This window comes from Lactuca sativa, chromosome 9, assembly GCF_002870075.4.
Source record: "Lactuca sativa cultivar Salinas chromosome 9, Lsat_Salinas_v11, whole genome shotgun sequence".
Lineage (NCBI taxonomy): Eukaryota > Viridiplantae > Streptophyta > Magnoliopsida > Asterales > Asteraceae > Lactuca > Lactuca sativa.
In genome coordinates this window covers 128,857,244-128,929,332 of record NC_056631.2, presented here as the reverse complement: position 1 = coordinate 128,929,332, position 72,089 = coordinate 128,857,244, and the positions used below count along the sequence as shown (strand labels likewise).

At 36.7% G+C, this 72,089-nt stretch overlaps 4 protein-coding genes and 1 non-coding gene across 5 annotated transcripts; 2 read left to right on the top strand and 3 right to left on the bottom strand.

Moving 5' to 3' along the window:
- Positions 1-25,556: 25,556 nt before the first annotated feature.
- Positions 25,557-25,663, bottom strand: LOC111909556 (small nucleolar RNA R71). Its single transcript, XR_002856236.2, has one exon. It is a non-coding gene; the product is annotated as a small nucleolar RNA R71 (small nucleolar RNA).
- Positions 25,664-30,869: 5,206 nt separating this feature from the next.
- LOC122195885 (uncharacterized) lies at positions 30,870-35,500 on the bottom strand. The gene is made up of 5 exons (XM_052767787.1): positions 35,459-35,500; positions 32,677-32,936; positions 31,733-31,820; positions 31,146-31,361; positions 30,870-31,051 (listed from the first exon to the last, which is right to left on the bottom strand). The coding sequence occupies exons 1-5, from the start codon at positions 35,498-35,500 to the stop codon at positions 30,953-30,955; spliced, it is 705 nt and encodes a 234-aa protein (XP_052623747.1). The 3' UTR covers positions 30,870-30,952.
- Positions 35,501-43,043: 7,543 nt separating this feature from the next.
- LOC111909551 (KH domain-containing protein HEN4) lies at positions 43,044-49,434 on the bottom strand. Its single transcript, XM_023905348.3, has 8 exons — positions 49,228-49,434; positions 48,160-48,728; positions 47,675-48,079; positions 47,220-47,468; positions 46,862-47,104; positions 43,819-43,898; positions 43,568-43,679; positions 43,044-43,352 (listed from the first exon to the last, which is right to left on the bottom strand). Exons 2-8 carry the CDS (start codon positions 48,718-48,720, stop codon positions 43,203-43,205), a joined length of 1,800 nt encoding a protein of 599 aa, XP_023761116.1. The 5' UTR covers positions 48,721-48,728; positions 49,228-49,434; the 3' UTR covers positions 43,044-43,202.
- Positions 49,435-55,503: 6,069 nt separating this feature from the next.
- On the top strand, positions 55,504-57,051 carry LOC128129104 (peptidyl-prolyl cis-trans isomerase CYP63-like). The gene is made up of 5 exons (XM_052767786.1): positions 55,504-55,610; positions 56,173-56,244; positions 56,344-56,459; positions 56,563-56,860; positions 56,985-57,051. The coding sequence occupies exons 1-5, from the start codon at positions 55,504-55,506 to the stop codon at positions 57,049-57,051; spliced, it is 660 nt and encodes a 219-aa protein (XP_052623746.1).
- Positions 57,052-57,725: 674 nt separating this feature from the next.
- LOC128129103 (uncharacterized) lies at positions 57,726-60,236 on the top strand. Its single transcript, XM_052767785.1, has 5 exons — positions 57,726-57,858; positions 57,939-58,209; positions 58,343-58,560; positions 58,861-58,952; positions 59,990-60,236. Exons 1-5 carry the CDS (start codon positions 57,775-57,777, stop codon positions 60,234-60,236), a joined length of 912 nt encoding a protein of 303 aa, XP_052623745.1. The 5' UTR covers positions 57,726-57,774.
- Positions 60,237-72,089: the final 11,853 nt, after the last annotated feature.

The following is a 72,089-nucleotide window of genomic DNA, read 5'->3' as shown; positions in this document are numbered from 1 at the left end:
ATGATACTCAAAAAGACCAAGGTTATGGGGACAAAAGCATGGAACTCTCAAAAGTAACTTGATCTAACATGAAACGTCATCAAGGTAGAAACTTTATACCTTCTGGAGATAGATGTTGGCGTGAAAATCTCAGATCTACACACGTTGAAGCTTCCGACATGGTTCTACAAGCACCTTCTTCCTTCAAAGAGCACACAAAGCTCTTAAAAGCTCCAAAATTCACAAATGAAAGCTAGGGTTTCATAGGAACAATATGAGGTGATAGAGGCTGGAAATGGGAAGGATTCCAAGAAGTTAGAGCCCTTAAATATGGCTCAAAACCTTAGGGTTAGGGTTTTGGTTAGTAGCGTCTACAGCATGTGTAGCATAACCTACACCCTACATAGTTCATTAAACTCATATTCATCGCTCGGCATCCATGCCCCGCATAACCTTCCTATGCCCGCATAGGGTAAAACCCCCAACTTCCAATTCAACTTCAAACAGCCATAAGTTCTTCATTTCAACTCTGTATTCCCATATTTATATGCAAAAAAAGGTGTTGACGAGCCATACAATCTTATCTAGTTACTTTTGATTAAAAACATACCGAACTAAAATCCTTAAATCATATAAGAAGCCCAAGATATCACCTTTTCAATTTTACCCTTTTGCTCCAAACACAAATCGATGGCTTTAATCACTTGGTGCAACATTATCAACATCCGGAAGGTTCTAAACTAATACCTTTGACACCCAAGCCCTTTAGTTCATAAAACCTGAATTAATAAATATCCCAAAATAGGGTGTTACTGCTCTCCCCCACTTAAATTAGATTTCATCCTCAAAATCTAACACAGTTAGAATTCTCAAAATTTGTACTAGCATTATTCCACATTGCCCCTCCCATTGCTTCATAACATTACACATCCAAATAGAAAAGTGGAGAGACTATGTAAAACCCAACTGATGCCACTAATAATCTAAACACTTGAAAACATTCAACTCCAAAAGCCATCTCTCTCACCGCCATGGTACTACCCCACTCTAAGCGAACTACTCAAGCCGGGATAATCTCAAAGCTACGACTTGATGGGTTTTGGTCATAAGAACATCCTATGTGCTCATACAAACTCTAATGCTTGGATCTAGGTTTCTCTATTATACATGCAATTCATCCAAGACTATAAACCCTAGATCTAGGATATGATAATCAATATAACATATGAATTAGGGTTTAGATCATACCTTGATTGTTATGTAGCAATAACAATCTCAAATCCTTCTTGTAATGACTTTAGAAAGCTTAGAGTCACAAATGTCACTCCTCTAATGGTTCACAAACACCAAGAGCAAGAGGATGAAGAGGAGAAGAGAAGGAGGCTCTCAAAAACGTGTGGAAACCCTAGACAATTAGTTCACCATGTTTTGGAGCATAAGGGTTCTATATATAGTGAGGCTATTAGGGTTATCTAACAAGGAAACCCTAATTTGGATGCTTAAGCCCTAAGCAACCCATGGACTCCTTTCCTTAAAGGCGTTGGACGATTTCTAATGGGTTTCCCCCATAGAATTCATCCAACCTTATAATATAAGGCAATCCATTTCCCAATTGCAATTATCTTATAATTACAATTCTAGTCCCTTAAGTTTAATTAATCTCTTTTAGTCACAAACTTAATTCTTATTAATTCTTGACTAATATTAATTAAACAATATGATTTCTTCTTTAATATATTATTCTCATAATATATTAATAAATCATATTTAATCCTTTCTCTCCATAATTCATCCTAACAAGTTGCTTTGGTGAAGAAACCTAAAAGGACCATGCACCATCGGGTCAAGTACATACCAAAATAGTTATGGACTTAGACACTAATCCAACAGTCTCCCACTTGGATAAGTCTAATAACTATTATGCATATGACTTCAGATCTTGATCTGTAATCGTAGCTTTCCAAAGCCGTTGTCAACTCTGATCCTATCAGATACGCATGTCCATTAGATAAGGGATCATATATTCCTCCATTCTAGATATCGTATGAGACATGATTTCTAATCATTCTCTCTGTACTATTTCTCGACTTCCGATTTATGATGACTGACTAATTGAACAAATCAAATTAGCCCTAGCCCGGCCGAGCATTTATGTTTGTCATCACTAAATCATCGAGGGGCCCAAAGATATCGCTTTTATCCTACTTTGGATCAAAGGAACGGATAAACTTTGATTCAATGCTCGCTTGCACTCACTCACCGAATCACACACAACAATACGTTTTATGACACCAAGTTACTGGTGTGTTTACATATTATCAATGTGCAACCGATTTGCAAGATACAACTCACACATCTCGGTTTCAAGAATATAAGATGTTATCGTCTCACCAATCACTCGTGATACAATTCATGGAGTGATCCAAGTGAGCGTGGGTTTAATCCAATGCTCAAATCATATTCATAAGCACTCATGAACATTGCAGCAAACATTTGCTTATGTCTAATACTCTTTAGACAATCCACACACCAATTCACGACAGTCTTTATTCATACCTACTTCCAACATATGAACGACTGTGGCCCGTTCGAATAATTTGACTATTCTAAACCAATTAAATTATTCAGGAATTCAAAACATGCAAAGTGAAACACAAGAATAATACTAATCCCATATGGCCTCAAACCTTTGAGTATAAATAAAACACCTTTTATTTGTCACCATATCGATTACTCATTATTTGTTGTTTCAGGTAATCAACTTCTTACTTGAATTATTACAACACTTGTCCCATGCTCTTAGCATGCACACAATGTTTACCTATGGTTCTTACTTTGTGAAATAGATCAGATGAACACATTTCCAATCATACTCATTTCACAACTCCTACTCTTTTTTCACAAGTGAAAGAATATCAAATTCTTCCCACTTATGGAATATGTTAGATTCTAACATTTTATGCAATGATCCTTTCATAATGTCATAGCACAAAAGTATTACAAAGTCCTCTATCAGAGATTATTACAAGACAAATCCTTAGCTATGATGTTTCTCACTCAAAGTACATTCCTTTGAACATCCTTTTGCATAAAAGTTTCTAATCTAGACATAGTTTTTCAATATTCAATTCCCAATATGGAAATGTTTCCATATTTTCCATATGACAACTCATTCTTAATAGAATCTTTTCTATTCATAATAATGTCAATATGGTCCATCCAATATTATACTTCCAACTACTCACAAGCGACCAATCCTCGGCGAACTTTGGATTGTCCTTTGATAGTTGTTTAATTATCTTAGTCAAAACCGATTCTTGTCCTTTTTCCCTCTAAATGCGCTAGACATTTGGAAAATTTTAGAATGGTCAAATATTATAGCGTTTGCAATCGATCCTATACCCAAAGCATATGGGACACGATGCATAATGTCTTACATAAAGATTTGATACTTTATCAATTTTCTGCCATAATATTTTATGTGCTACGTTCTCAAAATTCGAACTATGAAGAGGAATGCCGTAATCATAATCGAAATTTGAGAACACACTATGTTTCCTTGACTAAATTATTAACATTCCACAACCTAAGCCTTTAGATTCGAAATGAAGCATAATATTCTCTCCCTTAATTATAGCAAAACCACTATTCAACCTTTACAACTTTGCAAAGTATGACTTTTGTTTTTCTATAATTAATATTGCTAACTTGCAATACTTTCCATAATAATCATGCAATTATAACATTTATGCTCCCACTATCATGATAATTATTATAAACATAACACTTATGCTCCCACTAGTTTTGACATGTATTCAGAAACCAGCTTAACTTCCAGAAAAACAATACTTATTGAATTTCTTAAGTTCATGTTTCTAATACCTAATGCTTTGATAATCCTTTATCTAAGCTTACACACCTTTCCCTTAGATAGCTCATATGTGTGTCTAATCAATTCAGACTAATTGTCAAATCTCACAATTCGAATCATGGAAAGGGATACCGTAACCATAATCGAATTCGAGAATCCAATTTTCACAGTCACTATCTTTTTAAAATCTCTCTGAGTGAAAGCATTTCCTCACAGTCATTTTCATGAAGGAGGGAATCTTATGACACTTAGATTTTAATGGTGTATGTGTTCCTATCAATGTGAATTTGCCAAAACCAAAGTTTACGACAAATTCAAACTCATATGAACCAAACTTTCTTAATCTTGACTTCTTGCCTTATGGTAACACAGCTGCCCACCATGTCTTCCAAGTAGTTAAGCAGCTCACCCTTTCCTATCAATGTACTTTCCATTGATCAAGGTGCCTGCCTTTTATGCGTTCAAATGAGAACCCATAGAGCTCTCATGCATAATTAACTCAATCGGAATGGCACAGAAACAAAATAGTGTCAACATGATAGGTTGTAAACCTCAACTGGTGTGCTAGTGATGATCGATAAGGTTTATTTTGATTTGTTCTTGAACCCTTTCAAGACCATTCAGACTCCCACTGACTCCTTGACATATAAGATTCTTTTTTCAATAAACATTTCTTGACAAACAAATATTCAAGAGTTAGTGTAGTTTTATCAAAACACTTCATAAATTGGTCCTAGTTGGTCTTTGTCTTTTCCAAAACATCACAACTTTCCACATTTGATGAATGTTATAAACCTTCTTAATACTTATCACTCAATTTCACAATCTTAACTATAAGACTTGTTTTGGAACGAAGTATGATTGACTTCTTGATTTAACCATTTCTTCAATTCTTGATTCCTCTTCTTAGACATGCAATTGTACTAAGACTCACTTAGAGGATCAATTGAGATATGGTTCTTAATTATTAAGACTTATCATAAAGCATAAAAGGTACTCTCCCTTCTTCTTAGAATGGGGAAACTTTTATCTTTCTGCCTACTTGATTCTTCTTATTCGTTCTGCTATTGATTTAAACTTTTTCAATCAATTCAAAATTACACTTAATCTTATAAGTATAATCATATTTACTAAACCTTTAGTAAATCATGACGAATATCTTTGTTACTCTTATGGTGGACTTGATCAACATGCAACTTTGTGTACTCGATTTCCTAGTCCTTCACTTGACACTTTGTCAATGAATTAGTCTAATTTCCAAATATGAAATTTCTCATTCATCGTGCAACCAAGTTGCAAGTTTCTGTACAATTGAAACTTGGGCGATGAGAAACTCTCCCTATTTGGTAAATTCTCGACATTTCCACAGACAACATAATTAAGAATCAAATCCATTATTGATAATATTAGAAACCCTCAAATATCAATTTTCATGCATGCCATTGCAAGGATAAATAAATAATATAAAATCAAATTTTATTTTATTGCGGAAAAAATTTGTCCTTACAATGCAATTCATTGAAAAACTATGCTAATACATATTGCTTAGCAATCTAATTCTAACTCTAATTAGTAGATCAAGAATCTAATCGTCAAGTAATGCGATCGAAGTCCATTTCTTCACGGTTAGATTCTGCTCACTTCTTCCCTTAAGCTTCCTCTCTTTTCTTCGATCCTACGAAAACATCAAGTGTAATCTTATCACATTATGTATTAAGAATCTAGAATAGGAGCTTAAAAGAGTTAGTCAATGGATTTTATCTAAAGCAGAGCCATACGTTTTGACTCTCCCGTCTCTTAGATCTCTTAGGTAAATAGGGCAGCTTCGTCTCCAATGCCCCTTCTCTTGGCAATAAAAGCAAATTGACTCTTTTGGAACAGGACATGGAACTACTTCTAACATTGCCTTTCTATTATGATCAAACTTTTCGATCATAGCATGTCTTTCGTTGCCATTATCTATATCCATATAGGTCTTGAAAGCAGATTCAGCAATCAAATTTGCTTTTCTATTGCGCCAAACCATTGCTGATTCAGCAGCAATAAGCATATAGGTGAGATCTATAAGGGTCACATCGCAGTTCATCATATAATACTCTCTTACGAACTCACTATATGAGTTAGGAAGTGACTGAAGAACCCAATCAACAGCCATCTCCTCACAGACAACAGATCCCAACATTCTTAACCTAGCAATGTGTGACTTCATCTCTAGGACGTGTGCACACACTGACTTTCCTTCTTTATGTTTACTTGCCAAAAGGGCTTGAGTGAGTTTGAACTTTTCAAGTCTTCGAACTTGTGGGTTAAGGAGAATAATTGGAGGAGGTGGAGGAAGTGAAGTATGATTTCTTGTTCCTCGATCGAATCGTGGAATATCATCTTCATGTGGAATGCTTGTTCCACGGGATTTGGGAATACCATAGTTGTCATACTTTGACATCTACAAAACGGGAGAAAACGAATTCAAGTTAGTTGATTGATTGAGTCCTTAATAAATCAACCAAATGAGATATTAAGGCTAGGACCCAACACAATACGCTACAACCTAGAAAAGGGATGCCGTAATCTAGTTGCAGAATATTTGAAGGTAAGTGAATGACGATTCACTAATTTCCACCATGAAAAACGAAAAAGAAATTTAAGTTTTAAATCTATGAAAACTCCTAGATCCTTTGAGATTCATTGAGCATTTCAATGGCATGTTTAAATCTCGATATGCCCCTCTAGTTTGTGACTGGGATGCCGAGGATCACAAAGCGGGTGTGAATAACCATGCAAACTTACATGGTGCCCTCACATGTTACAGTCACCTATTCGATGTGTCGGTAAACCACACACGCTCCACCGAACTATGACAAACATTGAGTCACCCTTTGCTACCTTTGCTTAGAGCCATTTAGTGTGCCGGTAAACCACACACGCTCCACTAACGTCTTCGCAAGGGCACAAAGTGTAGTTTCATGGAATTGAATCAATTCACTTTTGCCTAATTAACTAAGATTGGGAATTTGTAAAACATTTAGTTACTTTCGTACTTCATTATACTTATAATGGAAGGTTTTTGTCCTATCCTACCCGTTCGGCTAACGACCCTCCACTAGTCAAGAGTGCGATGGGTAAGAGTGGATACCCATTCAATCGCCATTTTATAGGCAATTTCCTTAAACACCCCTTATAGACCAGCTTCGTGAATGAGGCCTACTAACGGCTAGACTGACTTTTACTCATACATATATATAATGTTAGACTTTTAATGTTATATATAGTATAGGGTGTATTTTACACTTTAAAATACTAGGTGGTCAAATTTAACAATTATACTTTTAATTCAATTAAATTGTGAACCACAACTTTATGGATTTATTAAACCTCTTTTAATTATACACCTTAATTAATTAATAAAACCATAAGGGGGTGATTTGAACTTTTCAAAAGAATACTAGGGTTTTAGAATTTAACATTCTTAGATTAAACTTTTAATCAACTTTTAAATTCCAAAACTTGAGGGCAAGTTTTGAAACATTTCAAAACATTTAGGTTTAGAATTTAAATATACATCAAAATTAAACTTTTAATCAAAATTTAAATTTCAAAACTTGAGGGCAAGTTTTGAAACCTTTTCAAAACATTAGGGTTTCAACTATTTAAATTTCAAAACTAAACTTTTGAGTTCAAATTTAAACTATAAAACCTAAAGGGGAAAACTGAAACTTTTCATAACACAAGGATCAAATAACAAATAATATAAATTAAACAATTAATCTCATCATTATCTATATTTGACCTAATTTCAATTTCTTTCAAAATAAGTTACCCAATTAATACAAATAATCCAATCTTTATCATATAAGGAAGTTATTATCTAATTAATTGGTAATTATCTTTTGTTTAATCAAGGATATACTCAAAAATATGAATAAAATCGGATTTTAATGATCTAAAACAGATAAGGCAAGTATCCATGAGTAAAACAGCAAGAAATCCCGAAATCCCCTCTTTCTGACGCTCGAACTTGCTGAGGACCCACACGGACTTGCCGAGTAGGGGCCTACTCGCCGAGTCCACAATGGGACTCGCCGAGTTCATCAGGCAGTTTCAAAAAAATCAAAATTTTCAACTTGAACAAACATACAAGGCATCAATACAATAGAAACCAATCAAGGCTCTGATACCACTGATGGGTTTTGGTCATAAGAACATCCTATGTGCTTATACAAACCCTAATGCTTGGATGTAGGTTTCTCTATTGTACATGCAATTCATCCAAGACTATAAACCCTAGATCTAGGATGTGATAATCAATATAACATATGAATTGGGGTTTAGATCATACCTTGATTGTTATGTAGCAATAACAATCTCAAATCCTTCTTGTAATGACTTTAGAAAGCTTAGAGTCACAAATGTCACTCCTCTAATGGTTCACAAACACCAAGAGCAAAAGGATGAAGAGGAGAAGAGAAGGAGGCACTCAAAAACGTGTGGAAACCCTAGACAATTAGTTCACCACGTTTTGGAGCATAAGGGTTCTATATATAGTGAGGCTATTAGGGTTATCTAACAAGGAAACCCTAATTTGGATGCTTAAGCCCTAAGCAACCCATGGACTCCTTTCCTTAAAGGCCTTGGATGATTTCTAATGGGTTTCCCCATAGAATTCATCCAACCTTATAATATAAGGCAATCCATTTCCCAATTGCAATTATCTTATAATTATAATTCTAGTCCTTTAAGTTTAATTAATCTCTTTTAGTCACAAACTTAATTCTTATTAATTCTTGACTAATATTAATTAAACAATATGATTTCTTCTTTAATATATTATTCTCATAATATATTAATAAATCATATTTAATCCTTTCTCTCCATAATTCATCCTATCAAGTTGCTTTGGTGAAGGCAACCCAAAAGGACCATGCACCATCGGGTCAAGTACATACCAAAATAGTTATGGACTTAGACACTAATCCAACACGACTGAACCGATCTATACTTCACAAAATCATAAATCCCTCAACCTAAGATTTCCATGGAAAACATAATGGTTGATGACCATCCATTCGTCATACTTAAGCTAAGTCTCTAACTAGGAACACCACTAAACCGAGCATAAAAATACTCAAAATATTTCCATCAAGAACTTATACCCAACCCAAACTCAGAAATCGCCTGAAAGTTCTCAAATACACACTTGACTTCCTATCAAGTCATCACCATCTCACCACTCCTACAAGTGTAATAGTGATCAATCTGGAAGAAAGTTTTGGGCACCATCCACACTCCCATGTGGGGTACAATCAACAAAAAATTGATCAAGGATTCTACAACAAACTCCATCACTAGCAACCCAACTCACTCGGAACTGTTCTCGCAACCACCCACAAAGATATACTATGAAAACTCCACAAGTAACAACCGATAACAACCGTGAATTTCTAATAAGTCAAAACCTAAAAGAGTCTGATCCAACCCGTCAGCTACTAAACCATCAGTAGTATATCCATATTGCTCAAAATATCTAACTATACTGAAGACCAACGATTCATACATACGAATCTCCATGACACAACTACAGATCCAACACACAAGTGAGATCCATGATTGTTTACGACAGACCTTGTGACACCATCTAACCCTTGGAATGAGAATATCACGATTCCTCACCGCTCTTTTGATCACTCAATCTCAGACATGTAGGTTATTTTGACTTCCCGGATAACTAGGTTATTCAAACCATCCACAGTCAATCATACGTTGGAAGTAGGTATTGAGGCAAGACTATCATGAATGTGTGTGTAGTTTTTTTAGGTGTTTTAGACATAGCTGCAGTGTTCATGAGTGCTCCTGGAATAAGATTCGAGTATTGGATTCAACCCACGCTCATCTGAATCACTTCATGAATTTTATCACGAGTGATTGTGAGACGATAATATCTTATATTCTTGAAATTGAGACATGTGAGTTATAGTTACAAGTCGGTTGCACATTGACATACGTAAACGCACCAGTAACTTGGTGTTATAAAACGTATTGTTTTGTATAATTTGAAGAGTAAGTACAAGAAAGCATTTGAGTCGAAGTTTATCCATTCCTTTTACCCCATGTAGATAAAATCGATATCTGTAGGCCCCTCGATGATTTAGTGATGACAACCCTAAGTGCTTGGCCAAGCCTAAATTGATTTGATTTGTTTAATTAGTCAGTCATCATAAATTGGAATCGGGGAAACAACAGATGGATAGAGAGAATGATTATACTCCATGTCTCAGTCCATACGATATCTAGAATGGAGTAATATATGATCCCTTATCTAATGGACTCGTCATTGAGTAGGTCAAATTTTGACGAAGACATTTAAGAGCTCCAATTGTTAGTCGGGATTTTGGAGTCGTACTTGAAATAATAGTTATTAGACTTATCCAAGTGGGAGACTGTTGGATTAGGTGTCTAAGCCCATAACTATGATTGGTATGTACTTGACCCGAGAGTAGCATGGTCCATTTGGGTTGCATATCACCAGGGCAATTTGATAGAATGGACTTTTGAGAAGAGGTTATTTATGATTTGTTAATATATTATAAGTTCTAGTATATTGATATGAAATCATATGATTTAATTAGTATTGATCAAGAATTAATTTGAATTAATTTTGTGATCAAAAGAGACTAATTAAATATATGGGGACTAATTTGGTAAATCACTGATTCTTATAGTGTAGGCCAATTATTATTTAGGATGGGCTAAACCAATATGGTAGTCCATGAATAGTCCATGGAGGTTTAACCAATGGATCCTAGGTAATATGAAGGGTCATGGGCATTAGGGTTTACATGGTGCTAACCCTAATCTTGCCACACTATATAAGAACCCCCGTAGCATCCAAAATGGCACACTAGTGATCCTTGGAGTTCCATGAGCTGATTTTAGGTGCAAGAATATTCTCTCAAAAGTCATCCTTTATCCAAGGTGTGTTCTGATTCCATTTGAGGTGCAACACTTGGGGCACTAAGTTCTTAAGGCCAAACACAACAAGTTTTACAAGCCACAACCAAGAGGTAACTCCATAACTCAATTTTATGTTGTTTATATAATTTTGTATGCTAGTTGTAGGCTTAATGCTTTGGAAACAATATTGCATGTATAATTAGAGAAAACATAGATCCAAAGCATTTAGTGTTGTATGTGCATCATAGGATGTTGTAGTATAGTAAAACCCTTCATTAACAACCCCAAAAACGTCTGGAAATGATACTCAAATGGTCTGGAGTAGCTCATACTCAAATAGGCCAAGGTTATGGGGAAACAAGCATGAAAATCTCAAGAGTAACTAGATATAACATCAAGCATCATCAAGGTAGAAAGTTTATACCATCATGAGATAGATGTTGGCTTAAAAATCTCAGATATAGGGTTTCATAGGAACAGTATGAGGTACTGGAGGATGGAAATGGAAAGTATTCCAAGAAGTTAGAGCCTTAAATATGGCTAAAAACCTTAGGGTTAGGGTTTTGATCAGCAGGGTCTATGTCATGCGTACCATAACCTACACCCTATGTAGGTCATTAAACTTGTGTTCATCATTCAACATATACGCCCTGTGTAGCCTTCCTATACCCTACATATGGCAAAACCCATAACTTTTAATTCAACTTCAAACAACCATAACTTCTTCATTTCAACTCGTTTTCGGCATTCTTTTTATGCATGAAAAGGTATTTAAGACCCCACAATATTATCTAGGTACTTTTGACTAAACACATATGAAGAGGCCTTTAGATCAATCAATATATCAAACAATGACGGTAAATAAGAACAAGCGGAATTCACGAAGAAAAACTTTCACTAAGAAAGATAATCTCACAAAGAGATTATCGTGTGCACAAAGCAGCGATTAGGGTTTGTGAAAGGCGTAACCATTCACAAACCTATATAAGATATTATATACTGCTATTCTAGACAATCCCTACAATTCAGGGATACGCTAGCTAACTAATTAAGATAACTAAGGAAACACGATAAATACAAGATTTGTTACAATGTACTGAACAAACTAAACTATTACAAACTGAACAATTGACATGCTAGTGCTGATACTGAGATATGTGCTGACGCTGAGTCTGTTTTAAACATTATCATATTTCAAGGTTTGACCTTACAATCTCCCTCAATATGATGATGTTCAAAACAAACTAAATTAAGACACCTCTGGAAAGGAATTCTTCATACTCAGCTTCAGCTTTAATTTTGACTGGCCAGTAAGGACTATCCAGCAACTCCTGTCTTTTGTTCAGTAGCTCCATGGCAATAAGAATGTGAAATTCTCCGGATAGATCTTGATGACTCATGCACATTTGCCTTAAGCCAACAAGGTGAGTGGTTGGAGCTTTTGGGATCTCAGTAGTTCGCTGAAAACACATCCTCCTGTTTTTATCAAGATAGAACATCCCATGTTCAGGAGCTGAGATAAATTGATGCTGAACCGGATCAACACTGAGAGGAAGAGAATTGTTAATTTCACCAGCACCAAAATCTAGAACCAATACATCTTCACCATCAACTTGAAACTTGGTTCTTCGAGATCTAGGAACAGACGACCTTTGGCCTTGATGCTGAGGTCGTTCTTTAGGAACAAGATCCAAACGCTGAACTTTCTTGATTAGCAGATGAAGAGCACAAGTCAGTTCCGAAGAGTGAGCTGAGGTTTGCTTGGATGCTAGATCGAGCAGTTCCATCCATTCCGAATATCCATATCTGATCAGCTCATCCCTCTTGACAACTTCAGTATATGAATGTTGAGGACCTTGACGAGTGATCAGCAACGTAAGGATTTTCTCGTTTCGAGGTTTGGAAGCTTTGACTTTGATGATCTTATCACCACACATTCGCCGATTAAGAACGTCTTCAAATCTCTTTCGATCAATCCGGTCAAGAACACTGTCAGTCTTAGGCTTACTGGGGCCAGGAGGAGGTTGAGAAGACTGAGCCTTGGACTGAAATTCCAGGAATTTCTGCATCTGAGCTTCAAAAGATCCCTTGGCTTGAAGTTTGAGCTGAATAAGAGATTCATCAGCTTGAGCAATGTTCTTTAGAAGCTGGGCTCGATTGGCTTCATCAAGAATTTGCTTGACTTTATCAGAGGACATGTTCCATTCAGCGGCAAGGTTTGAAATACTGACTATGGACTTGGGTTTCTTCATAGTCAGAGAAGTATCAGTTTCTGAATGAGCCAAGTCAGTATCTGCTACCTTACGCTTTCGAGACAGTGGATGAGATTCTTCACTGGCAACGTCCGAATCCTCTCCTTGGACCGGAAAGATGGGATCAGCAACAGGATCGACTAATATCGGATGAGATTCTTCAAGGTCATCTGAACTTTCTTGCTGAACTGGAATAAGAGGATTAATGAAGTTCATATCCAGTATTTGACATTCATCATCAGGTTCATCATACTCTTCAACATGCTCACTATTTTCAATCAGCTTTTCAATAGCTGCTGGACTATTATGCCCCGCAGAATCATACTCAGGAATGGGCTTGGGTGATTCAGGCTGAATGATGGTGTTGTCAGCAGGTTCTGTGTCTTTCTCATTTGGTTCACCATCAGCATGATCATTTGGTTCACCATCAGCATGATCATCAGCATCAGCATCATCATCAGTATCTCCCCCTTTTTGAGCATCATCAGATTTGGGACTAGAGGGAGGAGTAAGTAGGAGAACCTCCTTTATCTGTTGAACATCAGCCTCAATACGAAGAAGACGCTGACTCATGTCCTGAGTCAGTGTCATAAGTTCAGTAAATGCTGCAGCCGGAATTTGAACAACTGAGGTAACTGGAGCGACTGGAGAGCTAGGTGGCATCCTCGGAGAAGAGTGGTGAGCTGCTGGTGACGGATGCTCCCCCTGTGAGGGATGCTACCCCTGAGATGGTTGCTCCCCCTGATTCATGGAATCCTTTGGTGCTGAGGAAGCTTTGTCAGTATCCGAGATGATGTGATGAGAAAGTTGAGGAGAGAAATGACCACCATCATGGTGTTCATCCTCTTGATCAGCATGATCCACATGATTACCATCAGCATCTCCTTCATCAGTGTCAGCGGTGAGAGAAGGCACAGTGTATGGATTTGCAATCCATTCTCTCATCCTATCGGAGATTCCAATGTCAGTATCCAAAGGATCATCCTGATACATACGAACAGACATTCGAGGGCATTGGATGGGATTGCCAGAGTGAGAGAAGTAATCTGCAGCGAAGAATTTGTCGAACACCAGAGCAATCCAGCGTGGAAACGGAACATGATCGGCGCGCACATTTGCACGAAGAAGCTGAACAAGCTGATCAAAGAATAGAGCCCCGTAATCCAGTCTTTTGTTGAGAAGAAGGGAGCAGACGACTTGTTGCTCATAATTACTCAAGTGATCACCACTTCGAGACTTGTGACCCACACACTTGCATAGAGCACCGGTGAAAAATTTCCAACCTGGGGTCATACATTGGCGCAAAATAAGAGCTGATCGAGTACCAGCCTTTGAGTGATCATAACCCAGTTGATCAAACATACGTTTACACCTTTCAATAGTGGGAGGTTCAGAGAAAGGTTCAAAGATAGGTAACCTTAAGGCAGCACTGAGAAGTTCTGCGGTGATGAAGACAGAGTGTCTTCCATGGCCAATGGTTCCGGTGATGGCATTATTGTCGTCATTGACAGTTGCAGTGTAGTAGAACTCACATACTTGTTCAGGGAAGAACTCGGACGAGACATCACTGATTGTGTATCGTAGGCGGCAAGAAGCTAAGAAATTGACAAAATCATCGAGTCCAAGACCTCGATGAACCTCTGGAATATCAGGGTTGAAGACGACATTTGTTGCCTTGATGTGAATTGGAAGTGGAGGAGAGTTTGGGGCAGGAACGACCCTTCGAGAGGTGCAGGAGTAAGTGAACAGAGATGCCGCCATTTGAGAGTATTTTAGAGTTCTAGGGTTTTAAGGGAAGTTCACAATTGTGGAAGGAAAAGTTAAACCAAGGGTGAGAGAGGTTTAAATATGGAATGAAAAGGGGGTTTAAAAAGGTAATGATTATCTTCATTAAAAAGGTGATGATTATCTTCATTAAAAATAACGGCGTATCGTAACAACCTGTCAGAGCAGAAAATAGTCGTTGGATAAAAGAGTCGTTGACTAAAGGTGAAACGTCAATCAGTGTTTGCGGAAGCGCTGAGATTAGTGTTACAGAAGTTACATGCTGAAAAATATTTTTCCGTCAATTCAAGGTACAGCTTGCTTAATCGGGGCTAGCAAGGAGATTGGTACGTGTGATAGATACTAGTTACATTATCTAACCATCGGCACAGAGTGTTGTGACTTTATCAGTGAGTGGTTTATCTTACTGAATCATTAGACACTGAATAAGAGGAAGGTAAAGAAGGGATTGTTGCGTGTTATAAACCTTCGTGTTTTGGTCTAACCATCGGCAAAGATTTTTAGACTCTCATCAGCGTGTGTTTTGGCACACTGAATCACAGAGTCAATGTAAGATTGGTAAGAAGGGGTAGTTGCATGTGATAAATCTTGGTGTTTTTGATCTAACCATCGGCAAAGATTTTTAGACTCTCATCAGCGTGTGTTTTGGCACACTGAATCACAGAGTCAGTGTAAGATTGGTAAGTAGGGGTAGTTGCGTGTGATAGATCTTGGTGTTTTTTGATCTAACCATCGGCAAGGACTTTCAAGTTGTTATCAGTGTATGGTTTAATACAGTGAATCATTCAACTTTTGTTTAGAAGACTTGAAGAAGAGAAAAAGATAAGAAATCAAACCAAAGTGCTCAGTAGCAAATAATCACCAGTATGTCATCATCAGCACAATGTACATCAGCTTATAAGACAATATCAAACATTAGCACAATTAAACAGCAGAATTAATTACAAGGTAATCATTCCCAGTTCTCCGATAATGTAAGCAGTTGATTGAGAATCCAGTGCCTTTGTGAAGATATCAGCTAGTTGCTCCGAAGTCTTGACATGTTCAAGAACAACCTTTCCCTTTTCAACATTATCTCTGATGAAATGATGTCTGATTTCGATATGCTTCGTCTTCGAGTGTTGAACAGGGTTTTGTGGGATCTGAATGGCACTGGTGTTGTCACAATATATGGGAGTCTTTGAGAATTTGATTCCATAGTCGAGAAGTTGATTTTGAATCCATAAGAGCTGAGCACAACAGCTCCCAGCTGCAACATACTCAGCTTCTGCAGTTGAGATGGCTACTGATGTTTGCTTTTTGCTAGACCAGCTGATGAGACGATTTCCAAGGAAGTGACATCCACCAGATGTACTCTTTTTGTCTAAATTTCATCCTGCATAATCTGAGTCAGTGTATCCATAAAGTTCAAATGCTGAGTCGCGAGGATACCACAGTGCAAGGTTTTGAGTCCCTTTCAAGTATCGATAAATACGTTTGACAGCCATGAGGTGAGATTCTTTGGGATTAGCTTGGAATCGAGCACAGAGAATGGTTCCAAACATGATATCAGGATGACTTGTTGTGAGATATAAGAGAGATCCAATCATTCCTCGATACAGAGAGTGATTGACATCAGTTCCAGTTGGATCAGCGTGTATCTTATCAGTCTTAGACACTAGGGTAGAGGCTGGTTTGCAGTCACTGAGAGAATACTTAACAAGCAAGTCAGAAATATATTTACTCAGGCAAATGGAAATACCTGACTTTTGTTGCTGAACTTCAAGACCTAAGAAAAAGGTCATCTTCCCCATCATGCTCATTTCGAACCTTTGAGACATGATCTCTGCAAATTCCTTGCTGAGTGTCTCATTTGGAGAGCCAAAAATAATGTCATCGACATAAATTTGAACAAGAACCATATCTGAGCCTTTGTTTTTGATGAAGAGAGTATTGTTGATTGCTCCTCGTCTGTATCCATTTTCAAGGAGATATGATGTCAGCGTCTCATACCAAGCCCTGGGTTCTTGCTTCAGTCCATAAACAGCTTTGTCTAATCGGTACACGTAATCAGGATGATCTTTGTCCACAAAACCTGGGGGCTGATTGAGGAATACTTCTTCTTCTAACACACCATGGAGGAATGCTGTTTTTACATCCATCTGATAGACAATGAAATTCATGTATGATGTGTATGCGAGAAACAGTCTGATAGCTTCAATGCGAGCAACTAGAGCAAAAGTTTCCCCGTAGTCGATGGATTCAATTTGAGTAAACCCTTGAGCTACAAGCCTTGCCTTGTTGCGAGTGATGATTCCATCTTTATCAACCTTGTTACGATAGACCCAGCGAGTTCCAGTGATAGTCTTCCCGGATGGTCTTGGGACAAGAGTCCAAACTTTATGCCTTTCAAACTCATTCAGTTCTTCTTGCATGGCTTTGATCCAATCAGCATCTTGAAGAGCTGTGTGTACTTTGTCAGGTAAGATCATTGAAACAAAGTTAACGTACATCCAAAAGTTATTAAATACACTAGATCTGGTTCGGACACCATCATGAATATTCCCTATAATTCGATCAACGGGATGATCTCGATGTTCAGTGACTGATGCTAATTCCGGAGAGTTTAACACTGACACATTATCAGTTTCAGGAGAGTCTTCAGCTTCAAGGGTTTCATCAGCACCTAATGAATTATCTGCTGATGTGGCTGCAGTATCTCGATTCAAGGAACATGGAACTGGAACGATAGAATCAGAGGAAACAGTCTTATCTCCAGCAGAAGGTGCTTCGTCGAATGGACAAGAGAGAAGCTCTTGAAAAATAGAAGGAGAATGAGTGACTTTTTCATCAGTGTATGATTCCTCATCAAACTTCACATGAATGGATTCTTCAACACATTGCCTGTTCACATGAAAAACACGAAAAGCCTTTGAAATAGATGAGTACCCAACAAAAATACCTTTATCAGCCTTAGATTCAAACTTGGATCTTGGGTCACGCTGATTTAGAATATAACAAATGCATCCGAACACGTGAAAAAAGGATACGTCTGGCTTTCGATCTTTCAGCATTTCATATGGTGTTTTCTTGTGAATCCCGTGAATTAGAGATCGATTCTGAGTAAAACACGTTGTATTGACAGCTTCAGCCCAAAACGACATAGGAAGACCAGCATGGATCATCAAGGTCCTTCCTGCCTCAATCAGTGTTCTATTTCTTCGTTCAGCAACTCCATTTTGCTGAGGAGTACGAGGAGATGAGAAGTTTTGTCCAATTCCTTTATGATCACAAAATTCTTCAAGAGTTGAGTTTCGGAACTCAGTACCATGATCACTTCTTAGTTGCTTAACTTTGAGACCTGTTAGTGTCTCATTTTTACGAATCAGTGAGATAATTTCCTGTGCAGCATGACTTTTCTTCTTCAAGAAAACTACCCATGTAAATCGAGTGAACTCATCAACAACCACTAGAGTATACTTATTTCCACCTAGTGAATGAACAGGAATAGGTCCAAACAAGTCCATGTGGAGTAAATGAAGAGGGACTGATATACTGGAACATGACTTGGGTTTGAAAGAGGATTTGGTTTGTTTTCCTTGTTCACAAGCTAAGCACATCTTGTCTTTCACAACGCTGAATTTTGGGAGCCCTCTAACTAGATCTTGATTGGATATCTTGGATATATTCTTGAAGTTCAGATGAGAAAACCTTTTGTGCCAAATCCAGCTAAGATTCGTCTGAGACTTTGTAAAGAAGCATTGCATCAGTGCCTTGTCACTTGAGAACATGTCAAGAACATATATATCATCTTTTCTACTTGCTGAAAGTACGATGTTCTTGTCAGTGTTTACAACTCTGCCTTCCTTCTTTGTAAAGTGAACTTCATAGTCAGCATCACACAATTGACTGATAGAAATAAGGTTGTGTTTGAGACCCTTTACATATGAAACGTTTTGAAAAACCACGTTATTGCATTTGATATTTCCATATCCCTTAGTGAACCCCTTTCCATTGTCTCCATAAGTAACTGTAGGACCAGTTTTCTTTACATAATCTTCCAGGAGAGACTTTGATCCTGTCATATGCCTTGAGCAACCACTATCTAAGTACCAAAGATGCTCCTGACCCTGCAGTGCTGAGAAACTAGTTAGAATACACTGACCCATTCGAAGATGGGTCATTCACAAAGTTATTTGATAATAGATTATAACACTCCTTAGGAAGACAGTTTAAAGAATTTGACTTAAGAGTCCATTTTTCATTTCTAACTTTAATATTTTCAGCTCTTGAGGATGATTTATCAAAAGAACATTCACTGATCTTGTGAGAGGAATCACCACATCTGTAACAAACTCTAGTACCAAAGTTCTTCTTGGTGAGCAAATTTTTTGATTTAACACATTTTGACATGTAAGATTCAGCAAGAGAGCTTTGATTCCTTTTGTTTATCATTGAGTCACAACTGAATTCAGTGTCAGAAGGAGTTTGATCAGTGTTAGATGATGAGCTATCAGTGTCTGATTTTGACTCATTCACAGATGGATTGCAATCAGGGAAATGCTTAAGTTGTTCATGAACAGCATGAAACACTCCATTTGAGATAGGAAAAGCAATAATATTCTCAGTTAGAGGAGTTGGTCTTACAAGATGTGCAGGATAAGAGGTAGGATCAATTCCGGTAATTTCAACATTACACTCAGTAATACCATCAGAATTAGTAATACAGTATTCATCAATTAAACTTTGATTAATAAAAGAGTTACTGACAAACTTATTTTTGAAATTGTTTTTCATCTCATTCATGGAATAGAACTCAGAATCCTTTTCTTGTGTTTTAAAAACTTTTTCAGCTTCTGCAAAATTACCCCCAAGAATTTTCTCACATGAATGTGGAATTTGAGCTGAAATAATATAATTTGCATTCTTATGAGATTTTGCCCAAGTGTGAAGCACAGTTTGTTCTTTGATCAAAAGATTTTTAACATTGTCAATTTCAGCAGACAAAGAAGAATTTGACAGACTAGTAATTCTAAGATTTTCCTGAGTGGACTCAATAATGCTATTTTTCATGGATATATCAGTTTCAAGAAGATCAATTTGATTTTGCAAATTTCTTATAGTTTGATTCTTCTTAGAATTAATGACACCCGAATACTCAAACATTTTGATTTTTTTATTCATTGAATAGGAAACAAAGTTTTTAACCTGGTACATTGAAGAAGAGTCAGTGTTGTGCTTCCTGGAATTTTCAACAGCATCAGACATATCAGCATCAAATGTACTTTTCTCTTTATCAGAAACAACCGGGTCTTCTATTTTTACCATTAGACACTTGACTTCATCATCTGATGACTCTTCATCAGTTTTCCATTTTTCTTCTTCAGCCACAAGCACTTTATGTTCCAAGTTCTCAGCTTTCAGCTTCTCAATCAGCTTGTTGTACTTCTGCTTCCAGTATTCATCTGAGCCTTGTTTCTTTTGTTTACATTCCTTTGCAAAATGATCAGTGCTCCCACAGTTAAAGCACTGAGCCTTCTCTTTCTTATCAGCACCATGCCTTGTATCAGCTCCTGATCCTTTTGAGAACTTTCCACCCATCTTCTTTTGAAACTTTGAGAAGTTTCGACCTGATTTTTCAAAAGTCTTTACAATCAAAGCTGCACTAGCCACAACTTTTTCAAGATCATCAGTGTCAGTTTTAGATGAATCAGTATCTGAATTACTTTCAGTGTCTGAATCTGACACTAGCTTTTTGTTGGAGAACAAAGCTACAGATGATTCACACTGAGAATCTTTCATCAGTTCCTTTCTTTGAAGCTTGGATTCTTCATAGTATCGAAGATTTCCATAGAGACTTTGTAAGTCCATAGAGTTGATCTTCTGACTGTTTTTCAGCACATCAACATGATTCTCCCAACCTGCACCCAGAGAATCCAAAAACTTCTGTACTAGAATAGTTTTATGCTTCAACTGATCTAGTCTCCGAAGATCATTAACAAGAGTATTGAATCTGTTAAATGTTTGAGTCAAGGTTTCACCTTTCTTAGCAAAAAAATGTTCATACCTTCGGTTAAGATCATTTATTTGAGTAGCCTTGACTTCTTCAGTGCCTTCAAAAGATACAGTCAGAGTATCCATCATCTCTTTTGCTGAGATGCAATTTTGAACTAGCCCAAAGATGTTGTATGGCAGAGAGTAGCTGATTGCGGCACGAGCACGAACATCTAGGCCATGTTTTCTCTTGTCATCTGCCGTCCAGTTTTCTTTGGGAGTTTTCTTCATAGTACCATCAGGAACATTATTTTTAAGGGGCTGATACATCGGAACATAAGGACCATTCTCAACGATGTCTAACATGTCTTCATCAACTGACTCTAAGGCATATAGAGCCTTTATTTTCCACATAGCAAATTTTGTTTCATCAAAAGGAGGAATTTTAGCAGAAGGATGATTTGATGAGTTTGACGAAGAAGAAGATGAAGCCATTTGTTTGATAAGAGAAACCTGCTCTGATACCAATTGAAGAGGCCTTTAGATCAATCAATATATCAAACAATGACGGTAAATAAGAACAAGAGGAATTCACGAAGAAAAACTTTCACTAAGAAAGATAATCTCACAAAGAGATTATCGTGTGCACAAAGCAGCGATTAGGGTTTGTGAAAGGCGTAACCATTCACAAACCTATACAAGATATTATATACTGCTATTCTAGACAATCCCTACAATTCAGGGATACGCTAGCTAACTAATTAAGATAACTAAGGAAACACGATAAATACAAGATTTGTTACAATGTACTGAACAAACTAAACTATTACAAACTGAACAATTGACACACTGGTGCTGATACTGAGATATGTGTTGACGCTGAGTCTGTTTTAAACATTATCATATTTCAAGGTTTGACCTTACAACATATCAAACTAAAATCCTTAATTCATACAAGAAGCCCAAGATATCACCTTTCCAATTTTACCCTTTTGCTCCAAGGCATAAATTGAGGGCTTTAATCACTTAATCCAACATTATCAAGATCCGAAAGGGTATAAAATTTATTCCTTTAAAGCTCAGCCTTTCACTTGATCGACTTACGGCCCACAAACCCTAACTTATGAAATGTCCCAAAATAAGGTGTTACATTTGGACCATAAACCGGATCGGTATACAGGAACCACTTTTTGGTGTGGTGTTGGGTAAAGTGGTTCTAGAACCGAAAACCTAAAAAAATTTCAATGTAGGTAGGGTGGAACCGTGTAGAGTGGGTCTAGAACCGGAGATCCGGTACTTTTTGGAAATTACTTAGTGGGTTGAACTTTGAAAAAAATTCAAATTTGATATCTAGACTTCAGGGTATTGTAAGTCATTGAATATGAAACCAAAAATTACAAAATTATAGTCTAAAATCATGTATAAATTGTAACCTTTGGATCCTCGAGGTACGAAGTTTTAAGTAAAATATGGATTTTTAAGGGGGGTCACGACGTAAGGGATGCAGCTTCATGTCGTGACATGGCCACGTTATGCAGGAAGGGTCATTTATGTGTTACAACATGACACTATACGGGTCATGACTTGACACCTAATCAAATGTGAAACCCTAATTTCAGACTTGGATCCTCTTTAAAGGAAGTAAGGAACTATGGTTTTCTTCACCCTCGGCCTCCATCACCTCCAAACCTATAAAAGAAAATCCTAATCCATCTCCTCCATTTTTAGACTCATTTTGGTGCTTGTGTTTTCTTTTGAAGGAAAAAGGAGGCCTTGGAAGTGTTTTGTGTGTCTTCGCTAGCTTGGGGCTTTATTTTGAGCAAGTTGGACCTTTCTAAGTGTCCAAGATCCAAACTTTCTCATGCTAGATTGCTAGATCTAAGGTTTGGTGCCATTTTCTTTAAATTTGAGATAGTCGGAATGGTATGATTCCATAAAGTTAGCAATTTTATGGATGCTTGAAGTCATTTGTATATCATATGGTTCAGATCTAGAAGTTAAATGTGTATTGGACCCATGCATATGATCTTTGGTGATTTTTCTTCATGTTTGACCTAGTTGGAGCCTTAGACTCACAGTGAGCATGCATGGATAAAAAGCATTGACCTTTAGGTGTTATAGGACGCTAGGAGGTTTTATGGAAAGATTTGATGAATGGATTAATGGGGTTGAGAGCTAAATCTAAGTTGAGATAACCAGTTTTCATGACATGACATCCCTGTTATTACGACGTGACGAATAGGGTTTTCCCCAATTAACTTGGACTGATTCTTTCTTGACATGATGACATGTACATCACGACGTGGCGATGGTTTGGATTGAGACTCAGTTGAGTTGACTGAGTTGAATCGTGGCTGAGTACGACCTAGTTAAGTCTATTTACCACGATGTGACTGATATGTGTATAATTAGTTCATATTAAGTATACATTTTTATTCATTTATTAGATAAATTATTGCATTTTATGGACAAAAGGTACTTAAAAGTATTTCAATTATATTTTCAGTCCATAAATAAAGCTCGGAAGCAAAAGGAAGCGGGAGAAACAGTTAGAAGTTTGAGAATGGAACAAAAAAGAAAAACAATGAAAAAAGCTCCTACTCGGCGAGTAGGGCCAACTACTCGTCGAGTCTGATCGAAGAATCGAGAAGATAAAGACTCGGGATCCCAGAGAGTTATCACAATACGGGGAATGTGAGATGGACTCAACGAGTCGCCACCTGACTCGACAAGTCGATTCGTATATATAAAGATAACTTCACATAACGATATAGAAGAATTCTGGGATGATTCAGAAGAGCTTTGCTGCGAATAAGAAGTCAGAAAAACCCTAGAAGACGAAGTCATAAGCTAGAATTCAATCCCGAAGGAGAATTGAGGCAAATTTCATCATTCTACTTAATCTTTCGTTTTATCATTATGGTTGAACAATTTGATTCTGTTTGTTTACTGTTATTTACTTCAATTATGAGCTAAAACCTTTAGACTTCTGTTTGGGGATACAAAGTTGACAATATGGTTTGATTGATTGGTAGGATTAATTCTAAAGTTGGTGAATTTTTGTTATTTTAGCTTGCTAAAGAACCTTGTGTGTGAATAATAATTAATTTTCTATTAATAGGAAGATAATTGATTAGCATGAACATCTATTGATTATTAACCTCATATGCTATGTGATCACTATGCCATATGTCTAGGATTAATGAATATGAAAATAGAATTAATAAGAAAATTGAGTAAATTCATGTGCAAGCTTGTGAGATGACTATCAAACAAGAAGTTAATTAAAAGAATAAATTAGTTAACTATTGCAAGTCTAACTTAACCCGAATAATTAATCTAGTAAATTTAATTAAATTAGACAACTGGCCACTGTTTAAGTTAGTTTATTTGCTAAGGATTAGTGTAGTGAATGCAAATCTAATCACTTGAATCGGTAACCAACGAAAGAATTAATCCATTGCACCATTACCTTGAAATCAACCATAGAATCAACTAAGTTGAACTAAACAGAAGTTCCCTTCCATTTATTGAATCTAGTTAGTATTTTGTTTTCTAGTTTTTAAGTAAGTAATAGTTAGTAAGTTTCTAGTCTTGTAAAACTAGATAAAACCCCTACTTATTAATTAACTTAGATAAAATTAGTTTTTTGTTTTAATTTGCCGTTCTCTGTGATCAATACCCTGCTTATTTAACTATACCACAATTGATAGGTTCACTGCCTTTTGTGTGTTATTTGATAATTAAAAGTACGTTTAAAACTAAGTGAGTTTGCACACATCAAGTGTTTGGCGCCGTTGTCGGGGAACGGTTCTAAAATTAGCATTAAATTCTAGTTTAATCGATCCTTTGTGTGGGATTTATCTTGCACAAAGTTATTTAAAAAGTAATTCAGTAAGTAGAATTAGTTTCAATAAAATTTCGTTTTTAGAATTAGCATTAAATTTTTTTGTTTTTGCCTTGAACTCGCCGAGTGCATTCGGGCAGACTCGGCGAGTACATCGCTATTTCAGCTTTAATTTTTATTTCGTTTTTTATTCTTTTTATGCGTTTTTTGTTTTGTTTACAGTTGTTTCATGACCCGAGGATCTGATACACCTCTGGTCCCTCCTTTTGAAGACCCGGAATCCGCACTAAGAAGGAGCAAAGGCAAAACCGTTGGAGAATCCACTTCTTCAAAGAACTCACCACTCAAAAACTTAAAGTCCGTTTTCATCAAGAAGAGGAGCAGCAAAACAGGAGCATCCAGTGCCTCGTTGACAATTGAAGACCTAATTCAAGAAGATATCGAGTACGAGACCGAGGAAGAAGAAGAACCCACATACGAGCACGACTCCGGATTGGAAGACGGTTTAGCTATCACTATGGCTAATATAGATGAAATCCCCATGGGAGAATGGAAGAAGAGGATGCGCGATGACACCGGGCCGGGACTTGTGCAGCCCGCAATTCCCACGACCGCTACTTTCGAATTAAAAGGCCATATTCTCGCTCAACTCAAGGAAATTCCTTTTTACGGGAAGGATCAAGAAGACCCCTATAAGCACTTGGACGAAGTAAATGATGTGGCCGACTACTTTAATGTACCGAATGTTCCACGCGAGACCCAGCTTCTTCGCATGCTTCCAATCACGTTTAAAGGGGCTGCAAAAGATTGGCTAAAGTCACTTCCTCCCGGATCGGTCACCACATGGGCCAAAATGAAAGAAGAATTCATAGACCATTTTTGCCCGCCCTCCAAAATAGCCAAGCTAAAGAAAGCCATTGCCAACTTCGAGCAACAACCCAGAGAATATCTTTATGAAGCTTGGGAAAGGTACAAGAGCTTGCTTAGAAATTGCCCACACCATGACCTTAATAGCCAACAAGAGGTCTCCATTTTCTATGATGGAGTCAATGTAACGACAAGGCAATTGCTCGATTCCCAAGGCCCGCTCACGAAGAAGGCACCCCCGGTAATTAAGGAGTTAATCGAAGAATTCTCTAAGCACTCTAGAGAATACCACAATCCAAGAAACGAAGTAAGTCGGGGAGTAGTGAACTCGGCAAATGATAGCATGGCGGCGGTGATAGCTAAGCTTGATAGTCTTGATAGAAGAATGACAAAAATGGATCAAACAATCCATGCTATTCGGGTGGGATGTGAAAATTGTAGAGGGCCCCATCTCACAAAGGATTGTGATTTGGATGAGAATGGAAATAAGAAAGCTCAAGTCTTCTATTCAAGTGGCGATCAATACGACGAAAATTGGCGCAAACCTAAGAAGGAATGGCTCCCATACGAAGAGTATAAGAAGGCTAAGGAGGAAAAATACAAGCAGAAGGAGAGGGGACTATATCAAAAGGAAGAACCGATAGAAAAGAAACCCGATTTAGAAGAATTATTCACTAGATTCATAGCCGCATCCGAAAAGAGACACAGTGATCACGATGCTGCAATACACGAGACCAGAAATATGCTAAGGAATCAGTAGGCATCCATTCTCAACATTGAGAAACAGATGGGACAGTTTGCGCATCAAGTGAATGATAGAAGACCGGGTCAACTTCCAAGTAACACCGAACCCAATCCAAGAATGGAGAATGTTAGTGCAATAACCTCCAACAAGGAAGAAATATTCACAGATGCACTGAGAATCTCCAAGAGGAAGGCAGAAAAGGAAGAAGAAGAGGCTCCAGCAAAACCTGATCCAACTCACCGAGTCACTCTATTAGACTCGATGAGTCCAAGCGTAAATGACAAAACTGTCAGTCCTTTAAAGCCATATAATCCTCCTCTGCCATACCCAATCAAAGCCATGCCTGCGGAAAAAGTTGAAGCATATAGAACCTTCATGAGGCATGTTAAAGCCTTACAAGTTAATGTGCCATTTGTGGAAACGATGCTCCAGACACCCAAATACTTCCACTTGCTAAATGGTCTTTTTGCTGCTAGGAAAGATTTGGCTGAAGTCGCGAAGATACTGTTGAGTGAGCTACCCGAAAAGAAGGGCGATCCGGGGAATATTATAATTTCGTGCCATTTTGGTAATGAAGTTGTCACTCAAGCATTGACCGACTCAAGAGCAAGCATCAATCTGATGCCTTTCTCTTTCTTTAAGAGGTTGAATTTACCGGAGCCAAGACCGGTAAATATGAAGATCCATTTGGCAGACAAGACAATAATTCATCCATAAGGCGTTTGTGAGGATCTCCTTATTAAAGTCGACAAGTTTATATTTCCGGTAGACTTCGTGGTTATTGATCTGGAAGAAGACCCCGAAATTCCAATTATTTTTGGGAGGTCATTTTTAAACACCGTTTGTGCTTTAATTGATGTATGTGAGTCTACATTAACGTTGAGGGTGGGTGACGAGTCCGTAATATTTAAAGCTATACTAGAAGCCAAGCAAGAAGAGGAAAGAAAAGAAAAGATCTCACTTATCCATTTGGATGATGAGATATTACAAAAAGAGCTTGCACTTTTGCAAAAAGAAGATCCAAGCAAGTTTCTGCTACATTCTGGAGAGGATGGATGTGACAACCCGATATTTCAACTCTTTGTAATGACCTAAAAGGTCAAGTATTGTAACCACTTTTGAGTTAATAAAATTAACTTTCATAATAAAATGTCCAAATAGTTCTATTTAAATTCCTTCTATATTTAAATGTCTTTAAACCATGATCGTACGTAAAAAGAACGCCCAAATCCGACTTCGTATATTGAAGTTATGATTTTTCCAAGTTCAGCTTAGCAACAGACAGCTAAAAACTCGAATCGGAGATCGAGTGACTTTTGGCCGGAATGACCTAAACGAGAATCGAAGGTCTCGACAATGGTATTTCAGCGATAAAAATTCTGGCAAAAACCAACGTCAGATAAAGAAGTTATGAATTTTTGAAAAATTCCTTAAACACGATGAGTTATAAAATAAATAATAAAAATAATTTCGGAATTTGTCAATGGAGTCTAAACGAAAGTTGTAGAGCATAGTCTCACCTATGCGTGGATATAAAGACCATCGAAAACGGAGTTCGTATGAAGAAGATATGATTTTTTGAAGTTTATTAAATAAATTATATATTTATTTAATTCAAAAATCTAGCCTTATCCGAAGAGGAGTCAGCGTCCTCATCCAAGGTACGCGCTGCGTACCCCTGTACGCCCTGCGTACCCGAGGGACTTGGCCTCGGATCGTCCACGTCGCCCTATGCGAGGCTACCGACCCGTCCGACCCGTCGTCCCATCCGACCCGCCAGACTGATCCGTCCCATCCGAAGTCGAGACAGTCGAGGCTTCGGTCATGCATGACGTACGCGTACGCGCTGCGTACGAGCATACGCCCCGCGTACGGGGCTTCTCAGACCCCCCTATAAATAGCATGCGAAGGCTTTCGAGAAAGATGCTCATTTCTCTCCTTTCTCTCACGATCTTGCCTCGTTTTCCGTGCCCATTCAAACCCGAAGCTCTGGTCTTTTTGCTCAAGTCCCGAGGGTCGATTTTACTCCCGAGATTTCCGAGAATCCTGAGAAAAATCCGTTTCCCGAGACGAAACTCTGCCCGGTTTTCCATCTCGCTATCTTCAAACTTTCAAGTGAGTTCATACCCCTTAATTTACCTTTTAAATGTTCTATAAATTCTTTTATATGCTTTCAAGGGGGGAATTACAAGTAAAACACACGAGTATTATCATGTGTTACATAAAGAACTATTTTATATGCTTATATATATATATATATATATATATATATATATATATATATATCCAAATCACATGCGATTTATAAACTATATAGGAAACTTTCATATAAATATAAAATATGTTATATTCCATCTTTTGAAATACAAATTGTTGTTAATGCACGTATAAACTAATCATTTTCTTAGATTATATGTATACTTGCCTATCTTAGACTCTACACAAAAATCTATGCTTTCATAACAAATGATTCCTTTTCTAGGTATTTCTAAACAAACGAGACACACTTTTAGAAAACTATAATAGGTATAGTTTTACGAACAAATTTCTAACACTTATGTACTAGAAACATGAATTTCAAGAAGTCACTTTCGTATACAAGAACAAACGTAACATTTTAACAAGTAGATATGTTTTTATACCACGGTTTTGCGAGACACTAACTTCATGTACGTTCGAGTACACATTTCAAGTCCTGTATTATATACCAGAATCCCTTGGAGGGGGAGCATGGTGTTTGTGTATAGATCTATACGGGCTTGACAACCCGCGCCCTGACTGTTAGCTGCAGTCCACCGTTTGGGGTGACAAACGTCATAACATTCCAACGCCTGAAGAACGTTGTGTATAGGCATTCCGAGTCAATAGTATGGTTATAAAACTCACATGGGGTATTAAAAATGCATTGATTTACAAGGTTTTCAAACACATTGGTTATTTTACACTTACATGCATTTTAGAAACAAACATTGGTCTTGAGTGAATGCTACTTTTATACTAGTAGAAAATATAGGATTTTCTAAACACAAACAAACAAAGACAAAACATTTCATTTCATACAAACATTGTCACTTAAATACTTATGAAACTCACCAGCTTAAATGTTGATCTACTCTTTCAAAATTACTTGTATGTCCCAGGAAATCAGTAATTTCAGGTATTCATTACGCTTTTGATGAAGGGATGTTGCGGCGTCAGGGTGGGCCGATGATAATGATAGTATCTATTGTTATGGAGCAGGTGACATTAAGAAGATATCGAAGCTGTTGTGATTGACATGTGGTGAAAAGAAGAAGGCTTCTTGGTTCTTTTGTTGGTTCAATAGAGAAAAGAGACTTAAAAGAAACGTAGATTTTACTTTTTGTTGACCAAAGGGTCAAGTTGATAATTTAATTCCCTTCACTTGGATATGTCGTTAGCCAACTTGTGAAACTTGATTCTGATGGTAGAATGAAGTGGTTGATAAACAAAAGTGTGGCGGAAGTAAACGAGTTGCAGAGGAATGATAGCTAAATATATTCTAGCCCAACCATGGCCCATGCTTTTCTTCATTTTTTTACTACTAATGTTGTTCTAGAATACCAAAGTAATTAGCGGTCATTTTTTCTAACCTGCAGCAATGTACAACCAATAAAAACTCAATGAGTTGTAAACTTTTGTAGCGTACAAGATAGGGTGCCATATCATGTCTTCTTTGCTATTTAAGTTTGATTTCGTATACACCAAGAAAATACAAAAAGAGAAATATTTTTATTTCCATATATATCAAACTTGTATCCACATGGATATTATTTTTTATCAAGATTTTAAGACCCATCTTAATCACGTAAAGTAGCATCCTTTTTCTTTTAATTTAACTATTGTTAATAAAATTCTTCTTAATATGCTTAAATTCTACTCAGGCATTAATAATGATGCATATTTATGATGTTGCTTTTTTTGTTTAAACTGAAAGATGCAATATTTAAAAATAACTTTGGATATATTTTATATTAGAACCATTGTTAGGGAATGGTAAGAATAAGTTAAGCGAGACTTAATTGGTTTCTTTGATTCGAGAACAAGTTTTATTGAACCTTCCATTATTCATATATAATTTTTAAAACGTACTTTAAATTTTTAGTTGCTTTATATATCTTCACAAGTTTAGTATTACTATTTGTAATAAATTTTGAGATTTTAGAATACTTATACCCCTAATGGTAGCATGAGTTTTCCGTGTGATGTCCAAAGAAAAAAAAAAGTCAAACATTGTATTAAAATTTAGTTGCTACTAACGTCAAAGGTTTTTATATGTATGGATTTTGTTTAAGAATTTGATTTAGGTTTAACCGTAAAAAATCAGTTTTCAATTTTTCAGATATATTATAAATGAAAACATACTTAAATAATAAATATCAAGTATCAAATCATAATTAACTAAAAGAAATACTTAATTCAATAATTTTTTATAATGATCTATAATAGCAATGTAAATAGGTTGTTATAGTAATTTATGTTATTTTTGGTAAGAATAAGAATTACAAAACTTCTGTTATCGTTAAATAGATGTAAGTATATTGTTATTATGGTTAAGTGTTGAAACATCCCAAAAATACAGTCTGAAAATTTCGTTTTAAATTAGTAATAAAACCATATTTATCAATCGTCATATAAGAATCATAAAGAATGTATCTCAAAATATCTTAACAGCTGTAAAATATATCAGAGTATAAACATCCCGGGCTGAACAAATGGTGTGTGCACTGCAATCTTCCCGAGCTCCTCTTTTGAAAATTGAGTACCTGAAACCAAAACTGAAAACCGTAAGCACGAAGCTTAATGAGCTCCCCCAAACTACCACATACCATACAATAACATATAAAGAATCTACTGGACCTTGCCCACTGCATCGGACCGAAGTCCGGAAACTAACCAGGGTCTTGCCCTCTGCATCGGACCGAAGTTCGGAACTAACTGCATCGGACCGGAGTCCGGAACTAACCAGGGCCTTGCCCTCTGCGTCGGATCGAAGTCCGAAACTAACTGCATCGGACCGAAGTCCGGAACTGATTGGGACCTTGTCCCCTGCATCGGACCGAAGTCCGGATCTGACTGAACATAACATTGCATGAACATATCAACTAGCATGAATACATATACTGCATACTGCATCGGAACAGAGTCCGGAACACATAACACAAAACATGCTTGAATCACAAAGATATCATGCACTCTAACTACTGCATCGGACTGAGGTCCGGAACTAACTGAACATAGCATAACATAATCATATCATATAATATAAACACACATACTGCATACTGCATCGGACCATAGTCCGGAACACATAACTCATACCATGCATGTATCACAAAGACACCAAGCATACTAAACTACTGCATCGGACTGATGTCCGGAACTGCTGCTAACTAAACGGGCCGGAATTATGGCCATAGACCCGTTCCTACTGGAAGGAAACTCACCTCACACTGCTGAAGTCCCGCAGACTCAATCCTACACTGCTGAAGTCCCACAGACTCGACCTTAGCTGCTAGATGACAGATCCTCGATCTGTCAACATCAAAATAACACCCAATTAATATTTGGGTTCTAACACACAACTATAAATACATACTTTGGGTAATTACTACATTACCCCAAGCTTGGCTTACCCAAGCCCACGGTCCAATCCATAGACCCAAAGTCAACTAGGGATCAAAGCCCAACATATGGCCCAACTTTCCAAATTGGGCCTAATATCATACAACTCTCTAGGCCCAATAATACACCCAAGTGATATTAGGGTTTCTCATAAAATAACAATTAGGGTTAAGTGTTTCTCACTTAACCCATTAAGGGTTTATCCCACTAAGGACTTAATTCGTTAGGACTTAATCCATTAAGTCCATTATTGCTTAGATTAATCTTGCCAATGATTATTATTTAATATTTCACTTATTAAATAATTCTCATGTGTGTCCTGATAATTTCTCAAATATTAAGATTTCCTAATTCACAATTCAATCCCAATGGCCCAAAAGTGGGTCCAAAAAGGTCCAAGGCCCAAATACTCCTAATTAGGGTTTTCCACCCAAACATGGCCCAATAGGCCCAAAACCGATCTCTAAGCCCATTAGGGTTTGCTAGCGGGGCACCACCCACTACCACCTCGGGTAGTGGTGGTTGATGGCGGCGGCCACCACCTTACGGTGGTGGTTTGGTTCTTTTTTTTCATTATTCTTGCTGATTACAGTTACAATGCTTTGAGCCAAAATAAACACACACACACAGCCACCCTAGTGGTGGTCGGCGGTGGCTCGTGGTGGCGGGGACTTCTCTTGATTTTCCGGCCAACAAACCCAATCATACATCACAAAAGTAACAGTCATATGCCCTAACTAATTACAAAACAACCCTAGCCACCCACCTGGTGGCACACTGCGATGGCAGCCACCACCGTGAGTCCTTACAGTTCACAAAATCTCCAGCAGCAGCGAACCTGAGACGACCGCAACAGGAACAAGGAAGGTGGCGGCGAAGGCACAAATCACCAACGCAGCAGGCGGCGACCTTGTTGTCGTCGAATGGAAGCAACAACGACGATTTCAGATGACAGCAGCGACGCACAACTCGTCGGACCTCACTCTTGCCGGCAGAAGAAGCAACGACCGCATCGATGTAACAGTGCTAAAAGCACCAGTAGCGGTTAGGGTCAGCGTTCGATGGCCCTAGCGACACCGGCGACGTGGCTGAAGACGGAGCAGAAGAAGAGAAAGGAGAAGGAGCATCCGAGAATGCTATCACGCTGCCCCGATGTCGCCCAGGTGGTTTCTTCGTTCGCTCATAGCGTCATTGGCAAAAATGGTTGTGACGGCGTCTTGACAGTGAGGCAGCAACCAGCGGTCGACGGAACTCCATCTGACCGGAACGCAAGAGGGGAAAACGGGATGATGGTGGCTGGTGAACACGAGTGACGGCCGATGCACCTTAGGGTTAGGGTTACGAGGAACTGACGGGTTTATACCCGGTCACATGGGAACTTTGGCCATAATTCGCTTCCAGTCCCTCATATCAAATTCCTTTTTTTTAACTTTAGCCCAATAATTACACTTTAGCCCCCAACCCCATAAAATCATTTCAACTTTAATCCAGTATTTACCATTCAGCCCTTCGCTCCAACATCTCTTTAAATTAAATCCTAATTTTACCAAACAGCCCCTCCCTCAACAAATCCTTTTCAAATTAGGTCCCAATAATTAATATGGAGCCCCCGTCTTCATAAATACTTACAAAGTGAATCCGAAACTTACATTTTTAACCCTTGACTACTAAAATTGTGACAATTAACTCCTTGAATCCAACATCATGCTATATGATTATTGATTTTAGGGCTATTATACAATCATTAATTTATTTATTTATTTAATAAACGGGGTGTTACAAGTGTGTTGCATATGTTGGTAAAACAAATGATGTTTTATTTTGTTAAGGTCTACATTGGTAATGTAGGTTGAAAGTAATTGCAGAAAGAAAACCATTTGAATGCTCATTGTAATTTGACATTTTTGAAAAAGTTATTTGCACCCGTCGCTTGGCGCGGGTAAACGGCTAGTGTGTGTTTATATATATATATATATATATATATATATATATATATATATATATATATATATATATATATATATATATATATATATATATATATATATATATATTTATATATATGCAAAAAAAAAAAAAAAACATTCTTTTAATTTATATATGGTTTAATTAGGCTTTAGAGCAAAATACAAAACAATCAATAGTTACAAACAAAAAAAACAAAACAAAAACAATTATAGATTTTTATTTTTTATGGTTTCAGTTTCAGCTTTTCTACACAACTGCTAACTTCCTTTAAAATCATGTGTTCATTTCCAAAATTTCTCTAAAATTCAATCAAAACCCCTCAAATAGCATTCTTTAAACACGATACATCTTAGGATGGGAGTAAGCCTTCTTACTAAAATAGCCACTCAAATATGAAGAGATCGGTGTAGAACTCAACCTCGAACCTCGTACTAAGCAACACAATTACTAACATTTCCCAAATTCCTCTAAAATTCAATCAAAATAAGAGTCATATGTCACTGTTGTATTAAATTTGTTGTAATCAAGTTACTCATGCATATTTTAACTGGGTTACAAAAATAAGATTTGGTTTAGAGTGTAAAATTGAATGATGATTGTTATTCAAGAACTAAACAATAAGGTGACGTTTGGTTTTTAAAAGGTAAAATGTGTTTGGTCTTTTAACATGTCTTCCGAATAAGATGTAGACTAAAAGTTTTTTTTTTGTATCTTTGTTTTCATAAAAGAAAGCATGTTTGTTTTTTAAAGTCTATGGGTTGGTGTTGGAGGTGGTGGCGTTGGTGGGCCGGTGGTGGTGGTTACGGTGATGCTGATTGTCTCATTTGTGTTGGTAGAGATGTCCGTGGTAGAAAAAGAAATATTACATTGGGGCAAAAACTCAGAAAATGTTTTCCAAAAATAGAAACTACTATCTTTTAAAAATATATATGTCAAAAAGACGTTTTTATACCTTGTCTTCCAAAAAACAGTTTTTTCCTCAAATGTATGTACCCTCCGTATATAAGTGATCAAAAAGACCATTTGCCAAAAAAAAACACCTAATACTATGTTTGGTGGACTAGTTGGCAAGCCGAGTAATAGTTGAGAATCAACTGCTATCTAAAATATTTGTTGTCAACCGATTAAAAAAAACAAAATTTTATAAAACTAGTTAATAAGCTAGCTGAAACATATAAAAAAAAGACATAAAATGACATGTACTAGATTGAATTTTTTTATAATAATTAATAAAGGGTAAATTTTTGTGAGCTTGAAAAAAGCTCAATAAATTTGTTGAAATATTAGTCTAAATTGGCAATGTCTTAAAATTTCATAATTAAGAGGCAATGTCTTAAAATTTCAGATTCAGACCATTTGTTTGCGTATTATATTTTACCTCTTAAAATGAAAAATACCTCTTATTTTTTCAGAGAATAAACGAAGTCTGAAAAATAAAAATAAAAAAAGAGACGTGCTTCCTTTTTTCACTATTTGCCCTAATCAGATTGATGTGTCTTATTTTTCCCCCTTGCATCTGCTTGCTTCGCCTCGTTACTCCTCAGCATCGGACGTCGCCCTAATCGCCGAAGTCGTTGCACCCAGCAATCGTCTCCTTCCTCCGCCGCCGCAATGTTTGCCATCTCCGTCTCGTTCTTCTTCCGACTGCAGTAGTCAATCGCAGCAGCCAACAGCAAGGTATTTTCTGTTTCCTCTTCTGTTTCTTCATGCTTTCCCTCGAATTAATTGTTTCTTCTTGTGTTTCTTCCTTCTTTCCCCTCAAACTTGAACATAAAAAACCGAAATTGTTATGCTATTATGCTATTAATTTTTTATTTGTTCAATAAAAATCAATGTTTGATGTTATGGTCGATTTTGATGTTATATCATCGAATATGAATGAGTTCAATGGATATCATGAAATGTTGATGTTGAATATTTTATGTTATGTTTGATTTTTTATACTCAAATTTTTATGTTTCATGTTTTTGTGTTTGAGTATTAAGCTGAAATGTTGTTGATGCTAGAGTTGTGACATAATATTTATGTTTAATGCTTTAGTGAAATCATATATGCTCTTGTTGTTATCATGAAATATCCATTAGTTTTGCTCAATTGTGCATTTGTTTTGTTGAAGTAGTTGTTGAAAATGTGTCTTTATATTGCTTAAATTGTTGTTGAAAATGTGTATTTGCATTGCTTAACTTGTTGCTAAAACATGCATTTTTTTTGTTTGAATTGATCAAAGAAAGGGGAGAAAAGAAGGATAGGAATTAGTTGGAAGGTTGAAGGTGTATAGAAAACCTTTCTAGAAGCTTGTTTACGTAAAGTTATAGTTAATGGACGGGAAGGGAGTAGTTTGAAAGCACTATCTTGGAGGAATGTAGCTGAAACACTAAAAATTGAACATAACTTTATTGCCGACCAAAAACAAATGAAGACCCGCTATGACTACCTAAAGTCAAAGTTTTATGCTTTTTTGAAGTTAAAAAACAAAACCGAGAATGTATACAATTCAAACCAACACCTTCAATCTTTCCAAAGAAGAATGAGAACTAGAATCGAAGGTATTTTGTTAATTTATAAAAACTAGATTATCATGTTTAAATAATAAAATATTTTTTCCAAACAGTCAAACAAACATGTGGATTCTTTGAGACGCACGCCACTACCGTACCCCGACCTTTGCACACAGTTGTTTGAAGGCGCGACTGCGACAGGCATTCATAGTTGGGGACCAAATTCTACCCTTCCCCGTCCTACTCAAGAGTCAAGCCACTATAGTTTGCATGACTGTGATGACATCGATTGCACTCAACAAGAAACTATAGGTCTCCGTGACGAGTCATCCGCTCAATCAAAAAAACAAAAGACTACAGATACGGGAAAGAGTCAAAATAAAAGTAAATATAAGCGTAAAGATAAGGGCAAAGATGTATCGAATTCAAGATTGCTTGAAATCGGGGAAGATATTGCCACAGTTGCTAAGATATTTGTGGAAAAGCATGCTTCTTCAAATTTGGATGCGTGTATGGAAAATGTCACAACTAGGAATTTGAAGCCTTGTAAACATTGAACAATGATAACAAATGTAAACCAACAATGGGAAAGCATGTAAGATGTTTATTCATTAACAACCAAATCTCAATCAAACACATCATATATGCACTACAAATAGCCAACAAACTATTGAGAACCAAGAAATCCTTCTTTAAGTCCATTTTGGACTAGGATTTCCTTATTGGGCCCAATGGACCAATAAGCTTCCACTTGGACTATCTTGGGCTTAGAACTCTTGAATGGGCTCTAATTGGACCTACTTTCATTTATTTTAACATTTTGGGCCATATTGGGCCTAGAATGAAATAAAACACCTTAATGGACCTCATTGGGCCATAACTAACCTAATTAGCCATAATGGGCCATAAAAATCATTTCTTGATTTATTTTGAGCCAATAGTTATCTAAATTATCTATGATTTGGACTTAGGCATTTAAGGGCCTAATTCCTTCCTTTTTCTCTCCAAATCTCGGCCCAAGCCCAAAAGAAAGGGAAGAGTTGACTTCTTGCATGCAACATCATTTTTGTATGGGGGATAACTAAGCATTACACTTCAAACATCCATGCACTTCTCATCTTTCCATGCAATCTCACTCTCTCCTTTCCTCTCTCTTTTGTTCTCGGCCGACAACACAAAGAAACACACACACCTCACTAAAAATTCTCTCTAAATCACTTAAGACACCTCTCTTCCTCTTCATCCAAAAATCTCGAGTTTTGCTTGTGATTCAAGAGGTTTTCATCAAGTGGTTCGCATCTTTGGTAAGCTATCTCTTTGATTCATAACATATCTCCTTCATTTTACCAACAATCTTCCTTATCTCATACAACGATTGTGATCTTGCACCTTAGAAACATCTAAGTTTGAGATCCTCCAAGAAAGGTTGCTAGGATCGAATTCTTCTTCATCTTTTCCTTCCAAAATCGAAATCACACTCAAGGTGAGTTTCATACCCCCCCCCCCCTTCATTTCGGTTTTTATGAGTTTTATGGGGGAGAATACAAGAAAATGTGTTGATCTATGTGTAAATGTATGCTATGTGTGATTTGATGCATGTATGTGTGTGATAGTGTTTTGTGATGAATATGTTATCAAAAAGTGTGTAATAACCGAGATCTAAGACATGAGAAAGGAAATAAACATAACTTAAGCTATTTTCCACTAATCAAGTCAAGAAAAATAGTTCATAAGGTTAGGATAAACATACTTGAACATAAAACCCATTTTTGGGCTTAAATTGTCAAAAATACAAACTTGGGGTAAAAATCAACAAGTCACGGTTCTTGAAGGGTAAGAGGGTCCAAAACAGTTTCTATAAATATTTTCCTGATTTTTAGAAATTTATAAGGACTTAAAATGTAAATTCTTAACCTAATAGGCTAATTTTGGGCTTTTCGGCCCAATAAGCCCCAAAATGCGAAATTTTACAAGTTGAGGGGCTGGAAATGAAATTTTCTGTAAAACAGGGAGTAATTAGCATAATAAAATGTTTATAAGGTTCAAAAATGCTTTTCATTATCAAAAAGGACTAAAAATGCAAACTTTTTAGATTTTGTGCCAAAATTGTAAAAGTTGTAAAAAATGGGTCCTTAACCGAGAACCACTATTCTAGAGGGGCTGAAACTATCAACTAAATAAACTTTGGGGTAAAATCGTGTTTTCATCAAATAAATCATACAAAAGTGTCAAGAAAAGTGTTTTAAAGACTAAAAATGAAATCCTTTTATATAAAAGGACCAAAAGTGTTATTTTTATAAAAGGATGAGTAATTAAAAAGGGCCAACACTCTACTTACAAACAATCAAATTAAGATACAAGATCCGCGAATTACCGGCGAAAATGGAAAACAAATACACTCTCAACAATACATATCGTTACCAAACGAATTGATTCGGTCTCGAATCAATAACAACACAAAATCGTTAAACCAAAATAATTCGTTAATCACGTGATAACTATAATAAGTTAACATACAAACTTTGGGCTTGAAATTTTCAAATCTTGCTTGTTGGGCCTTGCTGGCCATCAACATGATCTTTGAGCCCAAAGGGATTATGCTTACGTGATATTGGGCCTTTTATGACCCAATTCCACGTAAAAGGACTTTCAATAGCTATAATGTGTTATTGGGCCCTAATGACCCATTAGTACTGCTAGTGAGGTCGAGAAGTCAAATGCGAGTTGGGCCAAGTGTCTTTCGCATTCCCGATAGCCTTGAATAACTCCTGGTAATAAAGGGGGCTTCGTACCCTCCTTTCTCCTCGGTTGTTGGGCTATGAGAAAACAAAGTAAACAGATTTAGGACGATAAACAATAGTAATCAGGGTGGGTGGATTAAGTGAGTAGTAACGACCGAAGCCTTCAAGGATCGTTCGTAATCTGTAGTTATAAACTAGTCATTTTCCTAATGCGCGATTATAACAACTCACAAACCCTAATTAATCCAACGCCACCCGGGTAATCAAAAACAATTGACATATCGGTATAACAATAAACAAGTCATGTATTTTACGTATTGGGAAAACATCGGGTTTTCCTGGGAAGTTCAACATTTTCACTTGTGTGACGTATACAAAGTTCAACAACTATACATGTTTTAAAAATCAACAAGCATATTTACGGATCTTCACACCTTTTTTTAAACAAATACTCTTTTCAGAAAATATCGGATTTTCTGGGTTTACAAACTACACCAAATCATTTTACTACAACATTACTCATGAACTGACCAACATTTCATATGTTGACGTTTTTCAAAATAACTTGTATTCTCAGGTAACAGGTAAGCCGAAGAATAAGTATCAAGTTATGTCATGGTGTTTTGCTTAGATTATCTATCGAACGGTTTATGTTATGAAATTGATATGACTAAAACAATGTAATGGATGTAAACGATATCAGTTGTATTATTTCAATGCATGGTGATGAATGATGTTATGATTCATGTATAATCATTGTGATGGTATTCAATTTAAGTCACAAGAGCCCTCGGACGTTTCCGCCGTCTGGTTCGGGGGTGTGACAGAAAAGTTGGAGAAGTTAGGATGGGGAATATTTGATCCAAGATACACTACTGTTGTTGATCTTTTTGGTGAAGGTGCGGATAAGAGACACGTGTCGTTAACCATTGATCCAACTATTTGTGAGAATTGGGTCAAGACTGTTGGAGCACATTATGGAATGTTTTGCTAAGTAGATGTTTTGAATGTTTTGATGGTTTTTTTTTTGGATAAGTACATGTTTGGTTTGAACTAGATGGTTCTTTTGGATTGCTTGATGTTTGGTTTGAACTAGATGGTTTTTTTGGATTACTTGATGTTTTGTTTGAACTAGATGTTTTTTTGGATTATTTGATCTTTGGTTTGAACTAGATTTTTATATGACATGAATGACTTGATGTTTTGGATGAATTTTTATGTTACATGTTGTTAATATAATTGTTATGTATTTTCAAAATAACAGATTGCTTATGGATTCGGATGAAGAAATTGCATTTTTCATTTTACTATGTTGTTATTGGTTAAATCTAGCATCCAATAGAATTGGAAGGGCATTTGATAATGATTCAGAAATGAGCGGTCATCAACATACACAAGAATTGTTACATGGAACTTCTAAACAATGTCATGAGCTGATGCGTCTTTCACGTGAAGCGTATGTACTTTTATGCAATCATTTAGACGAAACAATTGGTTGCAAAGTAGTAGGCATACAAGTGTTGAAGAAAAGATGGCTATGTTTTTTACAACTATAGCACATAACAAACGGTTCAGGATTATCAAACGAAGGTTTCAACACTCCACAGAAACTGTACATAGATGCTTTCATGAGGTGCTAAATGCAAATATGATTTTTGCAAAAGAAATTATAGTGCCAACGAATTCTAATGCAACTGTGAATTCCTCAGAGAGACATCGTAGGCTAAAAAAATATTTACTGGAGCAATAGGTGCGTTAGATGGAACTCTTGTACATGCAGTCGTGTCTGCTGATCAACAACCTCGTTATAAGGGAATAGAAAAAGGTGAATGCTTTCAAAATGTTTTAGGAATTTGTGATTTTGATATGATATTCACATTCGTATGGGCCGGTTGGGAGGGTATAACACATAATTCGCGAGTTTTGAAAGAAGTTGCATTTAACCCGACTTCAAGCTTTCCGTTTCCTCCTCCAAGTTTGTAATCCTTTTTAAATTTATTATAAAATACGCTTTTAAATTTCTATACATAATACTTCTTTCACTCATGTGTATAGATAAATATTACATTTGCGATGCTGCATACACCAACACTCGTGGATTTATGACTCCTTACCGTAACACGAGGTATTGGTTATCTGATTATCGACGACGACGTCCGTTAACTAAGGAAGAAAAATTCAATCATGCACATGCGCAACTCAGAGATGTTGTTGAACGTGCTTACGGTGTTTTGAAGGCGCGATTCCCAATCCTAAAGCGAATGACTCCTTTTCCTTTTTCAGTGCAAAGAGATATAGTCATTGCTTGTTTTGCAGTCCACAATTTCATAAGAAAATGCAATATTCATGATGAGTTATTTATGGCGTTCGAGGAGAACGATGGTCAAACACAAGGGGTAGCGAATGATGGCCAAAACGTACACGATATGGAATGGGGTTCACAAAGCAATGAATACATGGTTAATTTGTGTAACCAGATTGCGAATCAATTGGGGTCAAATTAAATTTGTAGGATTTTATTTGGATTTTAGTATGATTTTGTGGATTTAAAAATATTTATGTTTGATTTGGATTTGTATTTGTATTTAATTTTGATTTATGCTAAATCTGGATTTTATATGGTGTTTATATTTTTTTAATACCTATTTAAGAAATTTATTAGGTTATTTTCTAAACAAACAGTTGAATTCAATAAAAAAAACAAAAGGGTAAAATGGTCATTTTAATAATTCAACACAACAATTCAGAGATCCCAACCAAACAGCATGTTAAACATTCAGCTCTTAAAATTTCAGACCCTCTTAGAAATTCAGATCTCTTAAAAATTCAGATCTTAAACATTCAGATCCTGCCAAACAGCCCCTAAGCCTTCTTACTAAAACATAAAGAGCCACTCAAATATGGAGGGATCGGTGTAGAACTCAACCTCGAACCTCGTACTAAGCAACACAACTACTAACTTCCTTTAAAATCATGTGGTCATTTCTCAAATTCCTCTAAAATTCAATCAAAATAAGAGTCGTGTCACTGTTGTATTAAATTTGTTGCAATCAAGTTACTCATGCAAATTTTAACTCGGTTTCAAAACTAAGATTTGGCTTAGAGTGTAAAATTGAATGATGATTGTTATTCAAGAACTAAACAATAAGGTGATGTTCGGTTTTTAAAAGGTAAAATTTCTTTGGTCTTTTAACATGTCTTCCGAATAAGATGTAGACTAAAAGTTTTTTTTTTGTATCTTTGTTTTCATAAAAAGAAAGCATGTTTGTTTTTTAAAGTCTATGGGTTGGTGTTGGAGGTTGTGGCGTTGGTGGGTCGGTGGTGGTGGTTGCGGTGATGCTGATTGTGTCATTTGTATTGGTAGAGATGTCCGTGGTAGAAAAAGAAATATTACATTGGGGCAAAAACTCAGAAAATGTCTTCCAAAAATAGAAACTACTATCTTTTAAAAAAAATATCAAAAAGACATTTTTATACCTTGTCTTCCAAAAAACAGTTTTTTCTTCAAATGTATCCACCCTCCGTATATAAGTGATAAAAAAGACCATTTGCCAAAAAAAAACACCTAATACTATGTTTGGTGGACTAGTTGACAAGCCGAGTGATAATTGAGAATCAACTGCTATTTAAAAAATTTAATGCCAACTGATTAAAAAAACAAAATTTTATAAAACTAGTTAATAAGCTAGCTGAAACATATAAAAAAAGACATAAAATGACATGTACTAGATTGAATTTTTTTTTTTAATAATTAATAAAGGGTAAATTTCTGTGAGCTTGAAAAAAGCTCAATAAATTTGTTGAAACGTTAGTCTAAATAATTTATTAAAAAAATAATAATAATAAAATATAAAATAAAAAATAATAAAATAATAAAATAAAATAAACTTAAAAGGTACTTGTTGATTTGTGAAACATGAGAAAAATAAGTTTAAATTTGTGATGCCAAAATAATAATAATAATAATTAAGAAAATATAAATTAGTAAGGTATGAAAAGTTTGAGAAGTTGATAAATACAAAATGACAAACAAAACTGAATTTCAAACCTTGGTGGGTAGTGAAATATGAAGAAAAAAACAATGGTCAAGAAACTGAAACTTGGGTCTCGCTAATCACAAAAGCTTGAATAAGACTCTGTGCGGCATGAGCCTGCTCGGGTGTACCGGATATTATGATGAGAGTCTCTTTTTCTCCGGGTTTTGGATCGGTTATTGTAATCCGCGCATCAGAAATCTGAAAACAACCAACCAATTATAGCATCATACTTTGCAACCAGTCTACCTCCATACCATATAAAATAAAATAAGGGAATTCTACACATAAGTAACCATTTATAGCATCATACTTTTCTTTTTCAAAATCTACACAGTTATAACAGCACTCACTTCACTGGTATTAGGTTTTTCAAAGTGCAAAGAAACAAATTAATGCTATTTCTTCTCACATACCTCACGGATTTGTTTCAGACATCCACCATCCTCTCCATATATACAAGGAACAACATTGCGTGGGACAATCACTTCCACAGTAGTGTTTGTAATAATAGCTTGGTGGCTTCCTCTGTTACACAAAGCAATTAAATATACCTGATATATTTATTTATAGTAATGAATTGAAATATATATATATATATATATATATATATATATATATATATATATATATATATATATAAAGAAGAAGACCAAGAGGTACACACCCTCCAAATCCACCCATTCTCCTTTGGGGGGCTCCCGCTCCTCCATATTCAGAAAACCCAATAGCTCCACCTTCAATACCCTGTTGTATGTATATCAAATGTATTTATTATCCACACCAACTTTCATATCTTGTCTAATAACTTCACACTTCACATTCCTTTTCTTCTAATTAACTCTTCTATTTGTATAAATTATGTCTACCAAAAATTCAACATACATGGGGATGTTTTTTTTTTTTTATCTGTCACATGCTCACATGCTTTGCTTGGCAGGGAATTCAATAACAAAATTTAAAAACTTACTGTTTTTTTATTTAGACAAAATTGCAAAAATGGTCCCTGTGGTATGCAAAATTTTGGGGTTTTAGTCCAAACCCCGAGTTTTTTGGATTCATGGTCCTTTTGGAGTGGTTTGTATGTGAAAATAGTCCCTCCGAAAATTGAAATGACTATAATACCCTTGAGTATTTATTTTTCATTTTTCTTTCATTTTTAAAATTTAATATTTATTTATTTTAACAATTAAAAATTAATAAAAGACAGCGACGACTCGTGGGGCCCCCTAACGCCGAACAAAAAAAAAGGTCTCTCTCTCTCTCTCTCTCTCTCTCTCTCTCTCTCTCTCTCTCATAGTCAAAAGAAGACTTTGATCCTAGCTCAGAAGGAACGCTAGCTATATGCTTAACACATGCAAGTCGAACGTTGTTTTCGGGGAGCTGGGCAGAAGGAAAAGAGGCTCCTAGCTAAAGGTAGCTTGTTTCGCACAGGAGGTGAGAAGAGTTGAGAACAAAGTGGCAAACGGGTGCGTAACGCGTGGGAATCTGCCGAACAGTTCGGGCCAAATCCTGAAGAAAGCTAAAAAGCGCTGTTTGATGAGCCTGCGTAGTATTAGGTAGTATTAGGTAGTTGGTCAGGTAAAGGCTGACCACGCCAATGATGCTTAGCTGGTCTTTTCGAACGAAGATCTTCGATGTCTTTACCTTAAAAAAGCTGAGGCTCTCTCTCTCTCTCTCTCCAAAAATAAAAAACCCACCATTCCATTTCATGACTGAGTTCATGTTCGTGATTTCCAGGAAACCCATCATTCCAAAAATCAAAAACCAAAACCCAATTTCAAATAGATATACATTTCTAGAAATAAAAAATAAATAAATAAATAAATAAATAAATAAAAATAAAATAAAAAAACAGAAATCAAATGTGTGTTCTTCAGGAAACCATTTTTCTGTTTGTTCTTCAACCCAGAAATCAAATATGCAAGTGTTCATCTCTGAGTTTATGTTCTTCATTTTTAAGAAATCCATCATTACAAAAATCAAAAATCAAAACCCAAATTCAAAAAAACATTTCATAAATCGATCAAAAAACGAATCCAAAGCTGCAAACACACATCCATAGACACATACACACCCAAATGTTGTCTTTCTTCTTCTCAGTCACAAACCCAAACACCTCATCGAGTGTGGCCTGTTCGAATTGAGAGCCAATCTTCTTCTCCAAAATCGATTTACAGTCTTCGATTTTGATTTCGGGGTCAAATGATAAGAATCATAGGCTGAAGAATGGGGCTGATCGCCATAGCCACGAAGAGGGTTTTAAGAAAGATATGAGAGATTTGGAGGAAATCTTATCGAAAGTAAATCTTATGGCTGAAGAATTTGTGCCCTTTCACTCTTCAAAAACGTTTATAATAAGGCTCTACTACAACCATTATCTGTTGCTACTCACTTCGGTTATGCTGCTGTTAATGATTCCTACTCCAAAATAGCCATACAGCTATGGTGCAAGAAACCTTAAAGGCATCAAAACATTAAAAAGAGAAAAGAGAAACCTATGGTGAGAAGCTGTTGAATGAACAGATGACCAAAACAGATGAAATACAGAGCTTCAATGGAGCCCTAATCACAACCAATAAATTTGCCGATAGGAAGCCAAATCTTTTTTCTCTCACTTCAAATCCACTGCCTCTGTCCCTCGTTCTTCTTTAAATCGCGACTATATATGTGGGGATTCTACTCTTCAGCTTCCAGAGTGTGTTTTGTGGTTTTAATTTTTATGTGTGTTTATTTGCTGGGGAAGAAGAAGCAGGGTGAAGAGAGAGAGAGAGAGAGAGAGAGAGATGTGGGCCCCAAATTAGTTAATTATTTTATTTTTCATTTAAATTAAATAGAAAAGACATTAAAAAATATATGAGAAGGGCATAATAGTCTTTTCAGTTTACAGAGGGACCAAAAACACAAAGAAACTAGCTCAAAAGGACCACTAATCCAAAAAAGTCGTGGTTTGGACTAAAACCCTAAAAAAATGTATACCACAGGGACCATTTTTGCAATTTTGTCTTTTATTTATATCTATATACTTTTTGGGTACTGTAGATATACATAATTAAACTTTACATTCCAATTTATTTCAATATATATATATATATATATATATATATATATATATATATATATATATATATATAGAGAGAGAGAGAGAGAGAGAGAGGATACTTTGGTCTTTTAATAATAAAATAAAATAAAATAGATCTGAATTACTGCTAAGCCCCCCACAGCTGCACATATTCTAGAAGGGGTAATTCAGTAAAAGAGAAGTAATGAGATTGTTTTTCTGATGAGGGCAAATCTGGTATTTACGTCTTTGTTGATGTGTCCAGATACACTATTAGTAGTGGGTGGGTATCTGTTCTGGGAGAGACTAACCTTTTATATGTGGTAGAGATTTTTATCAAATTGTGTTTGAGTTTTTGGTGAATTAAGTAATACAGATTTTTGAGTTGTTTGATTAACTATTTTATCAATTGTTTGTGTGAGACTCACTAGAGCTTAGCAGTTACTTTAGGAATGGTGAAATCCATGAAACATTAAATTGTTTAGCAAGAAAACATGCATTTTGAAAGGATTAAAATAAATCCGCAAACAAAGGGTTTAGGAAAAAACAAAACAGTAGCAATGGTATACCTCTAATATTAGTGAAGTAGTTAGTGTACAAGGGGTAAATTGGGAAATTAAAGAAATATTTAATTTAGAGAGAAGGATACCTGAGGAGCCCATGGTTGGTGGGGGTGGGAGAACCCTGGTCGATCATGCATAAATGGAGGGGGAGGACGATCATCAAAGCGGTTGAAAGAGGAGGAGTACCTTCCCATTCCCATGTATGATGATGGAAAGGGTGGATTTGGAGGATGATTCATGGAGGGAAATGCATCCCGAAAGTAATGATTCCGCAAGGCTGTGGTTATTTGAAAAAGGGCCTCCTGAACTGCATCAAACTCACCATTTATCTGGCTCAAAAAAAATAGATAGTTAGTGTGTCATGTCGTCATCATTTCTCAAATCTATACAGCACTCAATAGAGATAGAGATAGAGATAGAGAGAGAAAAATAACAATAGCAAACCTGAACTACTTCTTCATTTTCAGCAGCATACTGTGGAGTTTGATCCTTTCCTAAAATACGAATAAAAGCCCCAGTTGAGTTTCTCATTTCAGATATAACTGCACCACCCTTTCCAAGGATACATCCAATCTGATGTGCAGACACTATGACTTTTGCTGTCACTGCCTTTGTCTCAGGTGCAGCCCTAAATATCCTTGTCTGTACACGAAGAACTGCATCTTGGGGAGCACATATGCGCTCATCTGGGACCTACAATACAATAATACATCACTAGTAAGTAGGGTTACTTTTACACTTTACTTCCATTTCTTCAATGTAAGTTGATATATATATATATATATATATATATATATATATATATATATATATATATATATATATACATACAAAACAATATTCATTGCTGTAGTATAACAGATTGAAATTTGCAGAGTAGAATGGTATAATTAGGGTACCGCTGGTCCAGATATGACAATGATGCGGTCATCTGACCCAACACTTCTCTCAAGGACTTTAATGTCACATCCAGTCTCATGCTTAAGTGCCTTCACGGTAGCCCCTCCTTTTCCAATTACACCTCCCACCTTCTCATCAGGGCATATCAAACGGTAGGTTAGCATGTCTGTGAAAGGACCAAAACGCCCTCCCTCACGATGCCCTGCTCGTCCATTTGGATGATGATGTGGATGTGGATGTGGATGTGGATGTGGGTCTTGCTCACAAATATTATTGCTATTGTTCACAATCACATTGTTGGCAGGCAAAGAACCACTCTTGTCCCGATGTGAAGCTGGATGATCCAGAAGCTGCTGTGAAACAGATTCAAGCGCTTTCCTAACTGCACTCACTTCTCCAGAAATCTGTTTGTTATTTAACAAAAAAAAACTTTGTGAGTTTGATGGGTTATATAATAAATCTTGATTGAAAAATAAGAGCTTACCTGAACCAATTCGTCACAAGAAGATGCACATGCAGGAAGTTTATCCCTAGGAAGAATCCTTATTTCGGCCCCGCTTTCAGAAGCCATTTGCTTGATTACACCACCAGATTTTCCCAAAAGACAGCCCACTTGAGTAGAAACTACAAGTAGCCTCACAACAAATGTTTCTTCATTCATCTCTGCTTCTCCTTCCACCATTCTTTCAAACACACATAACAGACCCTTCTGCACACAAGAAGCCATATCTTCCTCATGTTCTTCTGCATCATCAGCTTCCTTCTTCTGATCATTTGAGATTCCATCAGATCCTTCAATCACAATTACTCTGTCATTGCAGCCAGGGATCGTTTCCTCAACCCTGACATTTGCACCACGTATCTTGTTGCCTTCTTTTCCGATTACACTTTCAGTTTTAGAAGCAGGACAAACCACCCGAAAAACAATAAATGATGTATTTTGGGAAGTAGTATCAGTTGACTTCTGCAACTTCCCTTTTCCATTGGCTTCTGAGGCCTCACCCTCATCAAGGCCCCTCTTTGAAGGCGTTAATTGAGATGACATATCAAACCCTAGTACCAAATCAAAAGAAATTTTAAAATTATTGTTGTTGATTGAAAATTAAAAATTCTTGTCAATATTTCAGAAATGTAAGCTGCTAGAATCAATTAAGATTCATAATTCACCAGATATAAACAACTGTTGATTACAACCAGGGAGTAATATTAAAATTAATGATAAGTCCATATCTTCAATTCCTAATACAATGTATCACACTACTAACTGTCACAAGATTATTGTTTAACATGAGTTCAGTTTGGTGTTTCCATTGGCATCCAAGAAAAAAAACCTAACTATAAAATTCCAGCCGAAAACAAAAAATGATCTTTCAATTCTATACTATATGTATATATAGTGTGTATACAGACAGTCCTCAATAAACCATATAAACAGTACACAAATTGTGGGTTCAAATAATTCCTGATGTTGAAAAATACACTTACACACACATATGCTAGTGTAAACAATAAACAGATTGCGAAAAGGATTTGACCTAGGTTTTAAGGATACCTTTCTCGACGAAGACGACGAAGGATGATGGAGAGAATGATAGCGCACTCGTCAGGTGCTTCCAAAGAGTTATCTACGTGCCAGAAGAGTGATTTAAGCGGTGGGCAATAAGGTGGCTGTTTGGTGGTGGCGTCGCAACTCTGGACACGGTGAGTCACGAGGGAGGCAAGCTTTCAGTCTCGATGAATAAAAGATAACCATACGGGTCACGTGCATCTGGCAACTAAAATGGGGGTAAATTACACCCGTCCATCCTCTATAAATGCCAAAAAAAAAACATGTTTAGTCTTTATTTTAAAAAATTACGCTTCATCCCTGAAAGCCAATTTTGTTGCGAATTTAGACATTGTCAAGTTTGAAATGACCAAAATACCCTTGTATTTTTATTTTTCAATTAATTTAATGCTTTTATTATATGTTTCAATTAAAAATTAAAAAATAAATAATAAACGCCTCTTTACTTTCCCTAACCATCCACAATCGCAGAAAATACACACACATATCGAATCGATGAGAGGGAAAACGGAGACCTTTAACTCATTGGTCAGTCACCGGCTACCATCATCGCTTCCACTTCTCTAACAAACCTTCCACACTGCTTTCACTGTATTACTAATCGAGAAAATAAGAAAAAAACACACAAGTTGTAGATCGGTGGTTGTGGTCTGAGTTTTTTGGGAGGAGATCGGTGGTGGATTAACATCTTATTGATGATCGGAAAAGAGAGCGGGATAAGGAGGAAGCATGGGTGTGTTTGTCAATAGGGGAGGACCAGTGGGATTTCGATCGCTAGGACATTTCCATTGCCAGAAACCTCTGACAACTGTCTGCACAGTTGCATGTATTGTGGCGGTGAAGAAGATGATGTTCATTCCTCTTGGTCGCCAGCATACCTCCATCATTCCTTTCAATCATCGTCTCCAAAGTTTTGATGTATGTCGAAGTTCAACAATCTAGGGCATTAATCGAGGAATTTCATGACAGATTTTGGTTGCTTCATTACGAATTTAGGTTTGGGGATTTCATCTCGAAATGATGTTGATTATCGATTTTGGTTTGTTTGGGTTTCGGATTTCATAAAATTAAGATGATTTCATTTGGGTTTGAGTTTGATGGTTTTTTGGTATGATTTCATACTGCTTGGTGATCTTGGTGAAGGTAATGTAAGAAGCTTGATGATCTTGGTGAAAGGATTGTAAGAAAAAGGTAGACGAAGGAGTTGGGAAATGGGAGAGGGAATGATGGGGATGAATTATTTTATTTATTTATTTATTTTAATTTAAAACTAATAAATAAATAAAAGAAAATGATAAAACAAATTATTAGGAGTAAAATAGTCATTTCATGTTAATAGGGACTAAGCGTGCAAGAAAAAACAAACTCAGGGACGGTCCGAGTTAATTTTTGAAAATAGGGACTAAACACGATTTCTGGTATATTCACGAGGGATGAATGGTGTAATTTACCCTAACTAAAAGTTACATATTGGTTCCTCAATTTTCACAAAACTATAGGATTTGGGCGGTTAGGGAGAACGGAGTAATGGAGCGGGCAAATCGTGGGTTAAGGCGGTACCTCTGGGTTGTGATTTTTTTGACCAGCATGTCGCGAACCGAGTTTCTAGAAAATTCCACGATTATCTAGAGAACCCTGAAACGATCAAGTATCCTCGAAAAGTCACTAGAAAGATCAAGAATACTCTATGAGACCCCGGAAAACGCTAGAAAATTATAGGTGTCCGCGGAACATGGTGGAACGACCCAGAATAATCAAGAAAGCACTAGAGGAAGCTAGAACGATACGGAAGATCTTAGACCATCGTAGAATCCTCTAGGACACAAAAGAGTAGTATGGAAGCTTATAGAATTTTGTATGTAGAATAAAATTTTGTAAGAATGATATAGAATACTCGGAAATGTTCGAAACCTAGAAACTTCCCTTGAGGAGGTGTAAGGTTCCTATAAATAGGGAGAAGGGCTTATTTGCCCAAACCACCGAGATGTTGCCTTGTAAAGAAGTTGAGTTATATAATAGAAGTTTCCCTTCGTACTTGAAGTGCTCCTTGTCGTGACTCTTGCTTCCTATGTTCGTTAGTACATCTAGATCATCGAAGTTAGCATGACTTAGTCGGAGAAGCACTAAGTGGCACACGGTATTGACAAGTCTAAAAGAGTCATCCCGTGACATGTGGTATCAAGCCAGGTTCAAGCAAGAAAGAGACCATAAACAATGGAAGGATGTCACACCCCAAAACCAAGAACGGCGGAAACGTTCTGGGGCGGAGGACGTCATGTAAAGTATCACAACAATGTAAAGTAGTAAATAAGCAACAACATCATCCATTGCATTAATAGTATAATTTTAAATACAAGTGTGTTCATTTATATTATAAAACAACATGATGAACAATCAAAATAAAAGACGAGTCTTGACTGCTCCGTCTTCACAAAACCTGATCGTCGTACCTGACTATTTGTGACATGAGAATACAAGTTATTTTGAAAGCAAGTATCAGCATAAAGCTGGTGAATTCATAAGTATTTTAATGTATTTGATTTGTAAAAACTGTAAGGAAAAGACTTGTAAATGTTTGAAGAAAAGTTTGTATAAGTATGAAAACCCTAGAAAATCCCATATTTCCTACTAGTATAATATGTAGTCTTCTACCAAGACTCGACTGTTTTGAAAGTAGTCTTCTACCAAGACCTGACTGTTTTGAAAGTAGTTTTATGAAACTTAAATGTGACTTTTCATATAACTTGAGGACAAGTTACAAAAACACATTTTAGAATCAACTTTTAGATTAAAATGGATTGAAAACACATAATCAATTAACTTTTCTATTAATCTAAGAAACTTATAAGAACAAGATGATTCAAATCAAACTTTTTCATGTAATTAGTCTAAAACTTAAACTAATACAAAACATGAATCTATTGACAATTATCTTTGAAATTGGATTAACATGAACATTACCACATCAAAAACAAGTTTATAAGTCCAAAAACATCTTAGGGTAATGTTCCTAGTCCAATTCCAGCCAAAACAATCGAATATATGTTGTTTGGGGGTCCAACTCGTCGAGTGCACGAACCAACTCGGCGATTTGGATGCTTTTTGCCTTGGACTCGGCGAGTCTGCTGAGCATACAGCATCAAAATTCGATTTTTAAGCCAATTTTGCAAGTATAACAAGAAAACAAGCCTAGGCTCTGATACCACTGTTGGGTTTTGAGCATTCTAACACTCCTAAGTGTACATGCAACCCTAAATACCTTGGATCTATGTTTTCTCTATTATACATGCAAATATGAAATTTCCAAGGTATTCATCCTAACTAGCATAATAACATTGATTCATATGAATATATCAAGTTAGAATTACATACCTCTTTGATGTAGAATGTCTTCATGAAGCTTGAGTGCCTAGTGCCCCAAGTGTGACACCTCAAATGGTTCACACAACACCAAATACACTTGGAATAGATTAGAGAGAAAACCACACTTCATAAAAATCGGCTAGCCCTTTCACATATAATCTAGTGGCCGATTTTTGTCGCCAATAAGATCTTTATATAGTGTCATAATTAGGGTAAACCCTAATTGTCATGGCTTTCCATTTCCTTGGATCCATGGGTTAAAATATACCATGGAGCATCTTATGGGTTTTAGCCCAACTTGACAATCCATGAAGCATTAGCCCACTATACAAGTATGGATGATTTACACAATTAACTCATATATTTAATTAGTCTTCTTTTGATCACTTAATTAATCCTAGATTAATTCTTCATCAATACTAATTAAATAATATTATTAATATATTAGAACTTATAATATATTAATAAACCTTAAGTGTTATTTCTCTCATTTTAGTCTATCCAAATGCATGATGCCATGCAACCCAAATGGACCATGCCGGGTCGAGTCAAGTCTTACCAACATTAGTTATGGACTTAGAAATTAATCCAACAATAACTAGCATGATTCAACTTGTATTCACCCCCTTAAATAACATTTAAAAACATTTAAAAGGTCAATTAAGGGGTATGAACTCACCTGCAATGAGTGGATCGTATGGAAGTGTCGGACAAGAGCTAGGTGTCAAGTGAAGACTTGAACACACACAATGATCCTAATAACATATAAAGACATATATATATATGTATACAATTAGTGAATAAAACACTAATTATACAAGTATAAACACCCTAATGTGTGGAAAACACTTTGGTCAAAGTGTTAGGAGGCCATTGGGTTGCAACAAAGGAGTATAAGGCATTATATTTGAGTTTATGGCCCATGGACCATAATTAATGGAGTTTACGGCCCAGGGGAGTTTACTCCTAGCCGTAAACTCTCTAAAGGGTCTCAATTTGAGGCTTAAAGGTGTGATATTTTAAGTGGTTAAGTGTTCCAAGGCTAAACAAGAGGCTAGGTGAGTTTAAGGTCCAAGAATTGACCTCAACTTGAGTTTACGGCCTGGGGACCACTTCCCCATGAGTTTATGGCCGTAAACTCATGGTATGAAGTACCATTTCGATGTTTGAGGTCCCTAGCTCAATGGTGGTTGATTCTAGGCTAAGTTTTGAGCATAAGGAAGGACAAGAGGGCATCATTGCACCCTTAAAGGGAGTTTACGGCCTTGGGAGATCCTTGGCCGTAAACTCTCATTCAACCCTCTATTCTTGATGTTTCTAAGGCCTAAACATGTTAAACCTAGTACATAACAAGTTATAACAAGAGTACTTACGATCTAGGAGCTTGAATGGTCGGTTTTGGCCAAGAACACTAGTGTGTGTTCTTGGTGAAACTTGAAGATCTACACAAATGGAATGATTTCACGGATGAAATCATGTAAGATCACTAGATCAAGTAAGATATCAACTCATTAGGACGAGAAACTTACTATTTTTGAAGATCAGGAATGAAGATCGAGATGATAGTTGGGGGGATTTGGGAGGAAATCAGCCAAGGAAAAGAAAAGAATGAACAAATGGCCAACATTTCATCATATAAGGGGGATTTTACGGCCCACATGGAGTTTACGGCCATAAACTCCCTTGTTGTGGCCGTGAACTCCTGATCAAGGTGTTATAGGCCTGATCTTTGTGCTATAGCTTCAGCAGATAAACCCCAACACTTATCCCTTAAGTGTACAAGGCTCATAACACTCAAATAAGCTCCTAATTGTGCTAAAAGATAGCAGAAATGAGTTTGACTTTCAATGAAGGGTTAGACTGAACAAGATAGAAAATTCCGGGTTGTCACAAAGGAGCAAGTGAAGTAGTAAACATTCCCCCTCTAGTCAAGGAGAAAGGAAGGAAGTCGAAGAAGAGGGACCAGTCGGTAGACGCCTTGGCAAGCTTACAAAGGTGGAGATTAACGTTGGTGCACTACAAGAAAAATACCCTTTAATGACGCGCAAACAATGACACTCGCAGATTTACAATACGCATTTTTGTGTGTCCATAAAAATAATGTCAGGTTTCCAAAAACTGAAGGATAGAGGTCACGCATTTTTGCGTGCCCTTAAATTAGTGTCTAAAAAAAGAAAAGAAAAACACGGAGGGCACCTAATGAAAAAAGGGCGTCTTCTAAGGGTGTCGTTTTATATTTTTTTTGGAAGGGCGCGTTCTCCATTTTTTTAATAGCCGGGAAATGAAATCCCAAAAAATTAAACACCCCGCTATTTATCTCCTTCTCCAATGAACCCTAATAGAATTGTGATGCTACCTTTTGTAGCAACCCGTCTTCCTCTACCTCTGCACTCTCTATCCCTTTCCATTTGGAAGCCCTAACCACGACCACCACCATCGAACCCCATCATCTCTAAGAGTTCAGAGTGCATTTGATGAAATCGACAGTTGGATCGACTCCGTAATCGGCGACGACTACCGCTACTTCTTTCGCTCGTACTCCGACCGCCACCACCTTCTCTTTTTGGTTGTTGGCATCCATAAAAGCAACAACATGCTTGTCATCGCCGGATTTATTCTTTGCTCTACCCGGTTTCCCCTCGCATCACACATTTTCTTTCTCCTGACCTTACTTGTTAATCATCTCATCAGATCTCTGCTCTAGTGTCACTCTAAGATCAAGAAATTTCAAGCCCTAGTCTCCCTCTGAGACAGAGAAGAAAAGAGAGGAAACATGACGATGCTCGCATGCCTTTTTCTAGTCATCCTTCTACCTAGTTGTTGTTTCTTTCATCGGTCCTTCCGATTGGTCTTCTTCTTCATCACCATCTACTGAACGACTCATTGATTTTGGCGATTATGGCTTCGAATTCAGTTCCATCCAATTCTCCAACAGATTTCTCATCTGTTCTCCATAAATCCCCCTTTACCACCATTACATCTGCAGCCACACTGCGAATGCTAAAGTTAGAGTGATTCCCGATGTTCAGGTGAGATTATTTCCATTTACCTATATAAATCTCGATTGTGCTCTCTTTTCTCCTCTCTCATCCCAACATTGCCATATCAATATTGAATTGAAATCTTCTACAATTTCTTTTAGGGCTTTCTCTGTCTTGTATCTCTCTTAATCCTCGGGAACAGAGCTATCAAAATTCGGGATCTCCAAGTTTCAATCATGAATTTCATACAAAACTTGGAAGCTTTTGAAGATTTAGTCAAGTAATTTCTTTTTAATCCTTCACCCTCCATAGATAGCCAATGTTGTAATTTTAGTCGTATTTTTGCCTGCCTCTTCTTAAAATCTTGATAAAGTGAGTTAAATGGAGAAAAGAATTGTTAGGGTTTTAGACGAATCTTTACAAGGCACCTTGAGATTTTCTATCTTTCATTGAACTGTAAGACCATTTATAGGGAATCTGATGCACGCTCTCGAGCAAGAAAATAGTTATGATACTAAACTCATGCATTCTTTCTCATTTTACCTTTTATAAATATGTGATGAGAAAATGTTGTATTGTTTAACAGGCTTACACATATGAGCTGGAGAACAAAATCTCATGATTGGAAGAAGAAAATGATAGAATCAGGAGGCAGAAGGTATGTATATCTGTTTCTCATAATCCTTTCTCTCTTTTTCGTGTTATCCAGTCTCTTCCTTACAGTAAATGTCTTAATGGGAATGTTACTTGTATGTAGTGTTACTGTGATAAGATCTGGAACAAATGATGGAAAACCTTCTGGTGTGGTAAAAATTGTGGATTGTGGCGAAGTTATTGAAGATAAGAAGAATAATGTAGTGGAACCCGTAAAAGGTATTGCTGTTGTTATTTATTAACCATGAATAACATTTATTTGATTATATAATTTATTGTTACATTTTCTTCATAGGTAAAAAGAAAAAAACTGTGAAGTAAGATACTTCTTCTGATGACAGTTCTGATAGGCGAGTAAAAAAACGTCGTGGATCAACTGTCAGGGAGAAATTGAGGAAACAAAGGAAGTCCTCACCATCTGATTCAGATTCTGATTCTTATTCTTCGGAGAGTGATTCCGATTCCGATTCGGAGTCCGAATCAGAAGCTGATTCCGACTCTTCAAGTTCATCTGCTGGTGGTAACAGGAGGAAGAAGAGATCAACAAAGAAAGAAGTCAAACAGCGTAAGAACAAACGGAAAGAAAAGAGACGGTTGTCTGGCAAAAGATCAAAAAGAAGGTCCAAATAGTTGCTTTTGATATATATATATATATATATATATATATATATATATATATATATAACTTATATCTCTTTTCATATAATATTGTATTTGTAACTTGTAAAAGTGGACTTACTTTAGGAGCTCTGGGAGTTCAAGTGAAACAGAAAGTGGAAGTAGCATTTCTGATGATGGAAAAGCGAATTGATGTGTTGCAAAGGCCAAAAATAGACCTCCAAGTACTTCTGTTGTACTTTTTTCCCTTCATTTTAAGGGCATATTGCAAGAAATAACAACATACTATACTCTTTCTACCAATATAGGCATTGTACTGTATTTTTACCCATAATAACAATATAGCAATGTTGGATTTTAATCTTGATAGCTTGTTTTTAGTAGCAACAAACTTATATTTTCTTTACAGATAGTAGTATTATGTAGTAGATAACTTAAAATGCTCGTATATATATGTAGAAAATGCAACATTGCCATTTTGGGTAAAAATCAAGTACATTGCTATTATGGTAGGTATAACTTATAAGTGTTATTATAAGTAAAAAATAATAATCAAATACATTGCTATTATTGGTAAGGAGATGTACGTATGTAAGTAGGTTGCTGCTATGGGTAAAAAATAAAGTACAAAGCAAATTTCAGTTTTCCTTACTCAACTGTTAGTGAGATAGATGCTTACAAATCTTGTTATGTAATATGTAGTGAGGAAAGGTTTACCAGATCTGTCATGAAAGGAACCTGAATCAAAGGTGAAAATTAAGCATCAAAAGTCAAAGAAAACAACCTTAGAAGAGCAAGAACTTGTTAAAAATGGGGTTGTGAAGGAGAAGGAGAAGGAAAAAGAGCTTCAATTACTTACTACATAACCTACATTCTGAGTTGCATCACCAAGCATTCACCTTAGTACAGAATTCTAATGGTGTGGCGTATATTGGGTGGGATTGCCACCTCTCTCCTCTTTTCAGCCTTCGAATCATGGCTTGTTGCTGAACACAACAAGGTGAGATATAATATTACATTTCTAAATACACCCTTTATATTGTGTATGGTTCTAATGCTCTTGTTTTGATGCATCTGTAGAGAGGTTTTGAGCAACAATGGCTATCAATTACATTCTCTAAGGCAATATTTCTTGGGAATGGACTGGTTGCCATTTTAGCTGGTTTATTTGGAAATCTTTTAGTTGGTTCATTGGCCATGGGACCTATTGCTCCATTTGATGCAGCTTCAATCTTTCTTGCCATTGGAATGGCCATCATCATATCATCATGGACTAAAAATTATGGTGACTCATCAGAAAGCAAAGATCTAATGACACAATTCAGGGGTGCTGCTATTGCAATTGCATCAGGTCTCTCTCTCTCTCTCATACATATACAGGAGAAGCATGAAGAATCCAAAGTGGCAATCTTGTAATTATGCATACATATCATTCTGCCTTCTAAATTTGGACCTAATAGTTTCTTTTTTTTGTGTAAAAACAGATGAAAAGATAGCATTATTGGGTGCAATACAATCTTTATTCGAGGGTTCAATGTACACTTTCGTGTTTCTTTGGACACCTGCTTTAAGCCCAAATGGTGAAGACATTCCACATGGTTTCATTTTTGCTACTTTCATGTTATCTTCCATGTTAGGAAGCTCTTTAGCTTCTCGGTTATTAGCACACACACTAACATACATTGATATTGTGTTGTGTTGTGTGTGTGTGTATGTATATATATATATATATATATATATATATATATATATAAATGTATAAAATCAAGATTCACTTTCCACTCGGACAAAAATACTCTTCAAACGGATTGTTCCGAATTATTATGACCATTTTGCCCTCATAGGAATTTTGACATTAATATACATGCGCACATTTCTTTTAGTGTAGATTTTGTCGAAGAGAAATGACAACAAAGAAGATAAGTGTCTCTTGTTGTTTGTATATATACACTTTTTCTTCTTGTTTAATAACTTAAAAACTATATAAATGTGAAAATTGAAGGCTCACACACTGTTAAAAGGATTGGAAAAGATAATTGCAAGTGCAGATATTCCAATGTTCGTCTGTGGTGACTTCAATTCAGTTCCAAGAAGGTATGCGCCATTTCTGCTACATTTGTTATGTGTGTTGTGTGGCCAACAAACATCTGTTTTCATTACATTGTTGTATGTAATTATTGATCCATAGTAAGTCCATGGATTTACTGTGTTTTTGGATTGTCCTATAGGTAGCATCCCAGCTTCTGATTAATTTGGTGTACTATTTTGGCAGGTTGATCTCTAGGGCCTGCTAGAAGGATTAGATATTGCAGTTAAGCATCTATCTAAGACTTCACAGCAAGGACTTGATGAATATAAGTTAGCAATGTTTTACTTGATTTAGACATGAATAAGACTCAAGCAAAAGCAAGACTCATACTTTGGCATGGCTAGAAGCTTTGGAGGAAATAAAACTCAAGCAAAAGCAAACACACAAAGAGTTGTTAGCACATAGTAAGCTAGATAATGCGATTGTATATAAATTCTACTTCTGTTGAGTTCATTTCTTTTATTACAATTACTCAATATTGGAATAATTATTTGTATTTGACATATTAGTGAAATGAATTATCTTTGTTACTTTTGGTATTTTATCTTGTATTATGAGATTTTTAATGTATTATTTAATTTGAAAATTAGTTAATCAATAATATAATATTTTTTTAAAAACATTTAAAATTATGATACGCAAAAATGTGTGTCATCTTCATTTATGACATGGCCTTTCTTGACAGGGGCTTTCTTGATACGCATTGCGTGTCATTAACACGCGCGTCGTAAGGTTACGACACGCGAATGCATGTCGTCTTCCTTTATGACAGGGCCTTCCTTGATACGCATTGCGTGTCGTAAATGCGCGACATAATTGTGCGTCGTAAATGAGCGTCGTAAATGCGCGTCGTCTATAGACGACGCGCAAAAGCGCGTCGTCTCTCTTTATGACAGGGCCTTCCTTGACACGCATTTGCGCGTCGTCTGAGCCTTTTACGACGCGCAATGAGCGTCGTAAAAGGCTGTTTTTCTAGTAGTGGTGAGATCCTTGAGTGGAAGGATATCATCAAGCAGTTTATGGGAGATACGAATGATACTAGTGATGGAATGAAGGAATCCATCAGTGTCATAAAGGAAGAAGTACTTGGACTAATCAACACCTTACGTAATGAGTTTCGTGAGAAGATAGCCGCGTTAGGAGTTGAAGTAAAATTGTGCAAGGTAGCAATAGCCGGAGGAGTCATGGAGAAAACGTTGCCACGCACGGAAACACCTAAACCATTGATGTATGGAGGTAAACGCGACCCTAAAGAACTTGATGATTTCTTTTGGTCGATGGAATGCTAATTCAATGCTAGTCAAGTGAAGGACGACTAGACAAAGGTAGATACGAACATTCTTTATCTATGCAAGAGTGCAGCTTTATGGTGGAGAAGGAAGCATGGAGACATTGAAAAAGGCTTATACAACATAGAAACATGGTAAGAATTCAAGAGGCAACTTAAGAGACAATTTTGCCCACATAATGCTAAAGACATAGCGATGAAGAAGCTTCGTGGGTTAAAGCATGTTGGATCCATCCGGGACTACATAGTCGAGTTCACGATCTTGATGCTGGAGTTACCCGACATTTAGGAGAAAGACAAGCTTTTCTATTTCTTGGATGGACTACAATCTTGGGCCTACAATGAGCTCAAGAGGATAAATATCAGAGGCATCGACGCAGTTATTGTCGTAGCAAAAGATCTAATGGAGTTTCGGAGAGAAACCACAACTAAGAGAAATAGTGGGGGGGGGGGGGGGGCAATCTACATCTGAACGCAACCAAAATAAGACATACCCCAACCTTCAAATACGAAAGTAAAGGAAATCAAAGGAAGATATCGAAAAGAAGAATGGAAGGGGATCAAGTGTTACCTTTGTGATGGTCCTCACTTGATCCGAGATTGTTTGAAAAAGAAGACCTTTTTATGCAATGGTGTTGCAAGAAGAAGAAGAAGAAGAAGATAAAGAAGCTCACATGAGTTCCATGCGACTTATAAACTCTATGTCAAAAGACGAGACGAAGGAATTGAAAGGGAGTGGTTCTAAGATAGGAAGTCTCATGCTAGTTGAAGCCAAGGTAAATGGAAGAAATACTAAGCCGCTAATAGATTCAGGTGCGACTCATAATTTCCTTTATGAAAATGAAGCTAAGAGATTGGGGATTAGCTACACGAAAGAAGAAGGGCGATTGAAGGTTGTCAATTTTCCATCCAATCCTATCCTAGGAGTTTCACAGGGAGTACCCATGAAAATCACGGAATGGGAAGGCAACATTGACCTAGTAATCGTACCGATGGACGACTATAGCATGATATTAGGAATGGAATTCCTAAATGGAGTACGTCCATGGTCATTTGAAAGTGATAACACCATGCATATTACTAATGGTACAATCATTCACAATGTACCAATAGAAAGGAGTAGAACAAGGTCTCGAATGCAGGGGCAGAACACAAATGCTATAAGAGGAGGGGCCGAAACTAAAACATCATAAAATTCATATAATTCTTTAGTTGGTTAATAAATAACAAATAAATTATTTTGACCTTAGTAAAATGATTTACAAAAAAGTTAACTATACTTACTAACAAACAATAATAAGGGATGATGAATATGTTAGACTTCTTCAGAATTCTATAATATTCAATATAGTTCAATATATATGGAATAAAATAAGATTGATATTCTTCATTATTCAGTATAGGTCTATATATATATAATAATAATAAAATAAGATTGATGTTTTAGTTAGAATTAATAAGTTACTACAATAACAAGTAATTTTTTTTTTCCTCGATAAGACAAATAAACAAGCAAATATTAAATATTTAAAAGTTGGCAGGAGACGTTTTATCTTTTCAGAATTCACAGTCTTCTTTTTCTTATCACTAGTGATAGAAAATAAAGAAATAGATAAAAAGAATTACCGGTGAGAGAAAGAGTGCACACACAACTTCAAAGAGGAGATTGAGAGAATGCACGGAGGTTGCATGGAGGTCGCCGGTCAAAGATGGTGAGCAGCACGGAAAAGGATGGACCACATATAGAGATACTGCACGGAGGTGAGTAGCAGGGGCGAAGAACAGAGAGAGCGTGCACGGAGGTCACTAGTTCAGTGAACAAAGGCGGTGAGCAGTTAGTCGTCTAAGGCATCCACCGGTGAGATCTGAAGGTTCTTTTTCCAGTGTGAGAGATACTTTTCAGAGTTTTTTTATTTCTACAAGATTACATGAATAAATTGTACATTAGATTTTTATAGAACTCAATATCCTATATTTTTACTTGGATTGCTCTTGATTCTTTCCATAATTCTTGGATTTTTGCTAGTTATTGATTTAGTTCCTAATTTATCTGATTTTCTTAGATGTATTTTATGCACCCCAGGGGCCATGAGATTGGTTTTCTAATTTTTGGATTTAATTACATGTATACAACTTGTATAGTGACATTAGTAAGGCAAAAAGCGGGGTGGCCATGGCCCCTCCTGGCCCTATACAGGATCCGCCACTGCTCGAATGCTATCATCCATGAAATTTAACAAAGACCTTAAGGAAGTTGGGAAGATATAGGAAAAATACCCTAAGTTGGAAGAAGGAAGATAATTAACAAGCGACTAGTGATCGAACTAGGAAGTATGTGAAAGCAAACAACATAGTTCAAGGTGTCAACACATATCGGTGCAGGATGGAGTCACGATCAACCGTAAGGATTGCTCAGAAATGTCATGAGGCTACGAGAAGACCCACAACAGGCGAGGAATCAAGAACATAAGTAACACATACTAAAAGACTTGACGAGGACGTCAAGGGTTTAAGTGGGGGAGGGTGTCACGGACCGAGTTTTTGGAAAATTCCACGTTCATCTAGAGAACTCTGAAACGATCAAGTATCCTCGAGAAGTCTCCGGAAAGATCAAGAATACTCTACGAGAACCCCAAAGATGCTAGAAAATTATATGTGTTCACGGAACATGGTGGAACGATCCGAAATAATCAAGAGAGCACTATAGGAAGCTAGAACGATACGGAAGATCCTAGACCATCGTAGAATCCTATAGGATACAAAAGAGTAGTATAGAACCTTATAGAATTTTATATGTAGAATAAGATCTTGTAAGAATGATCTAGAATACTCGGGAATGTCCGGAACCTAGAAAATTTCCTTGAGGAGGTGTAAGGTTCCTATAAATGGGGAGAAGGGCTTATTTGCCCAAACCACTGAGATGTTGCCTTGTAAAGAAGTAGAGTTATATAATAGAAGCTTTCCTTCGTACTTGAAGTGTTCCTTGTCGTGACTCTTGCTTCTTAAGTTCGTTAGTACATCTAGATCACTGAAGTTAGCCTGACTTAGTCAGAAAAGCACTAAGTGGCACGTGGTATTGACTAGTCTAAAAGAGTCATCTCGTGTGACATCCCTAATTTCACGGCCAGAAAAGACCGATTTGTTTATGCTTTGTTTTTAAAATCAGAGTAATCTTTCAAAGAAAACAGTTGCGGAATTTGTTCCCAAAACAAAATATGATAAGAATCTATCAAAGCATTCCTTTAAAGAAATGTATTTTCATTATATAACAAAATCTCGGGATGTCATGTTCCGATACAGACACATAGGCATAAACAGAACTTACATTTATTTACACTAATGATTTACATCTCTTTTAATCTCTCAGTGAAATATGTCTTCGTATTGATACCTGTGATACAAAGAAAACTGAGTGGGTCAGGCTTGGGAGCCTGGTGAGCATATAGGGTTTTCGACCCACAATAATATAATTATTATATTCAACCATCAAACAATCAACCCAATTACCTATCCCCATTATCTTCTTTATTTCTTAGGATTTTACCCTAAGAATTCAACTACCCGTCATCCATTCATTCCTAAGGAAATGGCACAAAATCTATTGCTACATAAGGTGCATCTACCAACATCATCCTTTAAGCGCCTCTGCCAGGATTACATCATACACTATGAGGCGCGACTGTCAGGTTTATGACATTCTCTTTTAGGCGCATCTGCTGACATTATCCTATAAGCGCATCTGCCAGGATTATCCTATAAGCGCATCTGCTAGTATTATGACAATCTCTATTTGGCGTATCCGCCGACATTATCCTATAAGCGCATCTGCCAGGATTACAACATTCACTACTTGGTGCATCTACCGATATTATTCTTAAGCGCATCTGCTAGTTTTATGACATTATCTAATTGGTGCATCTGCCAATATCATTCTTAATCATCTTTCATACCTCCTCATTTTATCACATACCAACTATCTCATCTACCCATGTTCTACCCAACATATTTGTAGATATAAAATACATATACAGTTTAACTCATTTAAAAACTATATAAAACGTCCATTCCACACTCATCTCAAATAAACAACAGTACATAAACACATAACACGTAATTCATAGCAAATACTTCATATCTATATGGTAGAAGAAAGTAACTATACACTCACACATATAAATAACAATATACTTAATACATTCAAACAATACTTGTATTATTATAGTGTTTATGAAAGGGACTATACACCCACACATATAAACAACTTTATATTATACACATAGCACGTATTTCATAGCAAATACTTAATATTTATGTGTTAGAAGAAAGTGACCACACACTCACTTAATCAGAAGATGATCGGACAGCACTACGACTTGTAGAAGTAGTATTCTTCGGTAGATCTGGAAGATCTTCACAAAATTTAGCTTCTCACGGGCAGAACTTCGGCTCGGAAACTTTACTTCTCGGGATCTTCGAGGATTCGGGACTTGCTTCGGGTCTCGGGGTTGATAACGGGGCTTCGGGGGTATTTCTTTGCACGTAAATCGATGCAATACAGGTGAGAGATGAGAGAATGAGCAACCAAACTCAGCTGGCCCTTCAAATCTATTTATAGGGCAAATTTTGCCCTTGCCACATCATGGAACCTTTTCCACGTCGTGGGCCTGGTCGTCACTGCATGCGTCATCGCAAGTTGCGTCTGGGGGACTCCAGGAGGTGTCAAAAGACTTGCCACGTCGTGGTATCTAATAGTTTTGGGGTTTCGCGCCCTGAACTTCAGAATTCATAACTTTCGCATATGAACTCCGTTTTCGACGTTCTTTATATCGACGTGTAGGTGAGATTATGCTCTACAACTCTCGTTTAGACTCCGTTGGCTAATTTTGACTTTATTTTTAATATATTATAAATATATTACTTATATATTATTTTTAGTAGGCCGGGACAGGAAAACTTCGTTCGAAATTCATAACTCCTTCATCTGAACTCCGTTTTCGTTTGTCTTTTTGTAGTTGGACTAATATCGACGAGATCTTCGACTCTCGTTTAGATTGTTTTGGCTAAAAAACCGCTCGATCTCAAATCGAGTATTCGGGCTGCATACCGCTAAGTCGAAACTTCGAAAAATCATACCTTCCTCATACGAAGTCAGATTTGGGCGTTCTTTTTATGTACACTCTCAGTTTAACGAACTCTATGACCTTCGTTTAGATCACCAAGGATAAATATCATTCTAACGTAAATTCACTTTTTACGTCATTCAGCTTCATGCCGGTTCTGTCGCGAAACTTCGGCAGGGCATAACTTCTTTGTTATAACTCGGATTTCGGCGTTCTTTATATCTCCGGAATCATTGTCACGACCACTACAACTTAGTTAAGATTATCCACCATAAATAATCTTCTACCAAAAAGTCATTTTTGACGCTTATCGTCTCTAAATTGACTAACCCGGATCTACGAGCGTTACATCCCATGACACGGATCTAGTAGGTTTGAGGAGGGTTGATACACCTGTGAATTTGTGTTCAATCCATGCATGTGAAGAGACAATATTTGTTTATTCATTTTTGTTTTCATGCATCTCATGAAGAACAAAACTGCATTTTTATTTTATTTTTTATTTATTTTGTTTTTTTTTATATAATTGTGTATATATGTATCAACATATCTCACTTCACTCAATTCTATATAAATTTCTCTAAAAAACTTCCCAATTTAGCTACCTTCGATGTATTCCTAAGCCAAAAGCTAAAAAGGTCAATTTTAGCCAAAAATATAAATCCACGCAAGGTGGTTCAAGTCAAGATATTTCATTTTCTTCTCCAAAACTATCAATAAAACCAAACTATTAAACTATCAACAAAACCAAACTATCCACAACATAATTTCATGGTGCAACAATCTTACAACATATATAGTTTTTTTTAGAGGAAAACTCGGGTTATAATCCATGTATGCAGTTTTCTCAAAAGGGTTCCAGAAACTCAATTTCAGTCTTCTCATCCCAAGAATTTTCAGTTTCGTGATGCGCATAACGTAGAATCTGACAATTCTAGTGACGACCCGGTTGCTGAAAGAAATGAAGAAGTCAATGAACAAGCCAACGAGGAGTTGCAACCTGTTTTTGAGAAAAAAAACACAACTATACAAAGCACCAAAAATCAAAGAAATTAGTGGTACGTGAAGAGTTGGTTTTGATTAGGGCATATGTCGATGTTTATGAAGATAAAACGCAGAAATCAACAAAGGTCGATGCATTTTTGGAGCGGATTCTAGAGAATTTTAATGTTCAACTAGGAGGTTTGGATCGATCACAACACCAAGTAAACTCTAAATGGAAAAACTTTCACAGGAAATGTAATGAGTTCAAATGCATCTATAACCGTAGGATGAACAGTCTGGTTAACGGGAGATATGAGGCTGATGTTTTAAAAGATACATAAAGCAATTATCGGAGGACTAGTAATCATAAATCTTTTCCTTATGAGAAAGCTTGGGAGTCGTTGAAAGACCAGGAGAAATAGGTGTTGTTAAAAAAGTCGGTGAAGACTCCTCACCTCATTTTTCAAAACGAACCAAAACATCTTCATCTAACGCCTACAAAACATCTTCCAATGCACACTATCCTCCCAGATTCCTCTAATAACAATAATCGTTTAATGTTGAAAACTCACCACCTCAGAGAAAAAGAAAAGGAACGAAAGTGGCATTGACATTGTCAACACATAATGAAATATTTAATATCGTCAACGAAATTATCGGCATCAACACTACAACCAGAACAGATGTGGAACAGATCTGACTAAAATAAGGTCCCTAAAGTCATAAAGTTGATAACTTTGACCCTTTGCATGTTTAAGGAGGACTGGAACTTCATTTCACCTCTTTCCAACTTGATTACTCATGCATGGGACATAAATGATGATCAAGCAACCATTTTTATTCATCTACACACCGTAAAATGCAAGAAGGGACAACCCAAACTCTCTGGAAGGCCATAAAATCGAAGAGTTCCAAACTTGGGGACTAAAACTCATGAACCTTGCACCAAAAGAGATCTAAGAGAGTAAAAACCATGGTGCAAACTTTATACCTGGAAATGATGCACAAAAGTGAATGTTTTCTAATCTCAAAGCTGACTAACGCCTTCTTCGTCTTCCTTTAGCTTCCTTCTTCTACTACAAGGCCAAATAACCACTCAAAATAGCAAAAACACACTCACAAGCACATACTTCGGGATTTAAGGTTTTGGAGGGATTGGAGGTTGCTAAAGGTGGCCAGAAAGGAGGCCATCATATTCTTTATATAGGGACACAAGAGGTTTAGGGTTTTGCAATATGTGACTAGTACGCCCAACGTACCTCTTGGTACGCCCAACTTACTAGGAGGATCCCGTGTTTTGCATGGCGCATGAGTACGCACAACGTACTCATGCGTACGCCCTTTGTACTGGCTGTCATCTTTCTCTTTTAAGGGACTAAAATTGACAATGGTAGAAAAATAGGGAAGGAATATTCATACCTTTCATTGGGGTGTTACAATTCTCCCCCACTAGTATCAGGCTTCGCCCTCGAAGTCATCTACTAGAAACAACTCCTGGTATTGCTCGCGCATCTTAGACTCCGGCTCCCAAGTACACTCCGAACCTCTACAATGCTGCCACTGAACCTTAACCAAACGCACCCCCTTGTTCCTCAATGTATTTACTTTCCTATCCAATATCGCTACCGACCCTCAATGTAGTTCAGACGACTGTCAACCTGAATATCCTCTAAAGGACCTACTGTCGTCTCGTTGGCTACACATTTCCTCAGCTGGGATACATGGAAAGTGTCATGAGTTTGGCTCAATTCCTCAGGTAGATCTAACCAATAAGCTACATTGCCCACCCAAGCAATCACTCTGAAAGGGTCAATGAATCTAGGGCCCAGCTTGCCCCGCTTCCTGAATCGGATCACCCCTTTCCATGGGGATACCTTCAGAAGAACAAGGTCGCCGACCTGGAACTCTAGCTCGAAAATCCTTCTATCTACATAACTCTTATGACGACTATGGGTCGTCAACAACCTCCGTCTGAAGAGGCCTTTAGATCAATCGAAATATCAAACAATGACTACAAATAAGAACAAGAGAAATTCACGAAGAAAAACTTTCACTAAGAAACATAATCTCACAAAGAGATTATCGTGTGCACAAAGCGACGATTAGGGTTTGTGAAAGGCGTAACCATTCACAAACCTGTACAAGATAATATATACTGCTATTCTAGACAATCCCTACAATTCAGGGATACGCTAGCTAATAAATCAAGATAACTAAGGAAACAGGATAAATACAAGATTTGTTACAACGCACTGAATAAACTAAACTATTACAAACTGAGCTGCTGATACGCTGGTGCTGACGCTGAGTCTGTTTTAAACATTATCATATTTCAAGGTTTGACCTTACAATCTCCCCCAATATGATGATGTTCAAAACAAACTAAATTAAAACACCCTTGAAAGGAATTCTTCATACTTAGCTTCAGCTTCAATTTTAACTGGCCAGTAAGGACTGTCCAGCAACTCCTGTCTTCTGTTCAGCAGCTCCATGGCGATAAGAATGTGAAATTCTCCGGGAAGATCTTGATGACTCATGCACATTTGCCTTAAGCCAACAAGGTGAGTGGTTGGAGCTTTTGGGATCTCAGTAGTGCGCTGAAAGCACATCCTCCTGTTTTTATCGAGATAAAACATTCCGTGTTCAGGAGCTGAGATGAATTGATGCTGAACCGGATCAACACCGAGAGGAAGAGAATTATTAATTACACCAGCACCGAAGTCTAGAACCAATACATCTTCATCATCAACATGAAACTTGGTCCTTCGAGATCTAGGAACTGATGACCTTTGGCCTTGATGCTGAGGTCGTTCTTTAGGAACAAAATCCAAACGCTGAACCTTTTTTATCAGCAGATGAAGAGCACAAGTCAGTTCGGACGAGTGAGCTGAGGTTTGCTTGGATGCTAGATCGAGCAGTTCCATCCATTCCGAATACCCATATCTGATCAGCTCATCCCTCTTGACAACTTCAGTATAAGAATGCTGAGAACCTTGACGAGTGATCAGCAACGTGAGGATTTTCTCGTTTCGAGGTTTTGAAGCTTTGACTTTGATGATCTTGTCTCCACACATTCGCCGATTAAAAACTGATGGGTTTTGGTCATAAGACATCCTATGTGCTCATACAAACCCTAAAGCTCGGATCTAGGTTTCTCTATTGTACATACTTTGAATCCAAGACTTTGAACCCTAATTCTAGCATATGGAAATCAGAATTCACATGTAAATAGGTTTAAGAACATACCTTGATTGTTATATAGCAATAACAATCCAATTCCTCCTTGAATTGACCTTGGAAAGCAAAGAGTCACAAGTGTCACTCCTCTAATGGCTTACAAACACCATAAGCAAGTGGAGAAGGTATAAGGAGAGAGGAGGGAGGTTAGAATTCGTATTTGGCACCTCTTGGGAAGGGATACACGAATTCATAACCCTAGGGGTGTTTATATAGGTGTAGAGATAGGGATTCAGTCATTATCCTTATCTAGTTGATTATCCATTAAGCAACCAATAAGATAATCCTTGAATCCTTATCATACTCGAATTCTAAGGCTTTTTAACCTTAAATTCGTTCACCATACTTATAAGGTAATCCTTACCTTATTTTGTAACTATCACATAATTACAATTCAGCCCCTCAAGTTTAATTAATTACACTTGATCACAAAATTAATTCTCAATTAATTATTGACCAATATTAATTAAACAAATATGATTTCTCTTTTAATATATTATTCTTATAACATATTAATAAATCATATTATCCTCTCTCTCTTTATTCATTTCTCCAATCAAGTTGCTTTGGTGAAGGCAACCCAAAAGGACCATGCACCATCGGGTCAAGTACATACCAAAATAGTTATGGACTTAGACACTAATCCAACAGTCTCCCACTTGGATAAGTCTAACAACTATTCTGCGTATGACTTCGGATCTCGATCTGCAATCGTAGCTTTCCAAAGCCGCTGTCAACTCTGATCATATCAAATACGCGTGTCCTTAGATAAGGGATCACATATTCCTCCATTCTAGATATCATATGAGAAATGATTTCAAATCATTCTCTTTGTACTATATCTCGATTCCCGATTTATGACGACTGACTAATTGAACAAATCAAATTAGCCCTAGCCCGGCCGAGCATTTACGTTTGTCATCACTAAACCATCGAGGGGCCCAAAGATATCGCTTTTATCCTACTTTGGATAAAAGGAACGGATAAACTTTGATACAATGCTTGCTTGTACTCACGCACCGAATCACACACAACAATATGTTTTATAACACCAAGTTACTGGTGCGTTTACATATTATCAATGTGCAACCGATTCGCAAGATACAACTCACACATCTCGGTTTCAAGAATATAAGATGTTATCGTCTCACCAATCACTCGTGATACAATCCATGGAGTGATCCAAGTGAGCGTGGGTCTAATCCAATGCTCAAATCACATTCATAAGCACTCATGAACGTTGCAGCAAACTCTTGCTTATGTCTAATACTCTTTTAGACAATCTACACACCAATTCACGACAGTCTTCATTCATACCTACTTCCAACATATGAACGACTGTGGCCCGTTTGAATAATTCGATTATTCTTAACAAATTCAATTATTCTGGAAGTCAAAACATGCAAATGTGAAACACAAGAATAATACTAATCCCATATGGCCTCAAACCTTTGAGTATAAATAAAACACCTTTTATTTATCACCATATTGATTACTCATTATTTGTCGTTTCGGGTAATCAACTTCTTACTTGAATTCCAACACTTGTCTCATGCTCCTAGCATGCACACAATGTTTACCTATGGTTCTTACTTTGTGAAATAGATCACATTGAACACATTTCCAATCCTCCAAATCACAACTCCAAATCCGTTTTTCATAAGTCAAAGAATATCAAATTCTTGCTACTTATAGAATATGCTAGATTCTAACATTCTTTGCAACTATCCTTTCGTAATGTCACTGCACCAAAGTCACAAAGACTATTGCCAATGATATTACAAAGTCTTCTATCGGAGATTGTTACAAGACAATTCCATAGACGTGATGTCTCTCTCTCAAAGTACATTCTTTGAACATCCTTTTGCATAGAAGTCTCTAATCTAATCATAGATTTCTCAATATTCAATTCCCAATATGGATACACTTCCATATGTTCCATATGACAACTCATTCTTAATAGAATCTTATCTATGATGTCGATATGGTCCATCCAATATGGAAACATTTCCATATTTTCCAATACTATACTTCCAACTACTCACAAGCGACCAATCCTCGTCGAACTTGGATTGTCCTTTGATAGTTGTTTAATTATTTTAGTCTAAACCGATTCTTGTTCTTTTTCCCTCTAAATGTGCTCGACATTTGGAAAATTTTAGAATGGTCAAACATTAAAGCATTTGCAATCGATCCTATACCCGAAGCGTATGGGACACGACGCATAATGTTTTATTTGCTATGTTCTCAAAATTCGAATTGTGAAGAGGGATGCCGTAATCATAATCGAAATTTTAAGAACACACTTTGTACCTTTGACTAAATTTTATTAACATTTCTCAACCTAAACCTTTAGATTTGAAATGATGCATAATATTATCTCCCTTAATTATAGCAAAACAACTCTTCAACTATTGCGACTTTGCAAAGTATGACTCTTGTTTTCTATAATTAATATTGCTAACCTTGCAATACTTTCCTTAATAATCATACAATCATAACTTTTATGCTCC

Coding starts and splice junctions, on each gene's coding strand:
- LOC122195885 (XM_052767787.1), bottom strand. CDS start 35,500: ATGGCAAACATTGCGGCGGCGGAGGAAGGAGACGATTGCTGG. Junction 32,937..35,458: donor AGGAAGGAGACGATTGCTGG/GTGCAACGACTT, acceptor TGGTGCTTTTAG/CACTGTTACATCGATGCGGT. Junction 31,362..31,732: donor CGGGACTTCAGCAGTGTGAG/GTGAGTTTCCTT, acceptor TGTTATGTTCAG/TCAGATCCGGACTTCGGTCC.
- LOC128129103 (XM_052767785.1), top strand. CDS start 57,775: ATGGTGTGGCGTATATTGGGTGGGATTGCCACCTCTCTCCTCTTTTCA. Junction 57,859..57,938: donor TTGTTGCTGAACACAACAAG/GTGAGATATAAT, acceptor ATGCATCTGTAG/AGAGGTTTTGAGCAACAATG. Junction 58,561..58,860: donor TTGATATTGTGTTGTGTTGT/GTGTGTGTGTAT, acceptor TGAAAATTGAAG/GCTCACACACTGTTAAAAGG.
- LOC111909551 (XM_023905348.3), bottom strand. CDS start 48,720: ATGTCATCTCAATTAACGCCTTCAAAGAGGGGCCTTGATGAGGGTGAG. Junction 47,469..47,674: donor TTGTCATATCTGGACCAGCG/GTACCCTAATTA, acceptor ATTGTATTGTAG/GTCCCAGATGAGCGCATATG. Junction 47,105..47,219: donor AAAATGAAGAAGTAGTTCAG/GTTTGCTATTGT, acceptor TTTTTGAGCCAG/ATAAATGGTGAGTTTGATGC.
- LOC128129104 (XM_052767786.1), top strand. CDS start 55,504: ATGGCTTCGAATTCAGTTCCATCCAATTCTCCAACAGATTTCTCATCT. Junction 55,611..56,172: donor GCCACACTGCGAATGCTAAA/GTTAGAGTGATT, acceptor ATTGTTTAACAG/GCTTACACATATGAGCTGGA. Junction 56,245..56,343: donor ATAGAATCAGGAGGCAGAAG/GTATGTATATCT, acceptor ACTTGTATGTAG/TGTTACTGTGATAAGATCTG.